Below are 72,089 nucleotides of genomic sequence, written 5' to 3'. Positions count from 1 at the left end.
CGAGTGGTCTTCAAATGTTCTATGTCCCAAATCCTTCCTGTTCTTTGGAAGGTTGTTTTGTTCATCATTGTCCTCATCACTTGAGTCATCGCTCAAGAGGCATTCATTTGTCCAGAGTTCCAAATCCTTCCTGTTCTTTGGAAGGTGATTGTGTTCAATATGTTCATCATGTGCATTGTGCACCATTTCATATGTCATCAATGAACCAATTAGTTCTTCAAGTGGTAAGTTGTTTAGGTTTTTAGCTTCTTGTATTGCAGTTACCTTTGAATCCCACTTCTTAGAAAGAGAACGCAAAATCTTGTTTACGAGTTCAAAGTCCGAAAAACATTTTCCAAGAGCTCTTAAACTATTGACGACATCCGTGAAACGGGTGTACATGTCGCCTATAGTCTCGCTTGGTTGCATTCGAAAAAGCTCGAAATCATGCAATAAAAAGTTAACTTTCGAGTCTTTGACACTACTAGTTCCCTCGTGCGTGATTTCAAGTGTTCGCCAAATGTCAAAAGCTGTTTCGCACGTAGAAATCCGATTGAACTCATTTTTGTCCAAAGCGCAAAATAAGGCATTCATAGCCTTTGCGTTTAAAGAGAAATACTTCTTCTCCAAATCCGACCATTCGTCGGTTTAGAGGGAAGTTGAAAACCGTTTTCAACGATATTCCATAAATCCAGATTTAGAGAAATCAAGAAAACTCTCATTCGAGTTTTCCAATAAGTGTAGTCCAATCCGTTAAAGAACGGTGGACGAACAACCGATAAGCCCTCTTGAAGAGCCATTTCTCTCGGGTGTAAATCCGAAATGAGAAATACCCCGCTCTGATACCAATTGTTAGGATCAAGAGCACTAAGAGGGGGGGGGGGGTGAATTAGTGCAGCGGAAATCTTTTAGCGATTAAAAACAAAAGCTATGTTCGTTCGATAAAAATCAGTTTTGAAGCAAAAGCCGACTCTAAGATAACTTATGATTAAGTGCAGTTTACGTCTAAACACAATTTACGTTTAAATGCAGTTTGCGTCTAAACGCAGTTTTACGTCTAAACGCAGATTTACGTCTAAACGCAGATTTACGTCTAAACGCAGATTTACGTCCAAACTCAGTTTACGTCTAAAACGTAGTTTTACGTTTAAACATAGTTTACGTCTAAACGCAGTTTTATGTCTAAACGCAGATTTACGTCTAAACGCAGATTTACGTCTAAACGCAGATTTACGTCTAAACTCAGTTTACGTCTAAAACGTCTAAACACAGTTTGAGCAGTTTTACGTTTAAATGCAATTTTACGTCTAGACTTTCAAAGGGATCTGAACTTTAGAAACTCGTTCGCAAAAGCGCAGAAGACAGTTTTGCAGAATCAAGGCGTAAACGTAAATTGCAATGTAAATATTGTACGAAAACACTGGTTTTCGTCTGAAAGCAGATTCGGAAAGATTAGCACTTAGAAACTTGTTCGTGAAGACGCAGAAGACAGTTTTGCAGAATCAAAACGTAAACGTAAACTGTAATGTATGAAAACACCGATTTATGTCTGAATGCAGATTCGGAAGGAACAACACTTAGAAACTTGTTCGTAAAAGCGCAGAGAGCAGTAGTTATGGAGGAGGTTTGCAGTAATGATAAAGTGCTCAAAATAAACGCAAACCAGAGATTTAGAATGGTTCGGTCAGTCTTGACCTACTCCACTTTTGGCTTCCACCACCGACGAGGTCACCGACGTCAACTAGAGGCCTTCCTTCAATAGGCGAAGGCCAACTGCCCTTTTACAGTATCTCTCCTTTTGACAGGCTCAGGAGACAACCTTTACAGACCTTTCTCTCCTCACTTTACAACTCAAGAACTTGAAGAACAGAAGGAGGAGACTTAAAGGCTTTACAACACTTTTGAGCTCTTAGAATCACAGAAAAGATCAAGATTTCGGTGTAGGTCTGTATCTTTTCAGTGCTGAATGGGTGGGTATTTATAGGCCCCAACCCAATTCAAATTTCGAGCTCAAAACGATCAAATCCCGGAATTCCGGGATCAGGCGGTTGCACCTCTTGACTGGAGAGGTTGCACCGCCTGGCAGAGCTCGAAGACCGAGCTCAGGCGGTGCCACCTCTCTGTCAGGGAGGTTGCACCGCCCAGTCTTGCTCGAAGACTGAGCTCAGGCGGTGCCACCTCTTTGTCAGGGAGGTTGCACCGCCTAGTCTTGCTCGAAGACTGAGCTCAGGCGGTGCCACCTCCTGGCTGGGGAGGTTGCACCTCCCAGTCTCGCTGGGAGACATAGCCTGGGTGGTGCTACCTCCTGGCTGGGGCGGTGCCACCTCTTTCACTATTTCAGCTCACTTGGTTTGGCTCCAAACTTGGCCCAAACCAGTCCGAACTTGGGCCTAATTGGCCCCTACTTGGGTTATAGGATTAACACCTAATCCTAACCCTAATTAATGTGCTAACTATGATTTTAAAGACATTTTATAATCTATTACAAAGTCCGCAAGTCAAGACTTCTTCTGGCGAGCTTTCGGCAAATTTCCGGCGGTCTTCCGATGAACTCTCGGAAACCATTCTGTGGACTCCCGGCAAGCTCCTAGACTTCACGATTTGTTCTTAGCGAGTTCCAACGAGCTTCTTCGGCAAGCTCCGATCTTTCTTGGCGAGCTCCGCGAACTCCCAACGAACCTTCAGACTTCCGTCGAACTCTCGAACTCGCAACAAATCCTTCGCGCTTGACTCCGACACTTTGTTTTGCTTTATTTCTTCATCGTTATCATAGTTAATCCTGCACAATTGAAGCAAAACTTTGATCGAGACAATTAATCCTAAGCAATTAACCAAGTTGTCCGGCATGTCATTGGTCCCTCGACGCTTCGTCCGATTCTTCGGCGCATCGTCCTTTCCTGCAGCCTATTGCCCAATCGGCCTGTTGACTCCGCAACTCCGATATCCTTGGCACAATACCCGCTCTTCTTGGCCCGATGCCCGAGTCCATGGCCTGAAGCCTTCTGTCGATACGTCGACCGATCCATCGGCCCGACGTCCAATCTTCTGACATGTTCCTCCAGCACAACATGATTTTCCTGCTTTAATTGTCTCATCCTGATCGAAGTATCCTGCGTTACTCAAAACGCAGATTAAATCATAAACATATATCAAGTAGTTTCATCATCAAAATACGAGTTTCAACACCCCCCCCCCCACCCCCCACCCCCCCCTTGGGTCACAGTCGTAACCGCTGGTTGCCGCAACCCCTGCTTCCCTTCTTCCCCACTGCCGCTACAAGGCAACTCCTTCTCCACCGCCGCCGTTATCTCTGGTTTGCGTTTATTTTGAGCACTTTATCATTACTGCAAACCTCCTTCATAACTACTGCTCTCTGCGCTTTTACGAACAAGTTTCTAAGTGCTGTTCCTTCCGAATCTGCATTCAGACGTAAATTGGTGTTTTCGTACATTACAGTTTACGTTTACGTTTTGATTCTGCAAAACTGTCTTCTGCGTCTTCACAAACAAGTTTCTAAGTGCTGATCTTTCCAAATCTGCTTTCAGACGTAAACTAGTGTTTTCGTGCGATATTTACATTGCACTTTACGTTTACGCCTTGATTCTGCAAAACTGTCTTCTGCGCTTTTACGAACGAGTTTCTAATTTCAGATCCCTTTGAAACTGCGTCTAGACGTAAAATTGCGTTTAGACGTAAAACTGTCCAAACTGTGTTTAGACGTTTTAGACGTAAATCTGCGTTTAGACGTAAATCTGCATTTTGAAGTAAAACTGCGTTTAGACGCAAACTACGTTTAAACGTAAAACTGCGTTTTAGACGTAAACTGAGTTTAGACGTAAATCTGCGTTTAGACGTAAATTTGCGTTTAGACGTAAATCTGCGTTTAGACATAAAACTGCCTTTAGACGCAAACTGCATTTAGACGTAAATTGTGTTTAGACGTAAACTGCGTTTAGATGAAAACTGCGTTTAGACGCAAACTGGGTTTAGACGTAAACTACATTTAAAAGTAAAACTGCGCTTAATCTTAAGTAATCTTAAAATCGGCTTTTACATCGAAATCGTTTTTATCGAACGAACGCAGCTTTCATTTTTAATCGCTGAAAGATTTCCGCTGCACTAATTCACCCCCCCCCTCTTAGTGCTCTCGATCCTAACAATTGGTATCAGAGCGGGGTATTTCTCATTTCGGATTTACACCCGAGAGAAATGGCTCTTCAAGAGGGCTTTTCGGTCTTTCGTCCACCGTTCTTTAACGGATTGGACTATACTTATTGGAAAACTCGAATGAGAGTTTTATTGATTTCTCTAAATCTGGATTTATGGAATATCGTTGAAAACAGTTTTCAACTTCCCTCTAAACCGACGAATGAATGGTCGGATTTGGAGAAGAAGTATTTCTCTTTAAACGCAAAGGCTATGAATGCCTTATTTTGCGCTTTGGACAAAAATGAGTTCAATCGGATTTCTACGTGCGAAACAGCTTTTGACATTTAGCGAACACTTGAAATCACGCACGAGGGAACTAGTAGTGTCAAAGACTCGAAAGTTAACTTTTTATTGCATGATTTCGAGCTTTTTCGAATGCAACCAAGCGAGACTATAGGCGACATGTACACCCGTTTCACGGATGTCGTCAATAGTTTAAGAGCCCTTGGAAAATGTTTTTCGGACTTTGAACTCGTAAACAAGATTTTGCGTTCTCTTTCTAAGAAGTGGGATTCAAAAGTAACTGCAATACAAGAAGCTAAAAACCTAAACAACTTACCACTTGAAGAACTAATTGGTTCATTGATGACATATGAAATAGTGCACAATGCACATGATGAACATGTTGAACACAATCACCTTCCAAAGAACAGGAAGGATTTGGAACTCTGGACAAATGAATGCCACTTGAGCGATGACTCAAGTGATGAGGACAATGATGAAGAAAACAACCTTCCAAAGAACAGGAAGGATTTGGGACATAGAACATTTGAAGACCACTCGAGCATAAGCTCAAGTGATGGTGAACTTAAACTACAAATGAAACGAAAATTAAAAAGCAAAAAGAATCGAACTACTTGCTTTAAACGCAAGAAGAAGAACAAAAATTGGGATGAATCGAGCTCCTCCGAAGAAGAGAAAGTCAATAAAAGCAAGGCGGCAAACTACGCCTTAATAGCCTACAATGATGAGGTAATCGAAATCCCCCTAATTTATTTTGAAATTACTTGAAGCTTTCATGATGTATTTTTCTCTTTTAGTTTAGAATTAATTTTCTTAAAAATTACATGATCATACTAAGTAATTTCGAAAATGATGATATTGCATATTTTATGATAAACAAATAAAATGATCTTGATTGAAAATATGAAATCATGGTTAAGAAGTAATAATGTGTATTACGTTGATTTCCATTGTTATTTCTCGATTTTGATTAAGGATCATGTTTGATTTGAAGAAATGCATAATGATAAAATTAAATATTTTGATTAACAATTTTATGCATGAGATTTTAAGCCGATGATAAGCATGTGTTATTCTCATGAGTATATTTGAAAAACTATGGCAAAAATGTGCTCGAATGCATGAACGTGTTAAGATAATTTTTCGGACATTCTTGATTCAATGTTCAAAACACTTAATTGCCATGATGATTTTACACTATAACATGTGGAAATTATATGTTTTGGATACATAAATTTTTATGATCATGAGCATGTTTTATCTTCATAATTGAACTTGAAAATCTATAGCAAAATCTTATCCGAATGCATGAAAGTACTAATTTCATTTTCGGATTCACTTAACAACTGGTATCCTAACAATCGGATTTTCTCATACACTTATGAAAAATATTTTTCTAAAATGGATTTGATGAAATGATTCATGCTTATAAATTCCATCTTGAAATATGAATGATAGTGTCTTTCCTTGCAAAGATTTGTTTCACTTACATATCTCCTATGATTCATGTGCAGAAAAAGAATTTATAAATCATAATATAATGAGATTTCTTATGCAAAAATAAAGTGCTCTTGTGATTCTTTGCTAAAGAGAATAATTATTAAAATCATGATCTTGATAATTATAACATGAAGCTCTTTATAAATCAAGATCGTTCATTATGCTCCCTACATTTATCAAAAAGGAGTTCTTCAAATGAAATGCAACTTGTCTTTTGATTTCATGATATTTTGTGAATCTCGAAATTAATTTTAATGACTTGATTATGAGTTTCAAGTTGACGATTTGATTTGAATAAGTTATGTCTAAATCATAATCATGATCTTGCAAAATTGAAATCACAAATAATATCTTTTGGTATTCATGAATTGATACTCACAATATGAAAGTATTGGTATTCATGACTTGATTTTGATTGAAACATTACATGCTTAAATTAATCATTCTTCTATGTTTCAAAAATTCTTTAAATGTCTTATATGATGACTGAAAATTAATTTGCTTTATGATGAATCACGAATCATGACTTGATCTATGATATTGAAATATTTTAATCATGATTCTTGGTTATATAATTCCTTTGCCCTATTAAAAGGATTTGTTGAATGGATCATGTCCTTCTTAAACTTTCTTGATATCATGACAAGATTTTGTAATATGGCCTGTATAATAATTAAAAATTTTTTGGCCATTGATTTCTCCCTTCTTTTCGACAAAAACAAAGGGGAGAAAGTTTTTGCTAGTTAGAACATGCAGAGAAAAGCAAGTGCAATCTTGCACATGAAGCAAGTGTTGAATTGCCATGATTGAACCTAAGAATCTTGCTATGCTTTTGTGCATATATGTTGTGATGAAAATATAGCTTCATGTTATAAAAACTTACATATCTTTTAAAATAGCTAGAGCTACTTCTCCTTTTGTTGATGATAAAGGGGGAGAAATATATGAATTTTCATCATGTTAAGATACTATAAGTGCCATATATGAATTTTCATCATGTTAAGATACTATAAGTGCCATATTTGAATTTTCATCATGTTAAGATATCAAGAACTTGCATCGTAATTCTACTTGATGATATCTTGCCATGTGATGAAATGCTACGATTTGTTGCTAAAATGATGCATGCAATACTTATGCTTTCTACGTAATGTATTGCATATGATATGAACCTTGATTAAAATTGCATTGATTTGAATTCAAGGTTTATCTCAATTATGGAATTTTGAAATAAAAATGATTACTCACCTTTGTCATGATTTAGAAATTGACAGAAAGGGTTTTCCCTTCTTTTTGACAATGACTAAGGAGGAGATAACTTGCATGCACAATTCAAGAAGAAAGCAAATTTTCACTTCTCAAAAGAGAAGAAATTGCTATCTTGAACATCTTAAGAAACAAAAAGAACAAAGGTGCTATCTTGCCTATCTCAAGAAGCAAAACATGCTAACTTGCGCATCTAGCAAAGTGGACAAAATTTTCATACTTCAAGAAGCAAGAGTTGCCTTCTTGAACATATCTAATTTGCTAGCTTGCATAATGTAGAACTTGCTATCTTGAACATCTCTAATTTTCATACCAAGTGCTATCTTGTATGCTATAAAACTTGCATATCTAAAACTTGATAGCTTGAATATTCTAAGCATGATTCAACACTTGCTATATGTTCTAGCAAAATTGCATAATGATAAAACTTGATATTATGTTTTTCATGCAATGAGTTGAACCAATATCACAAACACTTGATTGTGATACTTCTCCTTTTTGTTGATGACAAAGGGGGAGAAGTATGTTGATGAAAGTATGTTGATGACATGACATGTGATGCATAAGTTTATGCATATGTTCATGTTGACGTGTTGCAAGTATTCATGATGAATATTGCAATGACTTGAATTCAGTTTGAATTCAAGGTTCTATCAAGATGGCATATTGATAGGGGGAGTTTGTTTAAACTCCGGGAGTTAAGTTTAACTCCGTCATCAAGTGGTTGTCATCATCAAAAAGGGGGAGATTGTTGAATCTCGTATTTTGATGATGAAACTACTTGATATATGATTATGATTTAATCTGCGTTTTGAGTGACGCAGGGTGCTTCGATCAGGATGAGACAATTAAAGCAGGAACATCATGTTGTGCCGGAGGAACATGTCAGAAGATTGGACGTCGGGCCAGTGGATCGGTCGACGTATCGACAGAAGGCTTCGGGCCGTGGACTCGGGCATCGGGCCAAGAAGAGCGGGTATTGTGCCAAGGATATCGGAGATGCGGAGTCAACTGGCCGATTGGGCAATAGGCTGCAGGAAAGGACGATGTGCCGAAGAATCGGACGAAGCGTCGAGGGACCAATGACATGCCGGACAACTTGGTTAATTGCTTAGGATTAATTGTCTCGATCGAAGTTTCGCTTTAATTGTGCAGGATTAACTACGATGAAAGTTAGACAAGCAGCAGGAGTTGCGCTAGAGTCAAGTTTATGATCACGTTGGGAGTTCGAGAGTTCGACGGAAGTTCGGACGGTCGTCGGAGGTTCTGCGAGAACAGATCCGAGAAGTCCAGAAGCTTGCAAAGCGAAGCTCGTCGGAACTCGCCAAGTGGATCGTCGCAAAGTCCAGGAGTTTGCCGGAAGTCCGCAGGAGCATCACCGAGGGTTTATCGGATGATCGACGGAAGTTCGCCGGAAACTCGCCGGAAGAAGCGATTGACGCACCGAAGCAAAGCTGCAGAAATTGTCTTAGATTTAATCGTAGTTAGCACGTTGATTAAGTTGGAAAATGGGAGGTGATTCCATTAGCTTAATCTTGGGGCAATTGGGCCCCTGAAAGACTGAAATTGGGCCGAATGAAGCTATCCATTCGGACCCTGATTGCACCAGGAGGTGCAACCGCCCAGGCCAGGAGTTGGCACCGCCTGGGCTAAGCCTCCCAGTGAGACTGGGCGGTGCAACCTCCCCAGCCAGGAGGTGGCACCGCCTGAGCTCAGTCTTCGAGCTAGACTGGGCGGTGCAACCTCCCTGACAGAGAGGTGGCACCGCCTGAGCTCAGTCTTCGAGCTAGACTGGGCGGTGCAACCTCCCTAACAGAGAGGTGGCACCGCCTGAGCTCGGTCTTCGAGCTCTGGCAGAGAGGTGCAACCGCCTGAGTCAAGAGGTGGCACCGCCTGGGGCTCAGTCTCCGAGCCAAACTCAGGCGGTGCAACCGCCCCTGACAGAGAGGTGCAACCGCCTGGGCTCAGTCTTCGAGCTTTGCCAGGCGGTGCAACCTCTCCAGTCAAGAGGTGCAACCGCCTGATCCCGGAATTCCGGGATTTGATCGTTTTGAGCTCCAAATTTGAATTGGGTTGGGGCCTATAAATACCCCACCCATTCAGCACTGAAAAGAAAAAGACCTACACCGAAATCTTGATCTTTTCTATGATTCTAAGAGCTCAAAAGTGTTGTAAAGCCTTTAAGTCTCCTCCTTCTGTTCTTCAAGTTTTGAGTTGTAAAGTGAGGAGAGAAAGGTCTGTAAAGGTTGTCTCCTGAGCCTGTCAAAAGGAGAGAAACTGTAAAAAGGGTAGTTGGCCTTCGCCTATTGAAGGAAGGCCTCTAGTTGATGTCGGTGACCTCGTCGGTGGAGGAAGCCAAAAGTGGAGTAGGTCAAGACTGACCGAACCACTCTAAATCTCTGGTTTGCGTTTATTTTGAGCACTTTATCATTACTACAAACCTCCTTCATAACTACTGCTCTCTGCGCTTTTACGAACAAGTTTTTAAGTGCTGTTCCTTCCGAATCTGCATTCAGACGTAAATCGGTGTTTTCGTACATTACAGTTTACGTTTACGTTTTGATTCTGCAAAACTGTCTTCTGCGTCTTCACAAACAAGTTTCTAAGTGCTGATCTTTCCAAATCTGCTTTCAGACGTAAACCAGTGTTTTCGTGCGATATTTACATTGCAGTTTACGTTTACGCCTTGATTCTACAAAACTGTCTTCTACGCTTTTACGAACGAGTTTCTAAGTTCAGATCCCTTTGAAACTGCGTCTAGACGTAAAATTGCGTTTAGACGTAAAACTGTCCAAACTGTGTTTAGACATTTTAGACGTAAATCTACGTTTAGACGTAAATATGCGTTTAGACGTAAATCTGCGTTTAGACGTAAAACTGCGTTTAGACGCAAACTACGTTTAAACGTAAAACTGCGTTTTAGACGTAAACTGAGTTTAGACGTAAATCTGCGTTTAGACGTAAATCTGCGTTTAGACGTAAATCTGCGTTTAGACGTAAAACTGCGTGTAGACGCAAACTGCATTTAGACGTAAATTATGTTTAGACGCAAACTGCGTTTAGACGAAAACTGCGCTTAGACGCAAACTGGGTTTAGACGTAAACTGCGTTTAAAAGTAAAACTATGCTTAATCTTAAGTAATCTTAAAATCGGCTTTTACATCGAAATCGTTTTTATCGAACGAACGCAGCTTTCATTTTTAATCGCTGAAAGATATCCGCTGCACTAATTCACCCCCCCCCTCTTAGTGCTCTCGATCCTAACACTATGAACGTTAAGACATTTACTAAACTAAACAAAGTCTGTAAGTCTAGGTTTCTTCCGGTGAGCTTCCGGCGATCTTCCGGCGAACTTCCGACGATCTCTCATTAATGTTCCAGCGGACTCCCGGCAAGCTCTTGGATTTCATGATGATCTTCTTGGCAAGTTTCGATGAGCTTCTTTGGTAAGCTCTAGGACTTCTCAGTCAATTCTGATAGAACTTCCGACGAACGTCCGGACTTCCGACGAACTCTCGAACTCCTAATGAAATCGTGTTCTTGACTCCGGAACTTCATTTTGCTTTATGCCTTGCTATTATAGTTAATCATGCACATGTAAAAACACACTTCAATCTAGACAATTATTACTAAGCATGAATCATGTTGTCCGGCACGTTAGTGGTTCATCGATGCTTCGTCCGATTCTTTCACGCATCGTCCTCTCTTGCGGCCTATTGCCCAATTGGCCAGTTGACCTCTGCAACTCTAATATCCTTGGTGTAATTTCAGCTCTTCTTAGCCCGATGCCCAAATCCTTGACCCGAAGCTTTCTATCGATATGTCATCCAATCCTCCGGCTAGACGTCCAATCTTCTAACATGTCCCATTAGCCCAACATGATTCTTCCTGCTTTAATTGTCTCATCCTGATCGAAGCATCTTGCATCACAAAAAACGTAGATCAATTCATAAACACTTATCAATTGGTTTCATTATCAAAATTCGAGATTCAATAATCTCTCCATTTTTTATGATGACAACCAATTGATGACGGAGTTTAAACAAACTCCCCCTATCAATATGTCATATTGATAGAGACTCTTGGATTCAAAAATTCAAGTAACATGTTATCATAAACTTATGCATAACATCATACTTCTCCCCCTTTGTCATAAAAAAAAGAAGAAGTGCAACTAGCAAGTGTTTTTAGACATCCAAGTTCAAATCATTGCATAATGAATCTCAAGTTTTATCATCATTATGAGAGGGATACCTTGTAAAAGAATAGGGATTTGATTTTTATTCATGAACTTTTAGTATGTGATGATCATTTGTAAGAATAGGAATTTGATTTTGTATGGACATCTTGATCTTTTTGCTAAAATAGAAGCTTGATTCAATAAAACTCATTTATTATGGATTTGACTTGGTTCAAATTTTTTCATGAATTTGGTTCTTGTTTTTTTTAAAAATAAATTTCTCCTTTACTTTTCTTCCTGTTCTTCTTATATTTTTATGACAAAGGAAGAAAAAATTTACCAAGAAGAACCAAAAAACTCTTAAGCAAAAATGCTAGCTTCTCATTTTTCATGCAAAGTTCTTTGTTTAGCTTCTTATTTTTGCTAGCTTGGATAAATTAGTGTAAAGCTAACTTGGCATGCTTTCAAACACTTGCATTGTTGAATGATTCTCCTTTTTATTGATGACAATCTTGAAGTGATAAATGCTTAAAAGTGTTGATTTAATATTTGGTATCATGAATGCTTTAGTATCATGTATGATAAATGCATGAAGTAAGAATGAAATGAAAGTTCTTAAAATTGTGCACGTTTTAATTTGAAATTATAATGATGCATAACCATATTAAAAAAGAAATGATACTTTAACTTTATCATGATTTGAAAATTGATGTAAATGGAAAATAATTGCAATATTGTATTCTTCCTTTCTTTTTTATAATGACAAAAAGGAAGAAAAATTGCCAGCTCAAGATGCAAAATTTGGAAACTTGCACATTGCAAAAGAAGCAAACTTGCTAGCTTGCTCATCTCAAAAGAGAAACAAGAAGTGCTATCTTGATTATGTATGATTTTATGATGACATGTTGCTTGGATTAAGGATTAAACTTGCCTTGACTTTAATTCATTTTGAATTCAAGGTTAATCTCACATATGCCATATTGATAGGAGGAGTTAAGGTTAACTCCGTCATCAATTGGTTGTCATCATAAAAAAGGGGGAGATTATTGAATCTTGGATTTTGATGATGAAACCAATGGATAGTGTTTATGAATTGATCTATGTTTTGAGTGACACAGGAGGCTTTAATCAAGGAGAGACAATCAAAGCAGGAAGAATTATGTTGGGCCGGAGTGGAACATGTCAAAAGATTGTACGTCACACCGAAGGATCGGTCGACTTATCGACAAATGGCTTCGGGCCATGGGTTCGAGCATTGGGCCAAGAAGAGAGAAAATTACACCAAGGAAATCGGAGTTGCGGAGGTCAACTAGCCGATTGGGCAATAGGCCGCAAGAGAGGACGATGCGCCGGAGAATCAAACGAGGCGTCGATGAACCAATGACATGCCGGACAACATTTGATTAGCTTTGTAATAATTGTCTAGATCAAAGTAGGTTTTAAATGTACAGGATTAACTACGATAGTAATCAAGGTGTAAAGTAAAATAAAGTCCCAGAGTCAAAAATGAGATTTCGTTAGGAGTTCGAGAGTTCGTCGGAAGTCCGAACGTTCATCGGAAGTTCTGTCAGAATTGATTGAGAAGTCCAGGAGCTTATCAAAGAAGCTCATCGGAACTCGCCAAGAAGATCATTGTGAAGTCCAGGAGCTTGCCAGGAGTCCATTGGAATATTACCGAGAGATTGTCAAAAGTTCGTCAGAAGGTCGCCAGAAGAAACCTAGACTTACCAGGCTTATTTAGCTTAGTGTATGCCTTAAAATTCGTGGTTAGCACATAATTGGGTTAGAATTAAGCTAACTCAATTAGGAGCTAATTGGGCCTAAATTGAGAGTGATTTGAGCTCATTGTTAGGCCCATTTAATGACCCAAATGTTGTGCTTAGCGGTGGCACTTCCAAAACAGGCAGTAGAACCACTTGTGAGTTGGAAAACTCAAAAAACTCAGTCTCCATCCATTGAAGGAAGACCAATAGTGGTGCCGGTGGCCTCAACGGAGGAGGAATTGGGAGTGGATGTAGGTCACGACGACCGAACCACTATAAAATCTGGTTTGCATTTCTTTTGGTGCAATTTACCTTTACTGCAAACTACCCTACTTTACATTTACTATGCTTTTAAAGTGAAGCATATTTCCGAAATCGGTTTTATCGAAACGAAGATTTTCAAACTGATATTTTTATCTGCTGCATTAATTCACCCCCCCCCCCCCCCCCCCCCCCCCCCTCCTCCTAGTATCGACTCGTTCCTAATGGACACTTCTCCATGAAGGACTTAGGAGAAGCATCCTATATCTTGGGGATTCTGATCTATAGAGATAGATCTAATAAGATGCTTGACTTGTCTCAGTCTAGGTATATAGACAACATTGTCAAAAGGTTTGACATGAAAAATTCGAAGAGAGGTCTCATACCGATGAGACATGGGATATCACTTTCTAGGAGTATGTCCCCAAAGACTCCTAAAGAAAGGGCAACCATGGATAGGATACCCTATGCCTCAACGATAGGGTCTATCATGTATGTCAAGCTATGTACCAGGCCTGATATAGCATATGCTTTGAGTGTCACGAGCAGGTATCAGGCGGATCCAGGCTTGGAGCACTGGAAAGCAGTAAAGTATATCCTCAAATACTTGAGAATGACTAAGGACTTTTTACTAGTATATAGAGGTAGTAGCCTCAGAGTTGAAGGCTACATAGACTCGAGTTTTCAATCTAATGTCAATGATAGCAAGTCGAATTTGGGGTGTGTGTACACCCTGAATGGAGGAGCAGTATGCTAGAAAAGTTTCAAGCAAGAAACTAATGCTAACTAGACCATAAAGGCAGAGAACATTACTGTAGTAGAGGCAACAAAGGAGGGAGTCTGGATGAAGAAGTTTATCATAGATCTAGGAGTCATGTCGGGCAACGAAGAACCAATTCTCTTGTATTGCAACAACTACGGGGTGATTACTCAAATGAGGGAACTCGGGTCTCATCAGAAGTGTTATGAGTAGGTTCCAGCTTATTAGAGAGATCGTAGCCGGAGAAGATGTAGTAGTGGAAAGAGTTCCATCCGAAGATAACATTGTAGATCCATTGACAAAGCCATTATCTTATATTGTCTTTGAGTATCACAAAGGTCTGATGGGAATTAAATACATAGGTGATTGGCTTTAGGTCAATTGGGAGATTACTAGTCATAGGTGCCCTGCAAGCCAATCACGTGAGTGATGGCACATGACACACATTCTTTATTACTTATTATATTTTGGTGTTTTATCACTTTATATTATTTGTTACATATATGCATATATATATTATGATGTCCATGGATTTGTGCAATGGGAATCGGATCGTGATGAGATCATGATAATGAGACCGATTCAACTTTAAACACAGACCCTAAATAATCATGGTCATAGGTTACTCGAAAGGGACATCGAGATAACTAGATAGACCAGTGTGCTATATACTCGTCCATATGATGGAAGCAACTGGTCTCATAGCTGCTTATGTGGGGACACTAAGGATATAGTGCAGGTGCTCATTGGAGAATGAGTTCACTAATTGATCTGCTCATTGAATACTAGATGATTGATGATGCCTTATTATTATATAGTGATTCCGTAGTTCCAGTAGTGTATATGGTCCTTAGACGTTAGACACCAAGGATGTCTTGTATGAGTACTCCACTCTTTTATACTAGACTTATAGGTTTGGAAGTTCCAAATCTAGTACAGTCGGTTATTGGGAGTGGTAGCCAACTTTACGAGGGCTATTGAGTATCGATAGAGGATCATCCACTCTCGATATCATGAGAGGAATATCCTATGTGTTCTTGTTCAAATAAATCCTTGGCCAAGGTCATTCGGATTGATAGAGAAAGGGTTCTCCGGGAGAATCCAATTAGAGCGAGACTCGTGGAGAAACTGTATGGGCCTGACAGCACCATGCTTGGTATATGATCTCTAGGAAATTAGATGGATGAGAGACTGTAGGTACATGGTAACTGAGGACAGATAGGTCTAAAGGATTGAATTCCCTTGTATCGTCTGGGGAGTGTCGCGTAATGGCCTAGTACATCTGTAGTCGATGAGTCAAGTGAATTATTATGGAGATAATAATTAACTGAGTCAGAAGGAGTTCTGATAGGTATAACTCACGGTCAGCTCGATATTGGGCCTAAAGGGTCACACACATATGGTAAGTGTTACGACGAGTAGAGGTTTAGATATGAGATATCCGTTGGAGCCCCTATCTTATTGGATACTTAATAAGCCCTTAAATTATTGGATCCTATGGATGAGATCCAATAATAACTAATAAGAGATTATTGGGTAGAGACCCACTAATCTAAGAGGCTTAGGTAATTGGTTGGAGATCCAATACCCAATAGGACAAGATCCATTAGGGTTAACTGGGGGCTTATATAAATAGGAGGGAAGTAAAGGCCCACAGGCGAGGGCTTCTTAGTAGCCACCTCCTATTCTCCTCTTCATTCTCCTCCTTAGATAGCAAGCCTGGAGATTTGAGGAGCGTCGTTGTAGCCCTACTATATTGATAACCACTAGAGAGGAGGACACTTGACTTCCTTCATCCACTCCTATAGATCTGCAAAGATTTAGGGATATACAATATCTCTAGGTAACACAACTATCTATCTCACACGTGATTTTTTATTTTGTGAGTTTTTGGGCACCAATCTACGCATGACGATGAACACGTATTAGGAAATTTGGGTTTTTTGTTTTATGTTTTTCTGCTGTGCATGTGATGTCACCCCATAAGATTTCCCAACAAGGACTATGATGATGACTTAGCACTCTTGACAAGAAAGTTTAAAAATTCATAAAAAGAAATAAATTTAAAAATGATACTAAAAATAAAATTGAACCAAAAAAGAAACAAGTTATATACTACGAATGCAAGAAGCTAGGACATTTCAAAAGTGAATGTCCCTAAGTGAAGAAGAAACAACCAAAGAAGAAGAAGATGCTCAAAACAACATGGGATGACTCGAGCGATTCCAAAAACAAAGAATAAAGCAATATGGAAGTCGCCAATTATGTAATAATGACTATCAGAGATGAGATAAGTAGTTCATTAGATGCAAATTTATCTTTCAATGAGCTTTTAAGTACTTTTCATGATTTATTCGATGAATATAGAATTATGAGCAAAAAGTTTAATTGTTTGAAAAAGGAGCATACCCTTTTAAATATTGAATTTGAAAAACTTAAGTATGATAGTCCTTCATTGCCTCCATGCACTAAGTGTGAACACTTGGAGGCACTTAAGAAGGAAAACTTGCTACTTAAAAAAACTCTAGAAAAGTTGAAGGTTGGTAGCAAGTCCTTGAACATGATCCTTACCAATAAGGGTCATGTTCATAAAAAAAGCAGAATCAGATTTGTGAATAGCTCTCACCAAAATCTAACCACCTTTGTTAAAGGCCCTACCTTGCATGTATCACCCCCCACTAAATATAACTTTTATTTCAAACTCGGACATATTGCTTATAAATGTTTGTTTAAGAGATATAGTCCACAAAAATTGATTTGGGTTCCTAAAGGAACCATAAAGAATTCCATGCAAAATGATAAGTTAAGTAGACCAATTTTTTAGAAATGTTTATCTAAAGCCAAATGTTTACCTAAAAATCACCCTTTTTTGATAAGTTGGGTTCCTAAGGCCAAATGTTTACCTAAAAAATCACTCTTTTTTGTAGAAATGTTTACCAACACAAGCTAGGAGCAAGAGATGGTAACTTAATAGTGGATGCTCAAGACATATGACGGAAGATCTATCTAAATCCTCTAAGCTCACTAACCTAGACGAAGGGTATATCACCTTCGGAGGCAACAACAAGGGTAAAATCATTGGCAAAGGAACCATAGGTAACAAACTCAATTTTTTGATTGAAGATGTGTTGTTGGTTGATGGCTTAAAGCATAATATTTGAGTATTAATCAATTGTATGATAAAAGATACATCATTAGATTTGAATCCAATATTTGCATTATTGAAAAACCATACAAAAACTATGATTGTCCTAAAACAAAATAATGTATACACTATTGACATTGATGATCTTTATAATGAAATGTGTTTTTCAGTTTTGAATGATGATGTTTGGCTTTGGCATAGGAGATTAGGTCATGCTAGCATGAAACTAATATCTCAAATCTCATCTAAAAAACTTGTAAGAGGTATTCTAAACATTAAGTTTGTTAAAGATAATGTGTGATGCTTGTCAATTAGGAAAACAAATAAAAGGTAGTTTCAAGTTAAAGAATCAAATAAGTACCTATAGACCATTCCATATGAATTTGTTTGGACCAATTGATATAACAAGCCTAGGAGGTAGCAAATACGCCTTTGTAATTGTAGACAATTATAGTAGATACACTTGGACATACTTCTTGGCACACAAAAGTGATTGCTTTAGGTATTTTTTCAAGTTTTGTAAACTTGTTCAAAATGAAAAAGTCTTTATGATTTCATCAATTCAGAGTGATCACGGTGGTGAATTTCAAAACCATGATTTCTAAAATTTTTATGAATCTAATGGATACAACCATAATTTCTCTACTCCGAGAAATCCTCAACAAAATAGAGTAGTAGACAGAAAAAAATAGGAGTTTATAAGAAATGATAAGAACTATGTTAAACGAACATAGCTTACCCAAATATTTTTGAGTCGAAGCCGTTAATACGGCCTGATATGTAATGAATAGGGTTCTAGTAAGACCATTACTTTTCAAAACTCCTTATGAATTATGGAATAACAAAAAATATAATGTTTCATATTTTAAAGTTTTTGGTTTTAAATGTTTTATCTTGAATGAAAAAGATGCCTTAGGAAAATTTAATGCAAAATCCAATGAAGGTATTTTTCTTGGTTATTTTTCTATTTTAAAAGTCTTTCATTTCTTTAATAAAAGAACTTTGGTTATAGAAAAGTCTATTCATGTTGTCTTTAACGAAGTCTCCGAATTTAAGAAAAAATGATTTTGATGATGATGTTAAATTTGATGCTTTGAATTTAAATGAACCCTCTCCTCTAACTAGCAACTTGGATACATCTTCTTCCGAAATATTCTTACCTAAGGAATGGAAGTATATAGATACTTATCCTAAGGAACTAATTATAGGAGACACATCAACGGGTGTTCAAACTCGTTCATCCTTTAAAAAATTTTGTGACAATGCCGCTTTTCTTTCTCATATTGAATCGAAATGCATTGATGAAGCCTTGAAAGATGATTCATGAGTTATTGCAATGTAAGAAGAGTTGAACAAATTTGAGAGAAATGAGGTGTGGAAGCTTGTTCTAAGACCTAGTGGCAATTTAGTTATTGGTACTAATGTTAGGATCAAGATGACACTAAGAGGGGGGGGTGGGGGTGAATTAGTGTAGTAGTAAAACCGTCGATTTAATAAAAACTCTTTATACGATTAAAATCGATTCCGGAAATATGCTTAGATTGAAAGCATGTTCGTAAACATATTGAAGGCAATTTGCAGTTAATGTAAATTGCAAGAAGTAAATGCAAACCAGATTTTATAGTAGTTTGGTCGATGTGACCTACATCCACTCCGCCGATTCCTCTTCCGTCGAGGCCACCGGTATCCACTATCGGTCTTCCTTTAATATGCGAAGACCAACCACATTTTACAACTCGATTCTCTAACTATTCTAACACTTAGAACTTTGAGAGGAGTTTACACAAGATTACAGCAGCGTTTCTTTCTTTTTCACTCTTAAGTCTTGTGTAATTTAACTAGGGATGAGAGAGGTATTTATAGGCTTCAAGTTGATTCAAACTTGGAGCCTAAAAATGTTTCATCCCGAGTTTCCTGAGTATGGGTGGTACCACCGCCAATGTTAATCTGACACTAGGCGGTACCACCGCTTGGCACCTTGCCATTGGGCGGTACCATCACCTGCAGCCTCTAGGAGACTGCGTCTGGGCGATGCCACCTCCTAACACAGTCTCAGAGACTGTGCCACGACGGTGCCACCTCTTGGGTCACTATTTGGGCCTTTTCATTGGGCCCAACATAATTCATACATGGGCCCAACTGTCCCTTAATTGGGTTGGCCCAATTCTAATCCTAATTTTGTACTAACTACGAATTCTAAGACATTTACTAATCTAAACAAGTCTGTAAGTCTAGTTTCTTCCATCGAGCTTCTAGCGATCTTCCAGCGAACTTTCGACAATCTCTCTGCAATATTCTAACGGACTCCCGGCAAGCTCCTAGACTTCATGATGATCTTCTTAGCGAGTTCCGATGAGCTTCTTTGGTAAGCTCCTAGACTTCATGGTTAATTCTGGTGGAACTTCCGATGAACGTCCAGACTTCCGACGAACTCTCGAATTCCCAACGAAATCACGTTCTTGACTCCGGGACTTCATTTTTCTTTATGCATTGCTATCGTAGTTAATCCTGCACATGTAAAACACACTTTGATATAGACAATTATTACTAAGCATGAATCATATTGTCTGGCATATCATTGGTCCATCGATGCTTCGTCCGATTGTTCGGCGCATCGTCCTCTCTTGCGGCCTATTACCCAATCTGTCAGTTGACCTCTGCAACTCCGATATTCTTGGCACAATATCTGCTCTTCTTGGTCCGATGCTTGAACTCATGGCCCAAAGCCTTCTGTCGATACGTCAAACGATCCTTCGGCGTGACGTCCAATCTTCTAACATGTTTCTCCAGCCCAACATGATTTTTCCTACTTTAAATGTCTCTCCCTGATCGAAGCATCATGCATTACTCAAAACGCAGATTAAATCATAAATATTTATCAATTGGTTTGATCATCAAAATACGAGATTCAACAATCTTCCCCTTTTTTATGATGACAACCAATTGATAACGAAGTTAACCTTAACTCCCGGAGTTTAAACATACTCCCCCTATCAATATGTTATATTGATAGAACTCTTGGATTCAAAAATCCAAGCAACATGTTATCATAAAACTTATGCATAACATCGTACTTCTCTATACTTCTCCCCCTTTGTCATCAACAAAAAGGAGAAGTTCAAAAAGTATCAAAATTGTGTTATCGTAAAAATTATGTCAAGTTAGAAAACTTTGTTTTAATTAAATGTATATAAAAAATGTGTTTAACATAAAGAAAGTGTGAAGTGTAGTAAGCAGCCAAGTCAATAGGCAATATAAAGAAAAAGCATAATAGAGATGACAAGATATCACACCGGATTCATAGTGGTTTGGTTATCGTGACCTATGTCCACTCTCGATTCCTCCTCGTTGAGGCCACCGGCATCCATTAACGGTCTTCCTTCAATAGGCGAAAACCAACCACCCTCTTATAACACTTTCTCCTTTTTACGGGTTTAGAAGACAACCCTTGCAAGCCTCATACCTCTTTTAGATTGATCCAAAAGCTAAAGAAAGAGGGGGAGGACACTTAGCACTCTTTCAACACTTTCACAACCCAATATCATAAGACTTTTGTTAATACTTTCATGCTCTTTTATATAGAAAAGAGTGGGGTATTTATAGGCCCCAATGGCTTCAAAAATAGAGCCAAAAAGTGTCTCATTCTAGATTTTCAAGGTACTAGCGGTACCACTATCATTATTGGATAGTACCACCACCTTAAGACTGACACTGGGTGGTACTATCGCCTATATACTAACACTAGGCGGTACCATTGCTTGAGAGAGCTTAGAGATCGGGCTCTAGTGGTACCACTACTTGATAGGGCGATACCACCGCTTGGCAGCATTAACTACCGATAGTACCACCGCCTAGTCTGGGCAGTACCACCACCTGTTAGGATCAAGTCGGTATTGAGGGGGGGGGGTGAATTAGTGCTTACGATAAAATCACATCGGTTTGAAAATTCTCGTTTGATGAAAATCAATCGAAAAGATATTAACTTGAAAACATGTGTCCATAAGTGTAGTGAAAGTAATAAAAAAGTAAATCAAAGAGTGGAGTACTCATATAGGACATCCTTGGTGTCACAAGTCTAAGGACCAGATACACCACTAGGACTACGGAATCGTTGTTTGATAATAAGGCATCATTAACCATTCGACATTTCGTAAGCGGATCAATCAATGAACTCATTCTCCAATGAGCACCTGTACTATATCCCTAGTATCCCCACATGAGTAGCTATGAGAGCAACTGCATCCATCATATGGATGGGTATATAGCACACTAGTCTGTCCGATTATCTTGATGTCCCTCTCGAGTAACCTATGATCGGGATTATTTAGGATTTGTGTTTAAATGCGAATCGGTCTCATTATCGTGATTTCGTCATGATCCGATTCTCATTGCATAGATCTATGGACATTACAATATATTCAAGCAACAAGCAATATAAAGTGATAAAATACCAAATAATAATAACAAGCAAAAAGACTATTTGTTAAGTTACACGTGCCATCACTCAAGTGATTGGCTTGCAAGACACCTATGACTAGCAATCACCCACTTGACCTAAAGCCAATCAATCACCTATGTGTCTGATCCTCATCAGACCCTTATGATGCTTATAGACAATTTGAGATAACAGCTTTATTAGTGGACCTACGATGTTATCTTCGGATGTAACTCTTTCTACTACTATATCTCCTCAAGCCATGATCTCTCTAAAAAGCTGGAACATTCTCAGAACACTTCTGATAAAACCTGAGTTCCCTCAATTAAGCAATCGCCCTGTTGTTGTCGTAATATAAGGGAATCGACTCTTTGTTGCCTAGCATGACTCTTAGATCTATGATGAACTTCTTTATCTAGACTCCCTCCTTTGCTGCCTTTGCTGCAACGATGTACTCTGCCTTTGTGGTCGAGTCAGTAATAGTATCTTACATAGAACATTTCCAGAATACTACTCCTTCATTCAAGGTGTATACATACACTGAATTCAACTTGCTATCATCGACATCGGATTGGAAACTCGAGTCCGTGTAGCCTTCAACCCAGAGGCTACTACCTCCATATAATAGTAAAAGATCCTTAGTCCTTCTCAAGTACTTAAGGATACATTTTACAGCTTTCTAATGCTCTAAGCCTAGATCCACCTGATACCTACTCGTGACACTTAAAGTATGTGCTATATTAGGCCTAATACATAGCATGATATGCATGATAGACCATATTGCTGAGGCATAGGGTATCCTATCCATGTTCGTCCATTCTTTAGGAATCTTTCGGTGAAGTCCTTTATGGAGAAGTGTCTAGATAACCAAGCCTTTATTATGGATAGCATTCCTACATCACATTATGGATAACCAAGTGATCAGGATGTCATCCACATATAACATCAAGAAGGTGATAGCGCTCCCACTTACCTTCCTATACACACAAGCTAATCTTCATTCTTAACGAAGTCATAAGATCTGATTGCCTCATTAAATCTTATATTCTAACTTCGGGAAGCTTGCTTTAGTCCACAAATGGACCTAAGCAACCTGCACACCTTATCTAGACAGTCCTTGGACACGAATCCCTCAGGCTATATCATATACACCTCCTCCTTGAGGTTACCATTGAGGAATATGGTTTTCATACCCATCTGTCAGATCTCATAATCATAGTGTGCTACAATATCCAATAAAATTCAGATGGATTTTAATATGACTACGGGTGAGAAGGTTTCATCATAGTCAACACCTTGCCTTTGACGATACCCTTTAGCCACTAGCTTTGCTTTATAGGTCTCTATCTTTCCATCTACTTCGATCTTCTTCTTGAAGATCCACTTGCAACCGATGGGTATAATACTCTCGGGTGCTTCAACTAAGTTCCAAACCTTATTTGAGTACATGGAGTTCATCTCAGAATTCATGGCTTCTTGCCACTTCTCGGAGTTTATACTCGTAATAGCCTCCTCGTAGGTTTGAGAATCAACATTCTCTCATCTAATATGTCTCATATATCCCTTAGGAGGATGGGATACTCTGTCGAACCTACGTAAAATAGAAACTTGTGTGCTAGGTACCTGAACAAACTCGGGCTATGGAGTGGTGCTTGAGCTAGGTTCTCCAACCTTGCTCAACTCTATCATACTCCCACTATATCTGCCAAGAATGTGTTCCTTCTCAAGGAACATTGCTCTCTTGGCTACAAAGACCTTTTGGTCCTTGGGATGATAGAAATAATATCTACAAGTTTTCTTAGGGTATCCCATGAACTTGCATCGCTTCGTCCTTGATTCTAATATATCATAGTTGTGTCTTTTAACGTGGGGAGGGGTTTTTTCCCTTTCCATATCTCATATATTGTAGACACTACCAATTTAGTTAGAACTATGTTTAGAAGGTAAGTTGCGGTCTCTATGGCGTATCTCCAGAATAAGATGGGTAGGTCAGCAAAACTCATCATGGACTGCACCATGTCTAGCGATGTAGGATTCCTCCTTTTAGATACACAATTGAGTTGAGGTGTCCATTGGGATAGAATATCATGGTCCTTGAGGAACTAGGTGAACTCTGTACTCAAGTACTCACCTTCTCGATCTGATTGAAGAGTCTTGATACTCTTTCTAGTCTGGTTCTCCACTTCATTCTTATACTCTCTGAATTTCTTAAAAGCCTCAGACTTGTACTTTATCAAATACACACGTCCATACCTTGTGAAATCATCAATAAAAGTAATAAAATAGGAATAACCACCTATGACATGAGTTGACATGGGTCCACATACATCACTATGTATGAGTTCCAATAGCTTAGTTGCTCTCTCTCCAGGTCCACTAAAAAGAGAGTTGGTCAGTTTTCCATGAAGGCAAGGCTCACAAGTTGCATATGACTCATAGTCAAATGGATCTAGATATATATCCTTTAACAACTTTTGGATCCTTCCCTCAAGGATATGACCTAGCCTACAATGTCATAGGTATGCACTGTTCACCTCATCTCGTTTCCTCTTAGACACACTTACATTCATAATATGAGGAGTAGTGTCTAGCATAAATAAACCATTATGCAATGTTCCTTTCGTGATGATCTTATCATATAATAATATTGAACAATCATTGTTCTTAAAAACTAATTTATATCCACTAACTTTCAAACATAAAATAAAAATAATATTTTTGATAATAGAAGGAACAAAATAACATGCATCCAATGCAATAATAGCTCCACCAGGTAGATGTAGAGTGACCTCGCCAACAGCTACTATAGCAACTCTTGCTCCATTGCTTATCTTGAAGTCCATCTTGTCTCTCGCCAATCTCCTAAGTCTTGCCAGAACCTATAACGAATTGTAAATATGATAAGCATTATCGGTATCTAATACCCATGTGTTATTATAAGAGTCTGACAAATAGAGACTGATCATGAATATACCTGAAGCTTCTCTAAGCATATATTTTTCCATCTCTGTAAGGTACTTTTTGTAGTTTTTCTTCTAGTGCCCATTTTTGCCGTAGTGGAAGCACTAGCCTTTATCCTTTACTAGGTCTTTCTTAGCAACCTTTGCTTTATCCGGTTTGCCCTTGCCCTTGTCATTCTTAAGGGACTTTTCTACTTTCTTTTTCTTTCTGGTCTCACCAGTATAGAGAACTGGCTTCTCTTTCTTGATAGTGCTTTCTGCCTCTCTCAACATATTGAGAAGCTTAGGGAGAGTCACCTCAAGCTTGTTTATATTAAAATTCATTATGAAATATGAAAAGAAATCTGGTAGGGACTAAAGCACAAGATCCACACATAGGTTATCCTCTAGGACTATTCCTAGACCTGTGAGTTTCTCTATCCACTCAATCATTTTTAGGACATGGTTCTGAACCGGTGTCCCCTTAGTCATCCTAGCACGGAAGAGGCACTTGGATATCTCATATCGCTAAGTCCTTTCCTATTCCTCAAACAGTTTATGGACATGTAGGAGAATTGATCTGGCATCCATATTTTCATGCTATCTCTATAACTCAGGAGTCATGGAGCCCAACATATAACACTGAGCAAGAGTGGAGTCATCTATATACTTCACATAATAAGCGATCTCATCCTCGCTTGCCCCTTCCTCGGACATAGGCATCACTATATTAAGGACGTACACGATTTTCTCTGCCATGAGAACAATTCTAAAGTTATGGAGCCAATCCGTATAATTTGGACCAGTAAGGTAGTTGACATCAAGTATGCCATGTAACATATTTGAAATTGACATTTTTCTAAAAATAAAGATACAGTAGAAATTAATAACATGTAGATTTTGTAAAAAAAAAATAATCAAGATATGGACTTCTATCTTAATATGCTCCCACTATTTTACTAGTGAGTCACGCGACGACCTCAACATGTGAAACGGAAGTCTCCGGCAGATTTCTAGTGGGGATCGGGATCCAATCAACATATTAGTGTAACCTCAAGGGACTTGACCAATCATACTAAACCCAAAAGGTAGGCAGCTCTTGCCAATCATAACTCCTTATGATTCCCTTCCTATTCAGCTTCCGAAACACCATGGTCTGGAGGGACTTGACCAACCATGATGTGCGATTAAATCAACACCATTTTTACAAGATGAGTTTGATTCGATGATATACCCTTGAGGGACTCGACTAAGCATATCATGTCCTCAGGTCACCGGTGACATCTTTATGTTGTAGGCAAGATAGTGAATCGCGATATAGGTGAGCCTTGAGGGACTTGACCAACTCAACCTACAATGAGAATCGGTCCCTACCTATAACGATGGAAGGCCACGTGGGTTAAACTAATTGCCTCATGTTTACCGACTTAATATTATCGAGAGAGGAGATTTTAATTTGGTCACCTAATATAACGTGTCACACACATACATATTTAATATATATCTACATCACATGCAAATATATATACATATCTATTAGGTATATAAGCAATCACACATCACATGAGCAATCACACTAGATGATCATGGACCACTACCTAATGTGATCAGGCCCGGGCTAGTGGGCCTAGTCACTCACATGAAGATCTATGTGTGCAATGGTGCATCTCCATGCATTGTGATCGTCCATCTCATCTTCATCGGTTCCGTCAGCATCTGACACATCTCCATATATCGCGATCGTCCATTTGATAGGTCCCGCTATCGCTTCCACACTCCCACTATGCCTCCTCGTGTGATTATAACTTAATCATAGGCATGCAAGCCCAACAATAAATGAGAAATAAAATAGAGGCTCGTAGACTCCAATAATAACAATCACAAGTACACACATCATACGGTCCATAATCATCCATCTACATCATACATCACATATACACATCATCATTATGTAGGACTATTAGATAATAATAATAATAATAATCAATTAAATTTTTTAATTAATTATTATTTTTTTAAATTGAGGATATATAGGGAATTTTCTAAATTCTTAGGGGTATTTTGGTAAGTTGGATAAAAGGATAGAACTTGAAATTTCTTAAATTCCTAGGGGCAAAACTATCTTCTGCCCAAAAACCCTAAATCCCCATCCCTATTTCTTGCTACGACCGTCGCCACCTTGTCGACAACGGCCCTCAACGGTAGGGGGCGGGGGCGCCATCGCCTACGGGCGGCGCCGCAGTTGCAGGTGGGCGCCCCTGCTCGCGGGCGCATCTACTAGGGCTCATGCGGGGGCCTAGCAGCGGCAACAGTCGGTTGTGCCCATGGGCCTACGGCCTTGCCTGCGGGCATCGAAGCATGTAGCCGTATCTGCGTGTAGGAGACTACTGCTACAACAGCCAATCGACCGTCAGTTGGGAGCCGGCACGTAGATGGCAGTGCTACCATCCGCAAGGGCAACAAAGGCAGCAATAGTTGCTATCCTTTCTTGCTTTTGCATCAATGATTTTGATGTCAAAAACTTCTCCAAAACACAACACATGCAGTTTAAAACCAATCTTTCGTACGAACAACTTGGCTCTGATACCACTGTTGGAAAATCTGGGGGGTGACATCACATGCATAGCGGAAGAACATTAAAAATAAAATCCCCAATTTCCTAAAGAGGTGTTCGTCGTCGTGCGAAGATTGGTGCGCAAAATCCGTGAACTTAAAACAGCATATATGAAAGATTATGTTACCTAGGGAGATTGTATATCTCTGAATCCCTACAGATTTGTAGGTGAGGGTGAAGGAGGTCAAGTGTCATCTATAGCGGTGATCCATGTAATAGGGCTACAACAAAGCTCCTCAAAACTCCAAGCCTACAATCTGAGGAGGAGAAGGGGTGGAGAATAGGAGATGTAACCCAAAAAAGGCTCTAGCTTATGAACCATTGGTTCCCTCCTATTTATAGAGGTCCCTTGTCAATTTAACCCTAATGGATCATACCCTATTGGGTATTGGATCTCCATCCAACTACCCAAGCTTCTTAGATTAGTGGATCTTTATCCAATAATCTCTCATTGGCTCTTATTGGATCTCATACTTAGGGGCTCCGATAGATATCTCATATTTGAACCTCTACTCATCGCAATGTCTACCATATGTTTGTGACCCTCTATACCCAATATCGAGCTGGCTATGAGTCATACCTATCAGAACTTCTTCTAGCTTAGTGAATTATTATCTTCATAATAATTCACTCGACTCATCGACTGCGGACGTACTAGGCCACTACGCCGTAGTCCCTAGACGATACAAGGGAATCCAATCCATTGGACCTGTCTATCCTCAGTTACCATATATCTATAGTCCCTCATCCATCTAATATCCCAGAGACCGTATACCGGGCGTGATGCTGTCAGACCTATACGGTTTCTACTCGAGTCTCACTCTAATCGAATTCTCCTAGAGAACTCTTTCTCTCTCAATTGGATTCTCCTGGAGAACACATGGGATATTTCTCTCATAACACTGAGTGTGGATGATCCTCTATTGATACTCAATAGTCCTTAAAAGGTTGGCTACCACTCCCACTGTGCTAGATCTGGAACCTCCAAACCTATAAGTCCAGTATCAAAGAGTGTAATACTCATATAAGACATCCTTAATGTCTCAAGTCTAAGGACCATATACACCATTAGGACTACGGAATCGCTATCTGATAATAAGACATCATAACCTTCCAGCATTTCATAAGCGGATCAATCAGTGAACTCATTCTCCAATGAGCACATATACTGTGTCCCAAGTGTCCCCACACAAGTAACTATGAGGCCAGTTGCATCCATTATATGGATGGGTATACTGTACACCAATATGTACGGTTATCTCGATGTCTTTCTTGAGTAACCTATGATTAGGATTATTTAGGATATGTGTTTAAAGGTGAATTAGTCTCATTATCGTGATATCATAATGATTCAATTCTCATTACACAGATCCATAGACATCATAATATATTCAAGCAACAGTCAATATAAAGTGATAAAATGTCAAATAATAATAATAAGAAAAAAGACTACGTGTTAAGTCACACGTGTCATCACTTAAATGATTGGCTTGTAGGTCACCTATGACTAGCACTTTCTCCTTTTCATAGGCTTAGGAGAGAACATCTATATCTCACTTTTAGACCTCACTCCTCCCTTAGAAACTTTCTAACTCTAGGAGGAAGAGACTTACTAAGCTTAGAGAGATTACAAACACTTTTTCAACTTAGAATTCTTTCCCCTCTCTGCTCAATTCTTGCTTATCCATGTAGGAATAGCTGTGATATTTATAGACCCAAAATGACTTCAAAATTAGAGCTAAAAAATGTCTCATCCTAGGTTTCCCATGTCCTGGTGGTACCACCGCTTGTGCTAGGCGGTACTACCATCTGTAGCACTGACACTGGGAGTACTACTGCCCAAACTAGCGGTACCACCGCCTAACATAGTTTGGGAGACTATGTCTAGGCAGTACCACCACCTAGACTAGCGATACCACTGCCTAACACTGGGTGATAACACCGCCCAGTCTGACGGTACTACTGCTTAACATAGTCTCGGAGATTGTGTCTTAGAGACTAAGCCTCTGGTGGTGCCACCGCTTGACCCAACTTTTGGGTCACTAAATGGGCCTTTCTTTTGGCCTAGAATAGCCCCACTTTTGGTATAGTTGGCCTCTAATTGAGTTAGCTTAATTATATTCTAAACCAACCCAATTACAACTAAAATTACTTTGTTTTAGATAATTATTATAAAGCATTAATCACATATTGTTCGGTATGTCATTGGTTCATCGGTGCTTCATCCAATCATTCGGCGCATCATTCTCTTTTGTAGTCTTTTTCCCAATTGGCATGTTGACCTTCTCAACTCCGATCTTCTTGACATAATGTCTGCTCTTATGGGCCCGATGCTCAAACTCATGACACGAAGCCTTTTGCCGACACCTCGACCGATCCTCCGGCTTGACATCCAATCTTCTAACATGTTCGACTCTGGCCCAACATTGATTCTTCCTACTTTAATTGTCTCTTCATGATCGAAGCTAGTCCTGTGTCACTTAAACACACATTAGATCACAACTTTATTAATTGGTTTCATCATCAAAATTCGAGATTCAACAATCTCCCCCTTTTTGATGATGATAACCAATTGATGACTGAGTTTAAACCAAACTCCCCCTATCAATATGCCATATTGATAGAACTTTTGAATTCAAGGAATTATAAGTATTTCACCATTGCATGCATCATGAATATTGAAAGAACCAATTAATCATATTATTGCATACAACATAAAATCATGCATAATAAAAATATCCAAGTACATCATCTCATGCATGATTATCATCATACTTATACATCATTATCATATCTTCTCCCCCTTTGTCATAAAAAGGAGAAGTGCAACTAACAATTTTTTAGACATAATTTCAAATCATTATATATATCATCATGCAAGCTAGCAAGTTTTTTTGTTATGAAAGTTAGCAAAATTGTTGCATCTTTTGAGATGTGCAAGATAACATGTTTTCTTTTCTTTGTGTTGTTCAAGCTAGCAAGTTTTTTGGAAAAGAATTCAAGATAGTAAATAGCAAGTTTTACATCATTTTAGAACATGCAAGCTAGCAAGTTTATTTTTCTTTGCGATGTGCAAGCTTGTGTGATTTGCTTCTTCTTGAATTGTGCTAGCTAGCAAATTTTGGTTCTCTTTTGAGATGTGTATACTAGCAATTCTTTCTCCCCCTTTGTCTTTGGCACAAAGGTGCAATTCATTTCCCTTTACATCAATTCTCTGAGCATCACATAAGGTATATAACCATAAATACAAAAGAATTATACATAATAAAAATCATGTCAAGAAAGATATAATATCAAAGATCATGTGAATAACAAAAGACATGATTTATTTTGATCTTTTTTTTATTAACAAAATAAAAAGAAATCTTAGGAGATCGAATAGTAAGGGAAATCTTAAGTCATGAATTTCAAAAAAGATATTCTCTTTAGTAAATAGCAAAAAGAAACATAGGAGAATAAAAATCTCGAGTCATGTATAAAATAAATCTCAAGTTGTCAAGATCATGATTCATATATTAAAAAAATTTAAGTTATAATTCACAAAAAAAATCAAAAGAAACCATGATTCATATGGATAATTTTCCTCTTTAGTAAATGTAAAAAAGAAACATAGGAGAATAAAATAGTAGAATATTTTGATTCATGCATAAGAAATCTTATGATTTATATAGAAAAGCTCCTCTTAAATAAAATGCAAGAATCATACGAGAATAAAGAGTAAGAGATTTTGATTTATAAAAAAATCTCAAGTATAAAATATCGAGAAATCTAGATCATGGTTAGGATAAAACTCATTCAAATTCAAATCATCAAATAATCAAAATTACTTTCAATAGATTCAAAATGACATAAATAGATTTATCAATTTTTTATTAAAAAATCGATAAGATAGAGATTGAGAAATTTTCAAGAAAAATGCTTTCCTCTTTTTAATTGTTTCAATTTAAGTGATTTGATTTCTTATAAGCATGCCCAAGTTATTTTACGCCAAGTCAAAACATGCACCATAGTTTAAAATTGAAAGAGCAAATCTCATCATAGAAATCATCAAGATCAATAAACCATAAATCACCCAAAAGTCATCATTACTTCAAATCATCATGCATAATTAAATATAAATTTGTCAAACATGATAGCAAAACTTTTTAACATTTTTAATACATTATTACATCATTAAGCACGATTTCATTAAACATAAAGTATTTTTAATCAAAATCATTTTGTTTATTATAGTAATATAATTTTCTTTTTAAGTGAATCTAACTTTTCATGCTTAGTGCTACGAGTTAACATGCAATTGTCATTCTCAATTTTTAATTTTTTTAAAATCACTAGAAAGAGAAGCATGATATTTTTTTGTATTTTTGAATTTTTTACTAACTAATTTAAAAATAACTCATGAAAACTTCAACTAATTTTATAGTAAAATAAAGGAGTTTCGGGTGAGTCATTTACCACATCGTCGAGAGCCACCAAGGAATAGTTCACCACTTTGTCTTTGTTAGTTTGCTCCTTGTCTTCGGAGGTACTCGATTTGTCCCAAGTCACATTGAGTGCCTTCTTCTTCTTAGGCAACCTCTTCTTTTTAAGTTTATTTTTATTTTTTAATTCATATTTTATGAACTTTTTAAACTTTATTGTTAGGAGATCAAGTTCATCATCACTTGAGCTTTCGCTCGAGTGGTCTTCTTTTGTTCTAAGTGCAAAATCCTTCCTGTTCTTTGGAAGGTAGTTCTCATGTTCATTTTATATCATATAACTCATTTCATAGGTCATTAGAGACTCGATAAGTTCTTCGAGTGGAAAGTTGTTCAAGTCTTTGGCTTCTTGAATTGCGGTTACTTTAGGATCCCAACTTTTTGGAAGGGATCTTAATATCTTGTTAACGAGTTCAAAATTAGAAAAAATTTACCAAGTGCTTTTAGACCATTGATGACATCCGTAAAATGGGTGTACATATCTCCAATGGTCTCGCTTGGTTTCATGCGAAACAATTCATAACTATGAACCAAAAGATTGTTTTTTGACTCCTTAACCCTACTTGTGCCTTCGTGTGTGATTTTAAGTGTTTGCCAAATGTCATAAGTCATTTCATAAATAGAAACTTGATTGTGTTAGGATCAAGAGCACTAAGAGGGAGGGGGGGTGAATTAGCGCAACGAAAAACTTTCATCGGTTCAAAAAGACTTCGTACGAAAACCGTTTCGAAAAGATCTTTAATTTGAGAGCAAACAGAAGTATAATTGATGTAAAGCAACGGAGGCAGTTTGCAGTTAAGATAAAGAGCAAAATGTAAATGCAAACTGAGATTTAGAGTGGTTCGGTCAATCTTGACCTACATCCACTTTTGGCTTCCTCCTCCGACGAGGTCACCGATATCCACTAGAGGCATTCCTTCAATAGGCGAAGGCAAACCACCCTTTTACAGCTTTTCTCCTTTTGACGGGCTTAGGAGACAACCCTTACAAGTTTTCACTCCTCTCTTAAATGATGAAGACTTAGAAAGAAAAGAGGGAGAGGAACTCTAGCCTTTTACAACACTTTTAAGCTCTCAAATACTTAGAATAAAAGCAAGCTTTCGGTGCCCTTTCATGCAGGAAAGGGTGGGGTTTATATAGGCCCTAATCAGTTTGAATTCGGAACTCAAAAGTGTCCATTCCCATATTTCCGGGGTCCTGGTGGTACCACCGTCATAACTGGGTGGTACTACCGCCTTGTTACGGACAAACTTCGAAACAGGATGTTTGATGTAATGCTTATGTATGTCCGTGTCTTTTGGCATGTTCATGCCTTGTACAACATGTAGAGGGGCGGCTGAAGGCTTAATAGTCCCATTTTAGTTGGGTTGGTGGCCTCTTTAGGCTTGTAAATAAAGGTTGTGTCATGTGAACACGTGCGAGAGATTTTCGGTCTATAATGGACCATTTTACCCTTTGTTATGCCACTGTTCAGAGCTTGTAAAGTCTGTTTGTAATTTGCATTGTCTATGAAGTGTTTTTCGGAGATGTTTGCTTGTGGATCCCGATTGAGGCGTTCTCTCTAACCCGTTCTCTCTTTTGTTGGTCCTAAGGGATAATGGGAGGCTTCGGGGAGGCTGAACTTTGCGGACGGACATGCAAGGGTGCCGCACGACTTAGGCAAAACCAGCTAAGTCCGTGACAGATGATATCAGAGCGGGACAAGCACTCATAGAAACACTTAGCATGCAAACGTGGGGGACCTAGCGGGGCTGCGTTGAGGGCAGCGTTGAGGGCAGTCAGCACACGTGCGACCGTTTGGGGGAAAACGGGCATGGAGATGTAGGGGAAAAGGAGTTGCTTGGAGGAGTGGGCATCTGACATTGGCATTCAGAGGAATGACCAACCCTTCGCACAAGAGGCACCACGAGAACAAGCAAGCTTGGAAGAATGTGGAGCGCACGAAGGTTGGGATGGCTGAGTTTGAGCTATGGCTCAATGTTGACAACTATACTTGATGGTGCTCAAGGCAAGCGAGGCGCTTGGTAAGAATGAGACCATGCAAGGTGGAATGAGTTGCTCAGCGACCAAAAGAGTTATGCAAAGCTCACCGAGGTGAGGGGAATTGCTAACTCGAAGAATTTGGTACTCATGTATGGGCTTGTATGCGGACGATAGAATGTTCGTGGCTATCCCAAGGCGACCGAAACTCGGCGCCATGGAGCATTGAAACTTTCTCTTCGGCATGTGAAGGATACGTCCGTAGGAGGCTGAAGTGTGCAACGAGTTCAGCATGTTGCTAGGCCATGAGTGGTGCAGCGGGGGCTGTATTGACGTGGAGTCGCAATCTAGCAAGTGCGTTTGCAGGAGGCAGAACAATGCATAGTTTGTTCAGCAAATCGGAGTAGTCCAAGGGGATGGTGGTCTCTAAAACGAAGAGAGATGTTGCTCCAATGAGACAGTTATCTAGGAGGGATAAGTCCCGGCCCTCCAGAGGGAGAATCATGTGAGACGGACCTCATATGTTGAGGAGGAGTACCTCAACAAACAACAACTCCACAAAGCTCGATGGACTGAGCAAGCGGCGAGGAGTCGTCGCATGATCTCGCTTGAGAGAATGCATTGGTGGATGCATTGCGAGATCAAGTGGGGGAGCGACCCAAAGCAACACAAATGAAGGCACACTTGGAGTCGATGTGGAGATCGGACTCAAGGGAGGGCTGACCCGTGGAATGGTGGGCGCGAGGGCCACTATCGACTCAATGCAAAAATGAGGAGCGGAGCAACTTGGGTGTAACTTGGCGAAGTACTCAAGCCGCATGAATGGAGCCAGCATAGAAGTTGGAACATGGAGCAGAGGCACAGTGCTTTCCTTAGACAGAGGTCAAGGACATGAACTCTTGTAGAGGCAAGAGTAGGATCATATTGTTCCATGGGTCCTTCATTCTGACGGAGCGGACTCATCTTGTATGGTGCCAAAGACGAAGGGAGCTTCAGGGCACAAGCACCTTATCTCGGAGGAGCATTTGATGGAGGAACTAAGGCGACTTAATTTGCGGAGGCGAAGTTGGGTTCAGAAGGCCTTAGCACGGGGCAAGAGGACGCAGAGGCGGGTACTCTTAAAGAATATGCTGTTGAATCTCGTATTTTGATGATGAAACTACTTGATATATGTTTATGATTTAATCTGCGTTTTAAGTGATGCAGGATGCTTCGATCAGGATGAGACAATTAAAGCAGGAAAATCATGTTGTGCCGGAGGAACATGTCAGAAGATTGGACGTCGGGCCGGTGGATCGGTCGACGAATCGATAGAAGGCTTCGGGCCGTGGACTCGGGCATCGGGCCAAGAAGAGCGGGTATTGTGCCAAGGATATCGGAGTTGCGGAGTCAACTAGCCGATTGGGCAATAGGCTGCAGGAGAGGACGATACGCCGAAAGATCGGACGAAGCGTCGAGGAACTAATGACATGCCGGACAACTTGGTTAATTGCTTAGGATTAATTGTCTCGATCGAAGTTTTGTTTTAAGTGTGCAGGATTAACTACGATGGAAGAAAGACATGCAGTAGGAGTTGCGCCGGAGTCGAGACAATGATCACGTTGGGAGTTCGAGAGTTCGACGGAAGTTCGCCGGAAGCTCGTCGGAAGAAGCGATTGACGCACCGGAGCAAGTTGCAGTAAATGTCTTAGGAAAAATCGTAGTTAGCACATTGATTAAGTTGGAAATGGGAGGTGATCCCATTAACTTAATCTTGAGGCAATTGGGTCCCTGAAAAACCCAAATTGGGCCAAATGTTTCAAGCTTTGCACTTTCCGAATCAGCGTTTAGACGTAAATCAGTTTCTTCGTGCGAACGTCGTATTTCAGTTTGCGCTTATACTCTGGTTTTCATCATAACTGCAAACTACCTTCATAGATTGACTTTAACATCATCTTGCTTGATCTTAAGTTAAAGTAATCTTAGAATCGGCTTTCACACAGAAATCGTTTTTATCGTTTGAACGCAGTTTCGTTTTAATCACAGAAAGTTTTCCGCTGCACTAATTCACCCCCCCCTCTTAGTGCTCTTGATCCTAACAATTGGTATCAGAGCCCAGTATTTCTCATTTTGGATTTACACCCAAGAGAAATGGCTCTTCATGGCTTTCAAGAGGGCTTATCGGTTTTTCGTCCACCGTTGTTTAACGGATTGGACTACACTTATTGGAAAACTTGAATAAGAGTTTTCTTGATTTCTATGAATTTGGATTTATGGAATATCATTGAAAACGATTTTCAACTTCTCTCTAAACCGATGAACGAATGGTCGGATTTGGAGAAGAAGTATTTTTCTTTAAACGCAAAGGCTATGAATGCCTTATTTTGCGTTTAGACAAAAATGAGTTCAATCGGATTTCTACGTGTGAAACAGCTTTTGACATTTGGCGAACACTTGAAATCACGCACGAGGGAACTAGTAGAGTCAAAGACTCGAAAGTTAACATTTTATTGCATGATTTTGAGCTTTTTCGAATGCAACCAAGCGAGACTATAGGTGACATGTACACCCGTTTCACGGATGTCGTCAATAGTTTAAGAGCTCTTGGAAAATGTTTTTCGGATTTTGAACTCGTAAACAAGATTTTGCGTTCTCTTTCTATGAAGTGGGATTCAAAAGTAACTGCAATACAAGAAGCTAAAAACCTAAACAACTTACCACTTGAAGAACTAATTGGTTCGTTGATAATATATGAAATTGTGCACAATGCACATGATGAACATGATGGACAAAATCACCTTCCAAAGAACAGGAAGGATTTGGAACTCCGGACAAATGAATACCACTTGAGCGATGACTCAAGTGATGAGGACAATGATGAACTTGAACTTCGAACACTAAATCTTAATAAGTTTAATAAACAAAAATCTAAAATAAATAATAAACTTGAACGAAGGAAGAGGCCAAAGAAGAAGAAAACAAAGTGGGATGAATCGAGCTCCTCCGAAGACGAGGAGAAAATCAAGAAAGGCAAGGTGGCAAACTACGCCTTAATCGCTTTCAATGATGAGGTAATCGAAATCCCCCTAATTTATTTTGAAATTACTTGATGCTTTCATGATGTATTTTCTCTTTTAGTTTAGAATTAATTTTCCTAAAAATTACATGTTAAAAAAAAAAATTATGATCATGCTAAGTAATTTCGAAAATGATAATATTGCATATTTTATGATAAACAAATAAAATGATCTTGATTGAAAATATGAAATCATGGTTAAGAAGTAATAATGTGTATTATGTAGATTTCCATTGTTACTTCTTGATTTTGATTAAAAATCATGTTTGATTTGAAGAAATGCATAATGATGAAATTAAATATTTTGATTAACAATTTTATGCATGAGATTTTAAGCTGATGATAAGCATGTGTTATTTTCATGAGTGTATTTGAAAAACTATGACAAAAATGTGCTCGAATGCATGAACTTGTTAAGATTATTTTTCGGACTTTCTTGATTCAATGTTCAAATCACTTAATTGCCATGATGATTTTACACTATTACATGCCTTAATAACGTGTTGGAAATTATGTGTTTTGGATACATAAATTTTTATGATCATGAGCATGTTCTATCTTCATAATTGAACTTGAAAATCTATAGCAAAATATTGTCCGAATGCATGAAAGTGTTAATTTCATTTTCGGATTCGCTTAACAATTGGTATCCTAACAATCGGATTTTCTCATACACTTATTATATGAAAAATATTTTTCTGAAATGGATTTGATGAAATGATTCCTGCTTATAAATTCCATCTTGAAATATGAATGATAGTGTTTTTGCTTGCAAAGATTTGTTTCACATACATATCTCCTATGATTCATGTGTAGAGAAAGAATTTATAAATCATAATACAATGAGATTTCTTATGCAAATATAAAGTGCTTTTGTGATTCTTTGCTAAAGAAAATGATTATTAAAATCATGATCTTGATAATTATAACATGAAGTTCTTTATAAATCAAGATCGTTCATTATGCTCCCTACATTTATCAAAAAGGAATTCTTCAAATGAAATGTAACTTGTCTTTTGATTTCTCAGAATTCAATGAAGTGTCGTATTGATATCTTGATACTTGGAATATTTTAAAATGTGATCTTGATAAGAATATTTCAAGTTGCTCTTTGTACTATATCTTTTCAAATGAATCATGAGCCTTGATATCATATATTTCATAAAATAGAAATAACAAGATTTCTTTGCATTGTTGTCTTGTATGCTTCATGTGATAATATGAATACATGAAACACTTATGATATGATGCAATTCCTTGTATTCATGAAATGTTTATCTCATCACCTAATAATTCTTCTTGATATTCCTTATGTGATGAGAAGAATACATGAAATATCCATTAATTTGTTTTGATCTATATAAATAAGAAGTTTCGATCATGTATGGTAGGATGTAATTTGACAAATTTGGTACCATCATGTTGCAAAATAAATGATGATTAGGAATCATGCATTAATGATGATTGTATATTTTATGATTTGGGAAGATACATGCAATGATGAAATATTTATGAATTTGAAATGATGCATGCAATACTTATGACAATGATGTACATGATGTATTGCATATGATATGTATCATGAATGCTTTAAATGATGAATGTTTGGTATCATGATCAACATGTTGATAAATGCTTAAAAATTTTAGTGTTTGAGTATCATGTATGACATACCCATTAATGATGATTGATTTATTTTTCGGTATCATGCATGAAAAATAAGGCTTTTGAAATTGTGTATGTTATAATTTGAATACATAATGATGCACAAATAAAATTGATACTTACCTTTGTTATAATCTGAAAATTGAAAAAAGGGTCTTCCCTTCTTTTTGACAATGACAAAGGGGGAGCAAGAATTTATAGTGTGGACATCATGAAAAGAGGCAAACTAGCTAGCTTACACAATTCAAGAAGAAAGCAAAAATGACACTTCTCAAAAGAGAAGAAAGAGCTTGTTATCTTGAACATCACAAGCTTGCCAAACAAAAATTGCAAAAGTGCTATCTTGCCTATCTCAAGAAGCAAAACTAGCATATCGTAAAAATTTGCTAGCTTGCAACTTGCATATTTCAAGAAGCAAGAGTTGCCTTCTTGAACATCTCTAAATTGCTAGCTTGCAAGTTCCAAAATGTTGTAACATTGCTAGCTTGCATGTTCTAAAAGTGCTATCTTGTATGTTGTAAAACTTGCATATCTAAAACTTGATAGCTTGAATATTCTAAGCATGATGTAACATTTGCTAAATTTTTTGGCTTCAAAACTGCATGATGATAAAACTTGATATTATGTTTTTCATGCAATGAGTTGAACTAATATCACAAACACTTGATTGTGGTACTTCTCCTTTTTGTTGATAACAAAGGGGGAGAAGTATGTTGATGACATGACATGTTATGCATAAGTTTATGCATAAGTTCATGATGACGTGTTGCAAGTATTCATGATGAATATTCCAATGACTTGAATTCAGTTTGAATTCAAGATTCTATCAATATGGCATATTGATAGGGGGAGTTTGTTTAAACTCTGGGAGTTAAGTTTAACTCCGTCATCAAGTGGTTGTCATCATCAAAAAGGGGGAGATTGTTGAATCTCGTATTTTGATGATGAAACTACTTGATATATGTTTATGATTTAATCTGCGTTTTAAGTGACGCAGGATGGTTCGATCAGGATGAGACAATTAAAGTAGGAAAATCATGTCGTGCCGGAGGAACATGTCAGAAGATTGGACGTCGGGCCGGTGGATCGGTCAACGTATCGATAGAAGGCTTCGGGCCGTGGACTCGGGCATCAGGCCAAGAAGAGCTAGTATTATGCCAAGGATATCGGAGTTGCGGAGTCAACTGGCCGATTGGGCAATAGGCTGCAGGAGAGGACGATGCGCCGAAAGATCGGACAAAGCGTCGAGGAACCAATGACATGCCGGACAACTTGGTTAATTGCTTAGGATTAATTGTCTCGATCGAAGTTTTGTTTTAAGTGTGCAGGATTAACTACGATGGAAAAAAGACATGCAGCAGGAGTTGCGCCGGAGTCAAGATAATGATCACGTTGGGAGTTTGAGAGTTCGACGGAAGTTCGGACAGACGTCGGAGGTTCTGCGCGAACAAATCCGAGAAGTCCATGAGCTTGCCAAAGAAGCTCGTCGGAACTCGCCAAGTGGATCGTCGCAAGTCCAGGAGTTTGCCGGAAGTCTGCAGGAGCATCACCGAGGGTTCATCGGATGATCGACGGAAGTTCGCCGGAAGCTCGCCGGAAGAAGCGATTGACGCACCGGAGCAAGTTGCAGTAAATGTCTTAGGAAAAATCGTAGTTAGCACATTGATTAAGTTGGAAATGGGAGGTGATCCCATTAACTTAATCTTGGGGCAATTGGGCCCCTGAAAAACTCAAATTGGGCCGAATGGATCAACCTATTCGGACCCTAATTTCTGCCAGGCGGTTGAACCGCCCAAGGCAGGAGGTTGCACCGCCAGGGCTCAGTCTCCGAGCGAGACTGGGAGGTGCAACCGCTCCAGCCAGGCGGTGGCACCGCTTGGGACTCAATCTCCGAGCGAGACTGGGCGGTGCAACCTCCCCTGAAAGGAGGTAGCACCGCCTGAGCTCAGTCTTCGAGCTCTGCCAGGTGGTGCAACCGCCTCAGTCAGGAGGTGCAACCGCTCCAATCAGGAGGTGCAACCGCCTGATCCCGGAATTCCGGGAATTGACAGTTTTGAGCTCCAAATTTAAACTAGGTTGGGGCCTATAAATACCCCACCCATTCAGCACTGATAGGTAAGAAATTAACACCGAAATCTTGATCCTTTTCTGTGATTCTTAGAGCTCAAAATTGTTGTAAAGGCCAAAAGTTCTTCTCCCTTTGTTCTTCCAAGTTCTGAGTTGTAAAGAGAGGAGAGAAAATTCTGTAAGGGTTGTCTCCTAATCCCGTCAAAAGGAGTGAAACTGTAAAAGGGTGGTTGGCCTTCGCCTATTGAAGGAAGGCCTCTAGTTGACGTCGGTGACCTCGTCGGTGGAGGAAGCCAAAAGTGGAGTAGGTCAAGATTGACCGAACCACTCTAAATCTCGGTTTGCATTTACTTTGAGCATATTATCTTTACTGCAACTCTCCTTTGAAGCTTACCGCTTTCTGCATATATACGATCGGGTTTCAAGCTTTGCACTTTCCGAATCAGCGTTTAGACGTAAATCAGTTTCTTCGTGCGAACGTCGTATTTCAGTTTGCGCTTATATTATGGTTTTCATCATAACTACAAACTGCCTTCATAGATTGACTTTAACATCATCTTGCTTGATCTTAAGTTAAAGTAATCTTAGAATCGGCTTTCACACAGAAATCGTTTTTATCGTTCGAACGCAGTTTCGTTTTAATCGTAGAAAGTTTTCCGCTGCACTAATTCACCCCCTCCTCTTAGTGCTCTTGATCCTAACATATGCCACAGTGTTGCCATTCAAGTTGCCATGAAGGAAGCGGTGCGCAGCGGAGATTGTGCTGGTAGGGGCAGAGGCCCAGGATGTTAGGATCGGAGCGGCACTAAGAGGGGGGGGTGAATTAGTGCAGCGGTAAAGTGTGATAAACTTTTGACGATTTAAACACTTTTGGAAACTTCGTATGATAAAAGTAACGTTTTCGTTTGAAACCATTTCGATTGCGTTTTAAGTTGAAGAGATAAGTAAGACGGAGACAAAGAAGTAGAGCATTAAAGTGCAAATGGTTTGCAGTAATGTAAATGACAATAAGTAAATGCAGACCAGAGATCACGCCGATTTTATAGTGGTTCGTTCAAATGACCTACATCCACTTGCGAGGCCCCTCTTCGATGAGGCTCCCACCTTCCACTAGCAAATCTCTTAAAGGGGAAGGGTAAATACCCCTCTTACAACTTTTTACAAGCGGTTCACTCTCTTATAGATTTTCAACAAGAAAGAAGGAGGTGAACACTAGCAAATTGAAAACAAGACTAGGAAAGACTTTTCTAAGACCTTTCTCTCAAACAATTGCTGCTCAAAAGGTTGTAATCTCAGCTGAGATTTGAGGGGTATATATAGGCCTCAAGATGATTCAAATTTGGGCTCCAAAATTTGAATTCTCTTTGGGTTCCCGATGCTGGCGGTGCCACCGCCTGTCAATGGCGGTGCCACCGCCTGTCAATGGCGGTGCCACCGCCTATCACTGTCAGACATTGACAGTGCTGGGTGGTGCCACCGCCCAGCTAGGTGGTGCCACCGCCCAGCTCTCGGGTGCTGGGCGGTGCCACCGCCAGACCATTCGGTTCACTTGTTGGGCTTCAAATTTAACCCAAACCAAGTCTAATTTTAGGCCCAGTTGGCCCCTAACCAGGATATAGGATTATCTCTTAATCCTAATCCTAATTACAAGTGAACTACATAACAAAAAAAAACATCCTAAGCAAGTTTTCAACCACGAATGTCGAGTCTTGTTCCGGCGAGCTTTCCGACGAATCTTCTTCCGACGGACTCCCAGCAAGCTCCCGAACTTGTGATGACTTTAACGAGTAGCCGAGCCTTCTCGGTGATCTCCGTGAACCTCCGACGATCTCTTCGGTGAACTTCCAAAAATTCCGACAGGTTCCCGATTTCTTCTCGGTTGGTTCCGGCAGCATCTCCGACGATTCTTCGGACTCTTAAACGTCCATCGAACTTGACTCCGGTATTCTTGCTTTGTATTTTCGGGTTATCGTAGTTAATCTTGCACACTTAACTCAATATTATGGATTAGATCAATTAACCCATCAATTGATTTTATCATCAAAATTCGAGATTCAACAATCTCCCCCTTTTTGATGATGACAATCAATTGATGACGGAGTTAAACATAACTCCCCCTATCTATATGCCATATTATGAGAAGATGAAAACACTTGAATTTCATCCATTGAATTCAAGCATAAACCGATAAGTTCTAACCGTAGAACTTATCGTTATTCTCATTAAGCAATAGTAAATACAAAACTCCGATGAAAATCATTTTCAAGTCGAATGATAAGAGACAATTTTTACTACGGCAGGAAATAAAGATTTTCAACATGAATTTCATGATATAAATGTAAGGCATGATCAATCAATCTTGCGATATTATCAAAGATTTTGCAAGGCATATAAGACATTCATATATCACAAGCTTTTGCAATTCATATAAGTCATGCTATTAAAATGGTACAAGTCATCACTTTTCTCCCCCTTTGTCATCAACAAAAAGGGAATGAGACTTGAAGCACATAATTTGTGATTATAACATCAGGAATTCAGCATTGATCATAAAAATTTTATCATTCAAAATTAAGTATGCTAAAATATTTACGTAGAGTTTATCTTAAAGGAAAATTCAGCATTCATCCATTTTATCAAATCTCTTCTTTCTATAAATAACAAAAATTGTAGATGTACAAGGAAGAGATAGTGATAAAAAAATTTCAAGTAGTAACTCCAATAAGCCAAGATCATAATTCGAATACAAATCCATTCAAATTCAATTCGTCAACTTGAAACTCATAATCAAGCCATCAAAATCAATTTCGAGATTCACAAGATATCATAAAATCATTAATCTTGATCAGATGGGAGCGGTGTTTGACTCAAGATAGGATAAGATAATTTAACATGTCATTTAGAATCGAAAGAGAAGGATCAGATTCATCGAGGAACGGAGAGAGGATGAAAAACTTTACGGAAAAATCTATTCAAACAAGTTTATTCTAAGGGACAATTTAACATACCTAATTCCCTTCTAATGAATTCAAATTGGTCTTCATTCAAAGCTTTTGTAAATATATCTGCTAATTGATGCTTTGTGTCAATGAATTCTAGAACAACATCATTGTTAAGGATATGATCGCGTATGAAATGATGCCTAACGTCGATGTGCTTAGTTCTAGAGTGCTGAATTGGATTTTTAGTAAGACATATGGCACTAGTATTATCACATTTTATGGGAATGTTTTTAAAGTGAATTCCATAGTCTTCTAATGTATTTTTCATCCAAACAACTTGTGCACAGCATACACTTGCAGCAATGTATTCGGCTTCCGCCGTAGATAGTGCAACTGAATTTTGTTTCTTGGAAGTCCAAGAAACAAGTGCATGTCCTGAAAATTGGCATGTTCCGGATGTACTTTTTCTATCTATCCTGCATCCGCCAAAATCGGCATCTGCATAAGCTATTAAATCAAATTTTTCAGATTTTGGATACCACTGTCCTAGATTTGGAGTTCCTTTAAGATACCTAAATATTCTTTTACACTATTAAGATGAGATAATTTAGGATTTGATTGAAACCTAGTGCAAAGTCCTACACTAAACATAATATCCGGTCTAGTCGCGGTGAGGTAGTATAGACTATCTATCATTCCCCTATATGTTTTTTGATCGAAATTTTCACTGTTTTCATCCATATCTAACTTAGTCGTAGTACTCATAGGGGTGTTTATTGCTTTTGAATTATCCATGTTAAATCGTTTTGACAATTCTAATGTATATTTAGATTGGTTAAGAAATATACCATCACTAAGTTGTTTGCTTTGTAATCCCAAAAAGAAAGTTAATTCACCCATTAAACTCATTTCAAATTCATGACTCATATATTTGGCAAATGATTCACATAGTGATTCATCCGAAGAGCCAAAAATAATATCGTCAACATAAATTTGCACAATAAGAAAATTATTTTCAAAATGTTTAATAAACAATGTAGTATCAACCTTGCCTTTAGTAAAATTATTTAAAATAAGAAAGGAACTAAGCCTTTCATACCAAGCTCTAGGAGCTTGTTTCAAGCCATAAAGAGCCTTAGTCAATTTGAATGCATGATTAGGAAGAAGAGAATTTTCAAAACCGGGAGGTTGTTCGACATATACTTCTTCGGAAATAAAACCATTCAAGAAAGCACTTTTGACATCCATTTGAAATAGTTTAAAATTATTACTACTAGCATAGGCAAGGGACATCCTTATGGCTTCTAATCGAGCCACGGGAGCGAAGGTTTCTTCGTAATCTAGCCTTGTTTCTAGCCACGATACCATTTTCATCTTGCTTGTTTCTAAATGGTCACTAGGTCTGGGAACAAGCTTCCATACCTTATTCCTCTCAAATTGATTTAATTCCTCTTACATTGCAATAACCCAAAAATCATCTTTTATGGCCTCGTCAATGCATTTAGGTTTGATTTGAGAAAGGAAGGCGGCGTTAGCACAAAAATTCTTGAAAGAGGAACGAGTTTGAACCCCTTTTGATGTATCTCCTATAATTAGCTCCTTTGGATGAGCATCTATATACTTCCATTCCTTGGGTAAGGAAATTTCGGAAGAAGGTGCATCCAAGCTTCTATTTTGAGGAGGGGGTTCATTTAAATTCAAATTATCAAAACCAAGATCATCATCAAAATTATTTTTCTTTAAATTAGAAATTTAATTAAAAACTACATGAATAGACTCTTCTATTACTAAGGTTCTTTTGTTAAAAACCCGAAAAGCCTTAGAAACGGAAGAGTAACCAAGAAAGATGCCTTCATCGGATTTACCATCAAATTTTCCTAAGGCATCCCTTTCATTCAAAATAAAGCATTTACAACTGAAAACTTTAAAATAGGAAATATTTGGTTTTTTGTTATTCCATAATTCATAGGGAGTTTTTGATAAGGATGATCTTATTAGGACTCTATTCATGATGTAGCAAACAGTATTTACGGCTTCGGCCCAAAAATACTTAGGTAAACTATGTTCATTCAACATAGTTCTTGCCATTTCTTGTAGGTTTCTATTTTTTCTTTCAACTACTCCATTTTGTTGGGGATTCCTCGGAGTGGAGAAGTTGTGATTGTATCCATTAACCTCACAAAAATTTTGAAAGTCACGGTTTTGAAATTCGCCACCGTGATCACTCCGAATTGATGAAATCATGAAACCTTTTTCATTTTGAGTGAGTTTACAAAATTTAGAGAAACACTTGAAGCAATCACTTTTGTGAGCTAAGAAATAGGTCCAAGTGTATCTAGTATATGTTGAATCTCGGATTTTGATGATATAATCAATTGGTGGGTTAATTGATCTAATCCATATTATTGAGTTAAGTGTGCAGGATTAACTACGATAACCAGAAAACATAAAGCAAGGATACCGGAGTCGAGCTCGATGGACGTTTAAGAGACCGAAGAATCATCGGAGATGCTGCCGGAACCGTCCGAGAAGAAATCGGGAACGTGTCGGAAGTTCGCCGAAGAAATCGTCGGAGGCTCGCGGAGATCACCAAGAAGGCTCAGCTACTCGTTAAAGTCATCATAAAGATTGGGAGCTTGCAGGGAGTCCGTCGGAAGAAGTTCGTCGGAAAGCTCGCCGGAACAAGACTCGACGTTCGCGGTTAAAAAACTTGCTTAGGATGTTTTTTTTGTGTTATGTAGTTCACCTGTAATTAGGATTAGGATTAAGAGATAATCCTATATCCTGGTTAGGGGCCAACTGGGCCCAAAGTCAGATTTGGTTTGGGCGAAAAATAAGCCAAACCAATGAATCGGAAAGCCAGGCGGTGGAACCGCCTGGCTGGGCGGTGGAACCGCCTGGCTGGGCGGTGACACCTCCTTGGCTGGGCGGTTGCACCGTCCAGCACCCGAGCGCTGGGCGGTGGCACCGCCTGGCTGGGCGGTGGAACCTCCAGCACCGGGAACCCTAAGAGAATTCAAATTTTGGAGCCCAAAATTTGAATCCTCTTGAGGCCTATAAATACCCCTCAAATCTCAGCTGAGGTTACAACTTTTGAGAAGCATTTTGATTGAGAGAAAAGTCTTAGAAAGTCTTAGCAAGTCTTGTTTTCAATTTGCTAGAGAGTTCTCCTCCTTTTTTTTTATTGAAAATTTGTAAGAGGTTGAGCTGCTTGTAAAAGGTTGTAAGAGGGGTGTTTACCCTTCCATTTCAAGAGACTTGCTAGTGGAAGGTGGGAGCCTCATCGAAGAGGGGCCTCACAAGTGGAGTAGGTCATTTGACCGAACCACTCTAAAACTCGGCGTAATCTCTGGTTTGCATTTTATTATTGTCATTTACATTACTGCAAATCTTCTTACTGCTTTAGTTCCTTATTACTCTTGCTGCTCAACTTTAAGAATACGCCTTCAAGTTAAACTTTTCAAGTTTCGTTCTTAACGTACGAAAGATTTTATTAAAATCGAAGTTTTAATCCGCTGCACTAATTCACCCCCCCCTCTTAGTGCCGCTCCGATCCTAACAAGTGGTATCAGAGCGAGGTTATCTCTCATATTTGGTTTAATACCCAAGAGAGATGGCTTACTCCGGCATGCAAGAGGGTCATTCTATTGCACGACCACCTTTGTTTAATGGGTCGGATTACACATATTGGAAGACTCGCATGAGAATCTTCCTCATTTCCATGGACTTTGAGCTTTGGTCTATTGTCGAGAATGGATTTCAAAAATCTTCTCTTCCGATGAGCGAATGGGATGAATCGGAGAAGAAGGTTTTTGCTTTAAATGCAAAGGCTATGAATGCCTTGTTTTGTGCACTAGACAAAAACGAATTTAATCGTGTTTCAATGTGTGATTCGGCTTTTGATATTTGGAGAACTCTTGAGGTCACTCATGAAGGCACTAGCCGAGTGAAAGAGTCCAAAATCAACATCCTTGTGCACTCTTACGAACTTTTCCGAATGAAACCAAGTGAGTCCATCGGAGACATGTACACCCGGTTTACGGATGTCATCAATGGACTCAAAGCTCTTGGTAAAGATTTTACTAACTTTGAACTAGTAACTAAAATCTTAAGATTCCTCCATAAAAGTTGGGATCCAAAAGTTACGGCCATTCAAGAGGCCAAAGACCTTAAAGCATTCCCTCTTGAAGAACTCATTGGGTCTCTAATGACCTACGAAATGACATGTCAAGCTCATGACGAGCTCGAGAACCCCCTTCCAAAGAACAGGAAGGATATGGCACTCAAATCACAAGAAGACCACTTGAAAGGAACATCAAGTGATGAGGACAGTGACAATGACATTGCACTTTTGACTCAAAAATTTAAAAAATATTTAAGAAAGAACAGATTTAAAAATAATACAAAAAATAAATTTGAACAAAAGAAGGACCAAGTGATTTGCTATGAATGCAAAAAACCGGGACACTATATGAACGATTGTCCTCAAGCCAAAAAGAGAACATCAAAGAAGAAAGCATTCAAGGCAACGTGGGATGATTCAAGCGCATCCGAAGAAGAGGAGTCCAACACCGAGCAAGTTGCTCATTACGCGCTAATGGCGTTAGGAGAAGAGGTATGTGATTTATTTAATGAAGATTTATCTTTTGAAGAACTATCTATCGCTTTTCATGAATTATTTGATGAATGTAGAACTGTTAGCAAGAAGTTAAGTATCTTAAAGAAAGAGCATGCTTTGCTACAAGATAAGTTTGATAGTCTTCAAACTCCTCCATGCTCTAAGTGTGAGCACTTAGAAGCAATAAAAAATAAAAATTTGCTTCTTAAGGAAACCTTAAACAAGTTTAAGGTTGGTAGCAAAGGATTAGATATGATCCTTGCACACAAGGGTCACATCGCAAAGAGAAATGGAATTGGATTTGTAAAAGGATTACATCAAAATCCTACCACTTTCATAAAAGGACCTACATTACATGTTTCCTCTTATATGAAATGCAACTTTTGTTGCAAATCCGGACATATTGCCTACAAATGCCCATTTAGGAAGATTAGTTCACAAAAATTAATATGGGTTCCTAAAGGAACTATAAAGAATTCAATCATAAATAACAAAGTTAGTGGGTCAATTTTTGAGGCACCCAAAATCAAATGGGTACCTAAAAATCATCCTCTTTTGTAGACAAACCCACAAGCTAGGAGCAAGAGATGGTATCTCGATAGTGGATGCTCAAGACATATGACTGGAGATCCATCTCATTTCTCTATGCTCACTAGCAAAGAAGAAGGGTACGTTACCTTCGGAGACAACAACAAGGGCAAAATCATTGGCAAGGGAACTATTGGTAACAAATTTAATTTTTCCATTGATGATGTCTTACTAGTTGATGGATTGAAACATAATCTCTTGAGTATTAGTCAACTATGCGATAAAGGTTACATCGTTAGATTTGAATCAAATATGTGTATTATTGAAAAACCAAATCATAACATGACTATGATTGCTTTAAAACAAAATAATGTCTATACCATCAATCTTGATGAACTAAGTAATGAAATGTGCTTCTCCGCCGTAAATGATGATGCTTGGCTTTGGCATAGGAGATTAGGCCATGCAAGCATGAAAACAATATCTAAGATCTCATCTCAAGAATTAGTACGAGGAATTCCAAATATAAAGTTTATTAAGGACAAAGTATGCGATGCATGTCAACTAGGCAAACAAATAAAAACAAGCTTCAAACCAAAAAATCAAATTAGCACTACTAGACCATTACAATTGATCCATTTGGACTTATTTGGACCAATTGATACAACAAGTCTAGGTGGAAGCAAATATACTTTTGTGATTGTGGATGACTACTCTAGATACACTTGGACCTATTTCTTAGCTCACAAAAGTGATTGCTTCAAGTGTTTCTCTAAATTTTGTAAACTCACTCAAAACGAAAAAAGCTTCATGATTTCATCAATTCGGAGTGATCACGGTGGTGAATTCCAAAACCGTGACTTTCAAAATTTTTGCGAAAGTAATGGGTACAATCACAACTTCTCAACTCCAAGAAATCCTCAATAAAATGTAGTTGAAAGGAAAAATAGAAACCTATAAGAAATGGCAAGAACTATGTTGAATGAACATAGTTTACCTAAGTACTTTTGGGCCGAGGCCGTAAATACGGCTTGCTACATCATGAATAGAGTCCTAATAAGACCATCCTTATCCAAAACTCCCTATGAATTATGGAATAACAAAAAACCAAACATCTCCTATTTTAAAGTTTTTGGTTGTAAATGCTTTATTTTAAATGAAAGGGATGCTTTAGGAAAATTTGATGCTAAATCCGATGAAGGCATCTTTCTTGGTTACTCTTCCGTTTCTAAAGCTTTTCGGGTTTTTAATAAAAGAACTTTAGTCATTGAAGAGTCTATTCATGTAGTTTTTAATGAAATTTCCGATTTAAAGAAAAATGATTTTGATGATGATCTTGGTTTTGATAATTTGAATTTAAATGAACCCTCTCCTCAAAATAGCCATTTGAATGCATCTTCTTCCAAAATTTCTTTACCAAAAGAATGGAAGTATGTAGATGCTCATCCAAAAGAGCAAATTATAGGAGATACATCAAAAGGGGTTCAAACTCGTTCTTCTTTCAAAAATTTCTGTGCTAATGCCGCTTTCCTTTCTCAAATTGAACCTAAATGCATTGACGAAGCCTTAAAAGATTATTTTTGGATCATTGCAATGCAAGAAGAATTGAACCAATTTGAGAGGAATGAGGTATGAAAGCTTGTTCCTAGACCAAGTGACCACTTAGTCATAGGTACTAAGTGGGTCTTTAGAAACAAGCAAGACGAAAATGGTATCGTGGTTAGAAACAAGGCTAGATTAGTGGCCAAAGGTTTCAACCAAGAAGAAGGTATCGATTATGAAGAAACCTTCGCTCCCGTGGCTCGATTAGAAGCCATAAGGATGCTCCTTGCCTATGCTAGTAGTAATAATTTTAAACTATTTCAAATGGATGTTAAAAGTGCTTTCTTGAATGGTTTTATTTCCGAAGAAGTATTTGTCGAACAACCTCCCGGATTTGAAAATTCTCTTCTTCCTAATCATGTATTCAAATTGACTAAAGCTCTCTATGGCTTAAAACAAGCTCCTAGAGCTTGGTATGAAAGGCTTAGTTCCTTTCTTATTTTAAATAATTTTACCAAAGGCAAGGTTGATACTACATTATTTATTAAACATTTTGAAAATAATTTTCTTATTGTGCAAATTTATGTTAACGATATTGTGTTTGGCTCTTCGGATGAATCACTATGTGAATCATTTGCCAAATGTATGAGTCTTGAATTTGAAATGAGTTTAATGGGTGAATTAACTTTCTTTTTGGGATTACAAATCAAACAACTTAGTGATGGTATATTTCTTAACCAATCCAAATATACATTAGAATTGTTAAAACGATTTAACATGGATAATTCAAAAGCAATAAACACCCCTATTAGTACTGCGACTAAGTTAGATATGGATGAAAATGGTGAAAGTTTCGATCAAAAAACATATAGGGGAATGATAGGTAGTCTACTCTACCTCACTGCGACTAGACCGGATATTATGTTTAGTGTAGGACTTTGCGCTAGGTTTCAATCTAATCCTAAATTATCTCATCTTAAGAGTGTTAAAAGAATATTTAGGTATCTTAAAGGAACTTCAAATTTAGGATTGTGGTATCCAAAATCTGAAAAATTCGATCTAATAGCTTATGCAGATGCCGATTTTGGCGGATGCAGGATAGATAGAAAAAGTACATCCGGAACATGCCAATTTTTAGGACATGCACTTGTTTCTTGGACTTCCAAGAAACAAAATTCAGTTGCACTATCTACGGCGGAAGCCGAATACATTGCTGCAAGTGCATGTTGTGCACAAGTAATTTGGATGAAAAATACATTAGAAGACTATGGAATTCACCTTGAAAATATTCCCATAAAATGCGATAATACTAGTGTCATATGCCTTACTAAAAATCCAATTCAGCACTCTAGAACTAAGCACCTCGACGTTAGGCATCATTTCATACGCAATCATGTTCTTAACAATGATGTTGTTCTAGAATTCATTGACACAAAGCATAAATTAGCAGATATATTTACAAAAGCTTTGAATGAAGACCAATTTGAATTCATCCGAAGGGAATTAGGCATGCTAAATTGTCCCTAAAATGAACTTCACAAAAAGGACTCGTTCTTTTCCCTTCGTTTATGAATTTGAATTCTTCCTTCTTCTTCAATTCAAAATGATCCATTAAAGTATAAATTATGATCTTGAGGGAAGAAGCTAAACAAAAGGAAGGAAGAAAATTTTTTTTCTTTCCTCCGCGTGATGCCAGCGGTGGCACCGCCAGATCCGACGGTTGCACTGACTGGCGCTCGGGCGCCAGGCGGTGACACCGACCAGTTTGGCGGTGACACCGACCGAGTCACCCTTTTAACCCGAGGGGTTAGGGCCGGCGGTGACACCGCCCCCAACCCGAAGAAAGACCTCTCCAAAACCCTCTCCCATTCCCTCTAACCCTCATTCTAACTCTTAGAAACATTGGAGAAGGATTCTTGGTGGTCCAAGCTTTTCATCTCTCAACATAATCTCCACAAGGTAACTTTTGAAATCCCTCCCTTCTTTTCTCTTTCTCTTGCTTATTTTTCACAATCTCATCATCATCTTGTCTAGAAAATGGCTCCAAAGAGATCAAAAGGAATAAGGATTGAAGGAGATTCATATAACCATGACCTTTTTAGATCAAAAGAGGTAGCCCTTAGCTTTCCAAGATTTGAAACACGATGTGTCCATAAGGGAAAATACGTTGATTTGGATGAACTAGAGGACTTAGATCCCATTAAGTGGTTTGCTCAACTAGAAGCTCTACCTCTACTACAAATAGATGAACCAATCTATCCACGGTTAGTGAGATTGTTCTATGCCAACCTATATGAAGACAATGATAGCCTAAGCACTTACATTCTAGGAACACCCATTAGAATTTTTGACAGCACCATTTGTGAGCTAATTGGCATAACTGAAAAAGATAGGGGATGCTATTTTAAAGGTAAATGGGACGTCAAAAAAATAGGAGCAACCTATTCCGAAGCCGTGAAAACAATTTTTGCAAATCCAAACCTTGACTTCCTACCCAAGAGCTGTGAACACTTAATGCCTTTCAACTCTAAAATTCTTCATCACATTATCACAAGCATCATATTCCCCAAACAATTTCATTTTGACGAAGTAAGTCAATTAGAGATAGGAACTATGTATTGGATTATGACCGGTCAGCATAATTGTTTCGGGTACTTGATTCGCCAACACATGAAGGAAATTATGACTAAAGATACTATATTGCCATATGGGAGGTTAATCACTAGAATTCTTCATGCCTATGACATTTGCATTCCACCCTATGAAGAATCTATTCAAAATGATCGATATAACATAATAAATAAAAACCTGCTGAAAAAACTTAGGTGCACTTTTAGCAATGGCATATGGGTTAGGCAGCCTAGAAGGACGGATCCAATTCCTACACCAATAGAACAACCCGAAACACCAATTCTTATGGGAAATGAATCTCCTCCTCCTAGTCCCTTTGGAGCAGCACCTTCAGCTCCTGTTTCCTCCTCTGAAGATATCATTATGGCGGAGCTATCTCAGATCAAATCACAGCAAGAACAAATTCAGAATCAACAAGTTGAAATTTTGAAGACACTACGACAGATGAATGAAAAAATAGATATCATGTATCAACACTGTGGATTACCTCCTAAGGATTAAATTGATGTATCTTTTTATTCTGTCCTGTTTGCTTTAAAAAAAAAACAAGTTCATGTTTGTCATCGATTGTACGATAACTGATCTTTCCTTTAGATAACTACTGTCTTAATCTGCATAGATGATGATGTCTTTTGGATAAACTATTTCTGGCAAATTTGAATGAAGAACTTTGATAAATGCTAAACCTTTTTCTATGATCATCAATTAGCTGGCTTGTCTCTTTTTGTTGATGACAAAGGGGGAGAAGTGATGACTTACACCAGAATGATAGCATGGCTAATATGAATTACAAAAACTTGTGTGATATGAATGTCTTATATGACTTGCAAATCCTTGAAAATATCACAAGATTGATATCATGAAATTTATATTGAAAATGTTTATTTTCCGTGTGATATGAATGTCTTATATGACTTGCAAATCCTTGAAAATATCACAAGATTGATATCATGAAATTTATATTGAAAATGTTTATCTTCTGTGTGATATGAATGTCTTATATGACTTGCAAATCCTTGAAAATATCACAAGATTGATATCATGAAATTTATATTGAAAATCTTTATCTTCTATCATAGCAAAACTCGTCTCGTATCATTTAACTTATGATTTTCATCGAAGTTTCGTACTCACTATTGTTTAATGAGGATAACGATAAAGTTCCACGATTAGAACTTATCGGGTTATGCTTGAATCCAATGGGATGGAATTCAAGTGTTTTTTATCTTCTCATAATATGGCATATAGATAGGGGGAGTTATGTTTAACTCCGTCATCAATTGATTGTCATCATCAAAAAGGGGGAGATTGTTGAATCTCGGATTTTGATGATATAATCAATTGGTGGGTTAATTGATCTAATCCATATTATTGAGTTAAGTGTGCAGGATTAACTACGATAACCAGAAAACATAAAGCAAGGATACCGGAGTCGAGCTCGATGGACGTTTAAGAGACCGAAGAATCATCGGAGATGCTGCCGGAACCGTCGGAGAAGAAATCGGGAACGTGTCGGAAGTTCGCCGAAGAAATCGTCGGAGGCTCGCGGAGATCACCAAGAAGGCTCGGCTACTCGTTAAAGTCATCACAAAGATTGGGAGCTTGCAGGGAGTCCGTCGGAAGAAGTTCATCGGAAAGCTCGCCGGAACAAGACTCGACGTTCGCGGTTAAAAAACTTGCTTAGGATGTTTTTTTTGTGTTATGTAGTTCACCTGTAATTAGGATTAGGATTAAGAGATAATCCTATATCCTGGTTAGGGGCCAACTGGGCCCAAAGTCAGATTTGGTTTGGGCGAAAAATAAGCCAAACCAATGAATCGGAAAGCCAAGCGGTGGAACCGCCTGGCTGGGCGGTGACACCTCCTTGGCTGGGCGGTTGCACCGTCCAGCACCCGAGCGCTGGGCGGTGGCACCGCCTGGCTGGGCGGTGGAACCTCCAGCACCGAGAACCCTAAGAGAATTCAAATTTTGGAGCCCAAAATTTGAATCCTCTTGAGGCCTATAAATACCCCTCAAATCTCAACTGAGGTTATAACTTTTGAGAAGCATTTTGATTGAGAGAAAAGTCTTAGAAAGTCTTAGCAAGTCTTGTTTTCAATTTGCTAGAGAGTTCTCCTCCTTTTTTTTTTTTATTGAAAATTTGTAAGAGGTTGAGCTGCTTGTAAAAGGTTGTAAGAGGGGTGTTTACCCTTCCATTTCAAGAGACTTGCTAGTGGAAGGTGGGAGCCTCATCGAAGAGGGGCCTCGCAAGTGGAGTAGGTCATTTGACCGAACCACTCTAAAAATCGGCGTAATCTCTGGTTTGCATTTTATTATTGTCATTTACATTACTGCAAATCTTCTTACTGCTTTAGTTCCTTATTACTCTTGCTGCTCAACTTTAAGAATACGCCTTCAAGTTAAACTTTTCAAGTTTCATTCTTAACGTACGAAAGATTTTATTAAAATCGAAGTTTTAATCCGCTGCACTAATTCACCCCCCCTCTTAGTGCCGCTCCGATCCTAACAGTATAGTCATCCACAATTACAAATGCATATTTGCTTCCCCCTAGACTTATCGTGTCAATTGGTCCAAATAAGTCCAAATGAATCAATTGTAATGGTCTAGTGGTGCTAATTTGAGTTTTTGGTTTGAAACTAGTTTTTATTTGTTTACCTAGTTGACATGCATCGCATACTTTGTCCTTAATAAACTTTATATTTGGAATTCCTCGCACTAAATCTCTAGATGAGATCTTAGATATTAGTTTCATGCTTACATGACCTAGTCTCCTATGCCAAAGTCAAGCATCATCATTTAAAGCGGAGAAGCACATTCCATTACTTAGTTCATCAAGGTTGATGGTGTAGACATTATTTTGTTTTAATGCAATCATAGTTATGTTATGGTTTGGTTTTTCAATAATACACACATTTGATTCAAATCTAACGATATAACCTTTATCGCATAATTGACTAACACTCAAGAGATTATGTTTCAATCCATCAACTAGTAAGACATCATCAATAGAAAATTTTAATTTGTTACCTTTGGTTCCCTTGCCAATGATTTTTCCTTGGTTGTTGTCTCCGAAGGTGACGTACCCTTCTTCTTTGCTAGTGAGCATAGAGAAATGAGATGGATCTCCAGTCGTATGTCTTGAGCATCCACTATCTAGATACCATCTCTTGCTCCTAGCTTGTGATGGTGTATGTTTCTACAAGAAGGGATTATTTTTAGGTACCCATTTTCTTTTGGGTGCCTTAAAAACTTGTTCATCATATTGCATAGAATTGATCATGGTTCCTTTAGGAACCCAAATTAGTTTGTTCGGACTAATTTTCTTGAATGAACATTTATAAGTTTTATGTCCATATTTGCAACAAAAGTTGCAATTGCTTTGGTGCTGAACATGTAAGACGGGGCCTTTAATGAAGGTGGTTGGATTTTGGTGAGGACTTCTCACAAATCCGATTCCACTTCTTTTAGGAACGTGACCCTTATTTGTAAGGATCATGTTCAAAGACTTGCTACCAACCTCGAATTTCTTCAAGGTGTCCTTAAGTAGCAAGTTCTCCTTTTGGAGAGATTCTAGATCATGGCATTTTATACATGGAGCTAAACTATCATGATATTCAGTTTTTAATTTATCAATATCACAAGTGAGACTATCATGCTCCTTTTTTAGCAATTTATATTTTCTACTAATTGTCTTACATTCATCAAATAACTCATGGAAAGCATTTAACAATTCATGATAAGGTAAATCTACATCAATTAAATCCGTTACCTCTTCTCCGATGGCCATTATGGCGTAATGAGCAACTTGCTCGGTGTTGGACTCCTCTTCTTCGGACACGCTTGAATCATCCCATGTTGCCTTGAGCGCCTTCTTCTTTGATGTTCTCTTTTTGGCTTGAGGACAATCGTTCTTGTAGTGTCCCGGTTTTTTCCATTCATAGCAAATCACTTGGTCCTTCTTTTGTTCGAATTTATTTTTTGTATTATTTTTAAATTTGTTCTTTCTTAAATATTTTATAAAATTTTGAGTCAAAAGTGCAATGTCATTCTCACTGTCCTCATCACTTGATGTTCCTTTCAAGTGGTCTTCTTGTGATTTGAGTGTCATATCCTTCCTGTTCTTTGGAAGGTGGTTCTCGAGCTCGTCATGAGCTTGACATGTCATTTCGTAGGTCATTAGAGACCCAATGAGTTCTTCAAGAGGGAATGTTTTAAGGTCTTTGGCCTCTTGAATGACCGTAACTTTTGGATCCCAACTTTTAGGGAGGGATCTTAAGATTTTAGTTACTAGTTCACAGTTAGTAAAATCTTTACCAAGAGCTTTGAGTCCATTGATGACATCCGTAAACCGGGTGTACATGTCTCCGATGGACTCACTTGGTTTCATTCGGAAAAGTTCGTAAGAGTGCACAAGGATGTTGATTTTGGACTCTTTCACTCGGCTAGTGCATTAATGAGTGACCTCAAGAGTTCTCCAAATATCAAAAGCCGAATCACAAATTGAAACACGATTAAATTCATTTTTGTCTAGTGCACAAAATAAGGCATCCATAGCCTTTGCATTTAAGGCAAAAACCTTCTTCTCCGATTCATTCCATTCGCTCATCGGAAGAGAATATTTTTGAAATCCGTTTTCAACAATAGTCCAAAGCTTGAAATCCATGGAAATGAGGAAGATCCTCATACGAGTCTTCCAATAAGTATAATCCGACCCATTAAACAAGGGTGGACGTGTGATAGAATGACCCTCATGTATGCCGAGTAAGCCATCTCTCTTGGGTATCAAACTAAATATGAGAGTGAGCCTATCTCTGATACCAATTGTTAGGATCGGAGCGGCACTAAGAGGGGAGGGTGAATTAGTGCAGCGATAAAGTGTGATAAACTTTTGACGATTTAAACACTTTCGGAAACTTCGAACGATAAAAGTAACGTTTTCGTTTGAAACCGTTTCGATTGCATTTTAACTTGAAGAGATAAGTAAGACGGAGACAAAGAAGTAGAGTATTAAAGTGCAAATGGTTTGCAGTAATGTAAATGACAATAAGTAAATGCAAACCAGAGATCACGCCGATTTTACAGTGGTTCGGTCAAATGACCTACATCTACTTGCGAGGCCCCTCTTCGATGAGGCTCCCACCTTCCACTAGCAAATCTCTTGAAGGGGAAGGGTAAATACCCCTCTTACAACTTTTTACAAGCGGTTCACTCTCTTACAGATTTTCAGCAAGAAAGAAGGAGGTGAACACTAGCAAATTGAAAACAAGACTAGCAAAGACTTTTCTAAGACCTTTCTCTCAAACAATTGCTACTCAAAAAGTTGTAATCTCAGCTGAGATTTGAGGGGTATATATAGGCCTTAAGAGGATTCAAATTTGGGCTCCAAAATTTGAATTCTCTTTGGGTTCCCGATGCTAGCGGTGCCACCGCCTGTCAGTGGCGGTGCCACCGCCTGTCACTGTCAGACATTGACAGTGCTGGGCGGTGCCACCGCCAGACCATTCGGTTCACTTGTTGGGCTTCAAATTTAGCCCAAACCAAGTCTAATTTTGGACCCAATTGGCCCCTAACCAGGATATAGGATTATCTCTTAATCCTAATCCTAATTACAAGTGAACTACATAACAAAAAAAAACATCATAAGCAAGTTTTCAATCGCGAACGTCGAGTCTTGTTCCGACGAGCTTTCCGACGAATCTTCTTCCGACGGACTCCCAGCAAGCTCCCGAACTTGTGATGACTTTAACGAGTAGCCGAGCCTTCTCGGTGATCTCCGTGAACCTCCGACGATCTCTTCGGCAAACTTCCAAAAATTCCGACAGGTTCCCGATTTCTTCTCGGTTGGTTCCGGCAGCATCTCCGACGATTCTTCGGACTCTTAAACAGCCATCGAACTTGACTCCGGTATTCTTGCTTTGTGTTTTCTGGTTATCGTAGTTAATCCTGCAAACTTAACTCAATAATATGGATTAGATCAATTAACCCATCAATTGATTTTATCATCAAAATCCGAGATTCAACACAGGATCCGGACAATGGTGCACAAATTACAATGAAGTCGGTGGACTTCGGGAGCTACTAGGCGACGGATTGTCCTAGAGCGGTGCTTCATCTAGATGTGACCCAAGAGTGGGTGGATGAAGGTCGATTGCCAAAGGAGTGAACAAAATCGAAGGTGGAAGAGACCCTGCGATGTATTGGCAGAGGCCACTCATGGAGGGTTCACAATTCGAGTTTATTCCACAAGGATCAGAATGCAATGGAGAGGTCACCAGGAGGCGACATGGTGCAGCGGATCGTGGTGGAACAGTTCGTGGCAATGCGATACACACGACATAATCCCGGGAGGGACTAGATCATATGGAGGTATGATCGGGAGCTACTGGAAGCTCCACTTCGGTGAACAACATGACGGCAAGAAGGGCTATGGATTCAAGGAGTGAAGGTCATGGTACCGCAGAGGCGGGTCTTCCGTGCGTACATCGAATTTTACATCGGATGAATACCTTGGTCATCAGCATATGGGGGTTGGGTTCCACCAAGGGAAAAGTTCGAATGCAAGTACCAGTGAGTTCCATGGGAGGGACTTGATCATGTAGAGGTATGATCGAAGCAGTTGGAAAGTTGGACTGCTCCAGAGCTCATATTCGCTTAAGGGAGCCCGGCAAGTCAGAGGATAAGGCCGAGTAAGCGAACGTTGCTACCAAGGAAGCTAAGGAGAACAGAATCGGTGCAAACCCTACAATGTGATGGCAGAGGCCATGCATGGGAGTTGTAGTCTGTCTTTCCATCGACCAAACAGACTGCTTGGAGAACACAGAGGTGTTGAAGCAAGGGGTCGAAAGGGGCGAGGAAGCGACGACGAGTCCAGAGGGACTTAGCTACCCAAAACCAAGCATCAGTTAGAATGGTGGTGGACTCAGAGGAGTGCCACGAAGACATATCTACTGATCGTGAAGAAAAGGGATGCAGATGCGAGGCGACAGATAGTAGGGCCATGGGCATAGCAGCGCCATAGTACCGCAGAGGCGGGACTTCTATGAAAGTTATTGATCCCTTGCTCTCATGGAGGGAGAGCGCTTGGTCATGAAAGGGGCCGAGGAGGTGGAGAATGCAGAGGCAATCTCCAAGTACCGAGACAAGGCTGAAGGGCAGAGGCCGAAGAACTTCGTAAGACCGGTGTCAATGTGCTTCTCATCAAGATAGCCGAAAGTGAAGGACTTCGGGTCATGCAAGAGTGCATAACCAAGGAACGAAGTAGGCAGTACGCGATACTATACCTTTGCTACTCAGAGGAGTAGGCGACAGGGTTGATGGAGAAGACGGTACAATCCCAGAGGCGACCAAACCTATGAGAGAATTACTCCAAGTTGGGGTGAAAACTTCTTGCATTCCAGAAGTTCGATGGCATTGAGAAGGTGAATCATAGTAACTAACTTAACGCAAGGAGTGCAAACACTTCAAGTGCTTCAGAAGTGTGAGCAAAGAGTAGGCGAAGGCTAGTAACCAGCTCGATGCATGGAGTACAACCTCGAGAAGGCGAGCGAAGTCAAGTAACCTTTACCTTCTCAACTCTTAAGAGAATGGGCGAAACCGAGTACCTCAATTCTCTTATCTATCCAGTAGAGGAGCTCTACACAAGTTCAAAGACCCTTCGAAGATAATGGAAGACAATAGTTGTCAAATCCTCACCAACGGTGATTAGTGCTACTGAGAGTAGATTGTTCGCTTCATTTCCCAACGAAATGCCAATCGAAAGCAGAAGTGATGCGAACCTACTTGGATGTGACAACTAAGTGAAAGAAGAGTCAATGAGCAAATTTATGGAGGAAGGACCCAAAACTTCAGAAGTTTGCGAGATGATGCTCATTAAAGCTCCAACAAGCATCCACCCAGTTCAAGCAGTATGAGAAATTTGAGAGACTAGCACAGTAAGGATGGTCTTTTCCTTCATCTGGGGGATCCGCAGGAATCAACAAGGATCAACACAACTCAGCCAACCCCACACCAGAGTCAGAGTCATTGGTGAGTTGAAGCAGCATGGCAGATCAAAGGTTCGACTACTCAAAAAAAAAAAAAAAAAAAAAAAACAGCAGCGGAGAGCAGCTAGGAGCCAAGAGGCGCATTGTAGCTGGAGCAGAAGATTAAAGACTCAGCAAAGGCGAGGAGTTGCAGTGTCGACAAAGGCTTCAACGAGGACGTCAAAGGAATAAGTGGGGGAGAATGTCACGGACAAACTTCAAAATAGGATGTTTGATGTAATGCTTATGTATGTCCGTGTCTTTTGGCATGTTCATGCCTTGTACAGCATGTAGAGGGGCGGCCGAAGGCTTAATAGTCCCATTTTAGTTGGGTTTGTGGCCTCTTTAGGCTTGTAAATAAAGGTTGTGTCATGTGGACACGAGCGAGAGATTTTCGGTCTGTAATGGATCATTTTACCCTTTGTTGTGCCACTGTTCAGAGCTTGTAAAGTTTGTTTATAATTTGCATTGTCTATAAAGTGTTTTTCGGAGATGTTTGCTTGTGGATCCTGATTGAGGCGTTCTCTCTAACTCGTTCTCTCTTTTGTTGGTCCTAAGGGACAATGGGAGGCTTCGGGGAGGCTGACCTTTGCAGACGGACACGCAAGGGTGCCGCACGACTTAGGCAAAACCAGCTAAGTCCGTGACAGCCTGTCATATGTCACTTAGCGGTACTACCACTCGGTCTTGGTGGTACTACCGCCTAACATCGCTCGGAGACCGAGCTCAAGCGGTACCACTTCCTGATAGCGGCGGTACTATTGCCCAGAACTCCTGGGAGACCGAGTCTCCTGGGTGGTGCCATCGCCGGCCTTGGCAGTGCCATCGCCGGCGCCAAGAATTCTGGGTCCGAATGGGCTGATCCATTCGGCCCAATTTGGGTCTGCCAAGGGCCTAGTTGGCCCCCAGATTAAGTTAATGGGATCACCTCCCAATCCTAACTTAATCTACATGCTAACTATTATAATTAAGACATCAATGTTGTAGATCGTGTTCCGGTGCGTCAATCGCTTCTTCCGACGAGCTTCAGGCGAACTTCCAGCGAACATCCGACGAACCCTCGGCGATGCTCCGACGGACTCCCAACAAACTCCTGGACTTGCGACGATCCTCTTGGCGAGTTCCGACGAGCTTCTTTGGCAAGCTCCTGGACTTCTCAGATTATTTCCGCAGAACCTCCGATGACCGTCCTGACTTCCGATGAACTCTCGAACCCCCAACGTGATCTTAGTCTTGACTCCGGCTTAACACCTACTACATGTCTTACTACCATCGTAGTTAATCCTATACACTTATCTCAACATATGGATTAGATAACCACCGCTGGCAACATTCACTACTAGCGGTACCACCACCCAGATTCCCTGGGGTGCTATTCCCCAAGCAGTGCCACCACCAGCCAAGGTTTCAGCACCCTGGTTGGGCCTTGAATCTGGCCTAAACCAGCCCAACATCGGGCCCAATTGACCCCTAACAGAGTTGATGAGATTAGCTCCCAATCCCAACTCTAATTATGTGATAACTATGATTCCTAAGACATATTCTAAGCAACATAAGTCTGATTTCTTCTGACGATCTTCTAGCGAACTTATGACGATCTCTCAACAACAAGCTCATGGACTTCATGACAATCTTATTGGCGAGTTCCGATGAGCTTCTTTGGTAACCTCCTAGACTTCTCAATTGGTTTCGGTAGAACTTTCGATGAACGTCCGGACTTCCGACGAACTCTCGAACTCCCAACGAAATTACATTCTTGACTCCAGGACTTCATTTTGCTTTATACCTTGCTATCGTAGTTAATCCTACACATATAAAAACACACTTTGATCTAGACAATTATTACTAAGCATGAATCATGTCATCCAGCATATCATTGGTCCATCCGTATGTTGAGATAAGACCTTTTTAGTCTCAAGTTTGAATCAACTTGAAGCCTATAAATACCTCTCTCATCCCTAGTTAACTTAAGCAAGCACAGAGAGTTTAAAAGGAAGAAAACACTGTAGAAATCTCTTGAGAAATCCCCTCCTTTAGCTTAAATTTAGAATTCTGTTTCGAAAGGAGTGTGTGCTTGTAAAGGTTGTCTCCTAAACCTGTGAAAAGGAGAAGAGGGGTGTAAGAAGGAGATTGATATTCGCCTATTAAAGGAAGATCGATAATGGTTGCTGGTGGCCTCGACGGAAGAGGAATCGGTAGAGTGGATGTAGGTCATGACGACCGAACCATTATAAAAATCTGGTTTGCCTTTTCTTTTGTGCAATTTATCTTACTACAAACCTCCTTACTTGCTTACTACTTTCAATACATTTACAAATATGCTTTCAAGTTAACATCTTCCAAAATTGGTTTTATCGTACGAAAGAAATTTTTAGAATCGACATGATTTTACCACTGCACTAATTCACCCCCCACCCCCTCTTAGTGCCGACTCGTTCCTAACAATTATAACATCAAAGTTAACACAACATCAAAGTCAACTTCTCACCCTTTGTCATTTGCAAAAAGACATAGATAGCTATTCCGGTAGAGGCAAGTGAAAATGTCAAAACAAAGTATTAAGTTGTCGATGAATCTATTACATCTCAGTTAAAATTTGATCTTGACGTTGTTCAAATTGATCCATTCGAGTCTCTATGTCGTCGGTAGATGAGGAGGATGCTTGCTCTACTAGAGTTGTTGCCTCAAAGGGACTAGTAGGAGGAGATTGATTTCCCCTAAATATAGATTTTTTAGGTTCTGGATTAGGTGGGAGTGGATCAGTCCTTCTAGGTAATCTAGTCCATATCTCATTTCTGAATATACACCTTAATCTTCGTAGTAGGTTTCTATTTATTATTGAATGTTAGATTTTGATGATGAAACCAATTGATAAGTGTTTATGAATTGATCTACGTTTTGAGTGACGTAGGATGCTTCGATCAGGATGAGACAATTAAAGCAGGAAGAATCATGTTGGGCCGGTGGAACATGTTAGAAGATTGGACGTCTAGCCGGAGGATCGGATGATATATCAACAGAAGGTTTGGGCCATGGATTTAGGCATCGGGCTAAGAGGAGCAGAAATTGCGCCAAGGATATCGGAGTTGTAGAGGTCAACTGACTGATTAGGCAATTGGCTGCAAGAGAGGACGATGCGTCAAAGAATCGGACGAAGCGTCGATGAACCAATGACATGCTGGACAACATGATTCATGCTTAGTAATAATTATCTAGATCGAAGTGTGTTTTTACATGTGCAAGATTAACTATGATAGCAAGACATAAAGCAAAATGAAGTCCCGAAGTCAAGAACGTGATTTTGTTGGGAGTTCGAGAGTTCGTAGGAAGTCCGGACGTTCATCGGAAGTTCTATCGGAATTGACCGAGAAGTCCTAGAGCTTGCCAAAGAAGCTCATCAGAACTTGCCAAGAAGATCATCATGAAGTCCAGGAGCTTGCCGGGACTCCACTGGAACATTGACGAGAGATCGTCAGAAGTTCGCCGGAAGATCGCCGGAAGCTCGCCAAAAGAAACCTAGACTTATGGACTTTGTTTAGCTTAGTAAATGTCTTATAATTCATAGTTAGCACATAATAGGGATTAAAGTTGGGCCAACCAAGGAGACAGTTGGGCCAAGTTTAGGCTGTGTTAGGCCAAGAGAAAGGCCCAAACAGTGACCAAACAAGTGAAACCATCATGGCATAGTCTCCGAGACTATGTCAAGTGGTGGTACCACTAGTCTGGGTAGTGGTACCACCCAGACTCAGTCTCTGAGACTATCTGGGTTGTGGTACCTCCCAGTGTCAGGCTGCAGGCGGTGGTACTGCCCGTACCTTGAAATTTCGGGGGTTTAAATTTTGGGCTCCAAATTTGAATCCATTTGGGGCCTATAAATACCCCAGTTATTCCTGTATGTATAAGCAAGATATATTGAGCAAAACCCTATGATTCTAAATTTGTAAACCTTAGAAAGTTGAGTTCCCTCTTCCCAATGCTTAGAGAGAGTTCTAAGGGAGGTGTGAGAGGGATACATTGTAAAAGAGGGTTGTAAAAGGTTGTCTCCTAAACCTATAAAAAGGAGAAGAGGGGTGTAAAAGGGTATTTGGTCTTTGCCCATTAAAAGAAGATCGATAGTGGATGTCAATGGCATCGACGGAAGAGGAATCGGCGAAGTAGATGTAGGTCACGACGACCGAACCACTATATAAATCTGATTTGCATTTCTCTTGTGCAATTTACTTTACTGCAAACCACTTTACTTGCTTTACATCCACTATGCTTTTCTGTATGCTTTCAAAGTTAATACATTTATGAAACGATTTTTCATCGGAAACAGATTTAATTGCAACGAAGTTTTGAACCGACGTAATTTTTACCATTGCACTAATTCACCCCCCCTCTTAGTGCTGACTCTTTTCCTAACAATTGGTATCAGAGCCTCGCTATTTATCATTTGGTTTAAAATCCAAGAGAAATGGCTCTTTTCGGCTTTCAAGAGGGACTTTCTCTTATTCGTCCTCCCTTGTTCAATAGGATAGACTATACATATTGGAAAACTCGAATGAGAGTTTTCTTACTTTCTTTGGATTTAAATTTATGGAGTATTATAGAAAACGATTTTCGAAGGTCTTCTCTTCCAATGAACCATTAGAATGATTTGGAGAAGAGGACTTTTTCTTTAAATGCTAGAGCTATGAATGTTCTATTTTGTGCCTTAGATAAAACCGAATTTAATCAGGTTTCTACTCGAGAAATGGCTTTTGAAATTTGGCATACTCTTGAAATCACACATAAAGGAACTAGAAAAGTTAAAGATTCAAAAATTAACTTTTTGATGCATGATTTTAAACTTTTTCATATGAAACCAAGCGAAACCATTAGAGACATGTACATCCGTTTTACGGATATCGTCTTTAAAAGTACTTGGTAAAAGTTTTTTGGACTTTGAACTTGTAAACAAAATTTTACGTTCTCTTAATAAGAACTAGGATTCAAAAGTAACTGCAATACAAGAGGCAAAAGATCTTAATAATTTTTTACTTGAAGAACTTTTTGGTTCATTAATGACATACGAAATGGCGCACAATGCATAAAACGAACTTGAGAACATCCTTCCAAAAAATAGGAAGAATTTTGGACTTAGAACAATCGAAGACCACTCGAGCATAAGCTCAAGTGATGGTGAACTTGAACTCCTCACTATGAAATTTATAAAGTTCATGAAACAAAAATTGAAGAACAAAGATAAACTTAAAAAGAACGCAACTACTTACTATGAACACAAGAAGAAGGAAGCAATCTTGAACGAAACGAGCTCATTCGAAGATGAAGGACAATCCAACAAAGGCAAGGTGACAAACTACGCCTTAACGGTTTTTGACAATGAGGTAAAATACTCAAACGAAACCCCCTTAGTTTATCTCGAAATAACATGATGCTTTGCATGAGTTATTTTTAATTTAGCTTAGAAAAATTATTTTTCTTGAAAACTACATATTTAATAATGTAATGAATAATGCTAAAAATAAAAATTTTAGGAATCATGCTTATCCTTCTAGTAATGATCATGAAAATTGCATGTTTTATGAATAAAATGTTAGATTTAAATCTAATGATAATCCTATGTATGTTTTTTTCAAGAAGAAATAATGTGTATCTTGATGATTTCCGATTTTGATTGAAACCATGCTTGATGTCTTAATGAAAATGTTAAGAGGTTTGATATCATGCTTAATGTGAATCTGTGCATGTTGATTTGAAGAAATGATGAATTTTGGGTAATTTATGGTTTATTGATCATGATGATTTTTATGACGAAATATATTTTTCAATTCTAAACGATTGATGCATGTTCTTATTTGTCATAAAAAAACAAAGACATACTTGAATGAAACTAACAACTTAAAATGAAACATCTCTATCTTATCGAGTTTTGAATAAGAGATTGAAATATATATTTATATTATTTTGAATCTCTTAAACTATGAAAGTGATTTTGATGATTTAAGATTTAAATTTGAAAAAAAAAATTTTATCCAAATCATGATCTCGATTTCTTGATATTTACAAATTAAGATTTATTATGAATTAAGATTTTTTTAAATTCTCTTGCGATTCTACTTGGTATTTTCTTAAGAGGAGATTTGCTAAATGAATCATGACTTTTTAGAATTATAATTTTTATAATTCATAATGAATTGAGAGATATTATACATGAATCGAGATCGTTTATGTGTTCTCTCGTGACATATTTTTGCTATTAGAATGTCTTCATCTATATCATGATATTGAATTCTCAATACTTGAAATTTTTCTATGAATCAAGATCTTGTTTTTGAACTCCCATGTTTCTTTTTGTTATTTACTAAAACTAAGATTTGTCAAAGTGAATCATATCTATTGATATGCATGAATTGAGATCTTGTTCTCCTACTATTCTTTTTGCTATTCACCAAAAAGAAGACTTATTCTAATAAACCATGCTACTTAACATCTTTTAAGGTTTATGACTTGAATTTTATTATGTAAAATTCCTTGTATTCATGAAGTATATCTCATCACCAAGTTCTTCTTGACATTCTTCAAGTGATGATATGAATGCATGCAATACTATGATTTTGACATTCATGACTTGATTTTTTTATGATTGAAATAATGACTAGAATATTGATGTAATTATGAATGGTGATTTGGTATTATGCATGCAATACTTCAACTTATGATATTGATGCATGCAACGATGAAATATTCATGATAAAAAATTATTTTAACATTCATGACTTGATTTTTCATCTTTGTTATTTACTTTTATCATAATTTAAAAATTATTGTAAAGGAAAAAAGAATTATAAAATTATTTTCTTCCCTTCTTTTTGGACAATGACAAAGGGGGAGAAATTTTGCTAGCTTGCATACTTCAAGAAGAAGTAAAAAGCTTGCTCATCCCAAAAGATGTAAAAAATTTTACCAAATTTCATGTGTAAAATTTGCTAGCTCACAAATTACAAGGAGAAAAACTTTCTAGGAAGCAAAGTTGCTAGCTTATTCAAAAATGATGCATGCAATACTTATGATTTTATTATGATGATGTATTTAATGTATGCATATCATGTATGAGAATCATGATTAAAATTGCATTGACTTGAATTAAATTTAAATTCAAGGTTTATCTCAATTATGATATATTGAAATAAGAATGACACTTTATTTTTGTCATAATTTAAAAATTGATGAATTGCACCATTGTTTTGTTATTCCTCTCTTTTTGCCAATGATAAAAGTGGAGAAAGAATTTCTAGCATGCACATCATGAAAAGAGGCAAACTTGTTAGCTTGCAAAAGTCAAAAAGATGCAAAAACATGTTAGCTTGCTCATCTCAAAAGAGAAGCAAAGATTGCTAACTTGCATACTTCAAGAAGTAAAAGTTACCTTCTTAAACATCTTAAATATTGCTAGCTTACATGATATAAAACTCACAATTTTTGCTAGCTTGCAATGATGATAAAACTTGAGATTTATTATGCAATGATTTGAACTTGGATGTCTAAAAACACTTGCTAGTTGTACTTCTTCTTTTTGTTGATAACAAAGGGGGAGAAGTATGATGTTATGCATAAGTTTATGATAATATATTGCTTGGACTTTTGAATCCAAGAGTCTCTATCAATATGGCATATTGATAGGGGGAGTTTGTTTAAACTCCCTCATCAATTAGTTGTCATCATCAAAAAGGGGGAGATTGTTGAATCTCGAATTTTGATGATGAAACCAATTGATAAGTGTTTATGAATTGATCTGTATTTTGAGTGACGTAGGATGCTTCGATCAGGATGAGATAATTAAAGTAGGAAGAATCATGTTGGGCCGGTGGAATATGTCAGAAGATTGGATGTCTAACCGAAGGATCGGATGACGTATCGATAGAAGGCTTCGGGCCATGGATTCGAACATCAGGCTAAGAAGAGCAGAAATTATGCCAAGGATATTGGAGTTGCGGAGGTCAACTAGCCGATTAGGTAATAGGCCACAAGAGAGGACGATGCATCGAAGAATCAAACGAAGCATTGATGGACCAATGACATGTCGGACAACATGATTCATGGTTAGTAATAATTATCTAGATTGAAGTATGTTTTTACATATGCAGGATTAACTATGATAGCAAGACATAAATCAAAATGAAGTCCCGGAGTCAAGAACGCAATTTCGTTGGGAGTTCAAGCGTTCGTAGGAAGTCCAGACGTTCGTCAGAAGTTATATCGGAATTGACCTAGAAGTCCCAGAGCTTGCCAAAGAAGCTCGTCGAAACTCACTAAGAAGATCATCATGAACTCCAGGAGCTTGCCAAGAGTCCGCTGGAACATTGCCGAGAGATCGTCGGAAGTTTGCCGGAAGATCGCCGGAAGCTCGCCAGAAGAAACCTAGACTTACGGACTTTGTTTATCTCAGTAAATATCTTAAAATTCATAGTTAGCACATAATAGGGATTAAAGTTGGGCCAACCAAGGAGAAAGTGCTAGGACCCTTTTTCTAAGCTTTTGAATAATGTTTGTTGAGTCTGTTTAGTCTAGTTGTTTATTGAGTCGGTTTGGTTCAGTTAGAGTCAAAGTAGAGGTTTATTTAATATTTATTTATTATTAGAGTTCAAGTCCTGATGGACTCTAGGTGGAACTCTATAAATAGGGATGTAACTACTTCTTTTGGGTAATCTATGAAAAATACTATTCTGTCTTTGGACAAACCCTAGGAGGCAGATTCCCTCGAAGTGATCAAGGAGGGCCGATCCCCTCGAAGTGATCAAGGAGGGCCGATCCTCTCGAAGCGATCAAGAAGGTCGATCCCCTCGAAGCGATCATTATCATCCTCATTTCTCCCCTTTCTTCCACGATAAGACTTTAGGGTCCTATCATTTGGTATCAGAGCGACAATAAGACTTTAGGGTCTTATCAATTGGTATCAGAGCAGCGATCCTTGGCGTTCTCGCTGCAACAAAGCTATCAAAAAATAAATAAATAAATAAATAAAGAAAGAAAGAAAGAAAGAAAGGGAGAAGAAGAAGCAGCAACCGCAGCCACGCACCCTTGCTTCCCCTACGTCCGGCCAGCCCACCCACCGGCCGTCGCTGCTCTCTAGCCAGCAACCGACTCTGCCCCACTTCCGGCCAGAGTCCACTGCCTCCTCCCACCCGAGCCACCACCGCTGCCAAGAGACGACACTGCCAGCATCCCACTCCGCCGCAGCCCTGCTCCTCTTCTCTACCGCCGCTGCAGGGCAACTCCTCCACCATCGTTGCTGCATCTCGACTGATCGATCACCGCCGCCTATCTCCCAGCCGCAACCCTAGCCGTGCCCCCCTCTTGGGTCACAGCCGTAGCGGCCGATTGTCGCCCTCCTCGCGGCGACCGAAACAGGGCAACTCACGGAGTGCCCTTGTTCCCAACCGCATCACCACCACTTTTCCCAACCGCATCGCCCCCGTTCGATCACTTGGCCAGCGACCTCTTCTCCTCGCGTCCCCATCTCGCTCGAGCAAGAAGGACCGCCGGCACCGCAGCTGCAACTGTCGATTGCCGCAACCCCTCCTTATAGCGGTTGCAGAAACAAAGCTTCCTCTGTTGCCACAGCCCCTCGTCGATCGCAGCCACGCCTCGAGCGCCGTCGCCTTCCAGCCGACCTACCACCACTTCCAACCACCATGCAGCGACCGTTGCTCGCCTCACAACCGCCGCTCCCCCTGGCTCGGGCGAGAACGACCGCCGCCACTCCCCCTTGCTCTACCCCCTTGGTGACCGAAACAGGGCAATCCCCTTGCTGCTACGAACGGTTGCCACCACCGTCGCTGCTGTTGACCAGCCAGCGACGACGCCGCTCGTCGCCCAGCTTGCCACCATCGATTCCTATTTTCCCCTGCAGCCTCAACCTCGGCAACACCACCGCAGCCGCCCTCCAACAGCACACGCAGCAAGCTCTTGTGCGGTCGCTTCAACCTCGGCAACGCACGCACCGACTCCTCTTCTTAACCTCGGCCGCTTCAACGACACTGTTGTGTCCTCAATCGCACGCAATCCATCGACGTCACCAACGCCTTCGTAGTGCGGTAGAGACAGAGCAACGCTGCCTTCCATCCGCACCGTCGCAACCACCGCAGCGATAGGCCCTTGGCGATGCTGCCCCTAGCTGCAGCCACATCAACGCAGTCGCCTTCCAACCCTGGCGCTCTCACCCCATGCCTCGATAGAAATAGGGTAGCTACTCTTCCTCCAACGTAGCTACCGCAGCACTGCCCTTGGCATCCACCTCCTCGGCAACTTCGTATCTACAGTGTTGATGCCCTTGTCCAGCACCAAAAACAGGAGTTGAGATTATAGATTTGCAGTCTTACGCAATGGCCACTGATAACTCGGTGAAAGCACAAATGGAAGCATTGGAAATCAGAATTGAGAACCGATTGCAAGAAACACTTAATGATTTCAAAAAGAGCCTACTGGAGAGCCTTAGTAAATTTCAACAAGGTGGGAGCTCAAGTTCTACATTGCATAGATATGGAAATACTAGAAAAGGGCCCCAAGATTGTGACACAATCTACTCAGACATGAAGGTGGATGGACAGCTCTCAAAAATTTGTCAGACTTCTACAGTGTTGGAATATCAGAGTAGGTTTGAAAGATTATCAAATCAAGCTAGAGATTGGTCGGAACGATAACTTCTGGATACATTTATTGAAGATCTTATTCCAGAGATTCGGTGTGAAGTTAAGGCTCGTTAACCCCGCACTATGATAGCTGCGATCTCATTCGCACATCTACATGAGAAAAAAATCAACAGGGAAAATCATGGAAACAGAAGTGACAACAACCAGATGATTAGTAAGCCACTGGCCCTATCTATTCCCAACCAAAGCCTTGACACCCGAAGACTAACCCAAGAAGAACTCAATGAAAGATTAGCAAAGAGTTTGTATTATGATGAAAAATGGAGTATGGAGCATCGATGTAAACAAGGGCAACTTATGATGATTGAACCAATTGGAGAGGAACCGAAAGCTAAGAATGTGGACTCCAATCATGAAGGTATAAATTCTAATGCAGAGGGTGGACCTACCATACATACAATGCATGCATTAGCCAACTACTCTAACCCGCAAACTATGGAAGTTGGCGAAACTCTGGAACATCAGCCTGTTATAGTTTTGATTGATACTGGTAGCACTAACAATTCTATGGACAGTGAGACTGTTGACCGATTGGCCCATCACATTGAAGACTATGACAGATTCAAAGTAAAG

The sequence above is a fragment of the Musa acuminata genome, chromosome BXJ1-6, assembly GCF_036884655.1.
Source record: "Musa acuminata AAA Group cultivar baxijiao chromosome BXJ1-6, Cavendish_Baxijiao_AAA, whole genome shotgun sequence".
Lineage (NCBI taxonomy): Eukaryota > Viridiplantae > Streptophyta > Magnoliopsida > Zingiberales > Musaceae > Musa > Musa acuminata.
Note: the sequence above shows the minus strand (reverse complement) of the source record.